The sequence below is a fragment of the Dromiciops gliroides genome, chromosome 3 (assembly GCF_019393635.1).
Source record: "Dromiciops gliroides isolate mDroGli1 chromosome 3, mDroGli1.pri, whole genome shotgun sequence".
NCBI lineage: Eukaryota > Metazoa > Chordata > Mammalia > Microbiotheria > Microbiotheriidae > Dromiciops > Dromiciops gliroides.
The window spans coordinates 401984743-402056831 of record NC_057863.1 but is presented as its reverse complement, the minus strand read 5'-3'; positions in this window follow the sequence as shown (position 1 = coordinate 402056831).

Here is a 72089-nt window from a genome sequence, read left to right as displayed (position 1 = left end):
CAGATGCAATAGTCAGCAATACTATATTTTAGAAACCACGAGTGCTATGCTTGACTCAAGAGGGTCATGCAGCTCACTAGTGATATGCTTGATTAGAAGGGGCCATACAACAGAATTATGACCCTGTTGCCACAAGAAGGCTGATATGAGTATTGGAAAATGCTGACATTTTTCATGTAGGCAGTTTCAATATTTCCTAAGAATGTGCTTTAATTTTAGATACTTTTAATTAGTATTGTACAGAAGCATTCAAGCTCTGGAGGGGTATAAAAACCTGTTGATTTTGTAACTCAGTGTCTTTCGGCAGGCTCACCCCTGCCAGAGGCCAGCTTTATTGTGAGATGAGGCCTTCTCTCAATAAACCTATTTTCTATGGCTTGGAGACTTTGTTGTTTCTGTGCCTCCATCGGACTTAGAAATTTTCCTGACATCTGAGATAATTTAAGAGACTTCAGGAAAGGTCGGTCTCACTCAGGCAGGGTCGGAGCCCAGCACATCTCAGTGCAGTGTAGAGTGGAGGGGGTCAAGGCAAATCAGTGGGAAGCAACGGAGGGCCCTTGATCCTGGTTCAGCAGGCTAGTGGTGCAGTGGGCCAGTGGTGAGATTCACCAGCACCAGCTGAGAGGGCAGGCTGCCAGCTAGGGGTTTACCCAGAGGACAGGCACGACCAGGCCTGGCTATTCCAGCACACTGGCAGTATGTACAGGGAGCAAGACCAGGGTGGTAGTGAGAAATTTGTAAGCCATAGAGGCCTCAAAGTAGAAAGTCAGTGACACAGCTCCTATCTCCCAGCACAAGAAGCTTGAAACAGTGACCCTGGTGTCCAAGGAGTGGACCTCAACTTTTAAAAAAATAATAATAAGCTGCAATATGAGCAAGAAACAAAAAAGAGCTCTCATCATTGAGAGCTTCTGTGTTGACAGGGAAGAGACAAACAAAAACTCAAATTGCTTACATGTGAAGCCTCAAGAGGGAAGAGGAATTGGTCTCAAGACCAAAAAGCCTTTTTGGAAGAACTCAAAAAGGATTTAAAAAATCAATTGAGAGATGTAGAAGAAAAAATGGGGAGAGAAATGAAAGCAACACAAGAAAATTATGAAAAAAGAATCAGCAGCTTGGAAAAGGAAGCAGAAAAATTGACTGAAGAAAACAATTCCTTAAAAATTTCATTTGGCCAAATGGAAAAGGAGGTACATAATATGACTGAGGCAAATAATGCCTTAAAAATACAAATTGGACAGTTGGAAGCTAATGACTCCATGAGAAACCAGGAATCAGCCAAACAGAATCAAAAGAATGAAAAAATAGAAGAAAATGTGAAATACCTTATTGGAAAGACAACTGACCTGGAAAACAGATCCAGGAGAGACAATTTGAGAATCATTGGACTATCTGAAAGCCATGATCATAAAAAGAGTCTAGACATAATATTCCAGGAAATTATCAAGGAGAACTGCCCTGATATTATAGAATCAGAGGACAAAATCATCATTGAAAGAATCCACAATCACCTCCTGAAAGAGACCCCAAAAGGAAAACTCTAAGGAATATTGTAGCCAAATTCCAGAATTATCAGGTGAAGGAGAAAATACTGTAAGTAGCCAGAAAGAAGCAATTTAAATATCATGGAGCCACAGTCAGAATTGCTCAGGACCTGGCAGCTTCAACATTAAAGGATTGCAAAATTTGGAATATGACATTCTGAAAGGCAAAGGAGCTTGGATTGTAGCCAAGAATGTATCACACAGCAAAACTGATCATTCCCCTTCAGGGGAAAAGATGGACATTCAATGAAATAGGGAACTTTCAAGGTTTCTTGATGAAAAGATTGGAAGTGAATAGAAAATTCGATCTCAATATACAAGACTCAAGAGAAGTTTAAAAAGGTAAACAGAAGGGGAAACAAAAGCTTACCCTATTAGGTTAAACTGTTTATATCCCTACACAGGAAGATAATACTCATAACTCTTAAGAACTGTAAATGTATTTGGGCAGAGAGAAGGAGTGTACACAGAGGGTATAAATATAAATTGTCTTTGATGTGATGATACAAAAAAAAATTAAGGGGTTAAAAAGGGAGTCTATGGGGAGGAGAGGAAAGGGGAGGTGGAATGGGATGAATTATATCATATGAAGAGGTGAAAAAAAACCTATTTTAATAGAGGGAAAGAAAGGAGGGGTGAACATTGTTTCAACCCTACTCTCATTAGATTTGATTCAAAGAGGGAATAACATATATGTTCATTGGGATAAAGAAACTTAACTCATTCTTTAGGGAAGCAAAAGGGAAAGGGAAAGGTGGGGACTGATAAAAGGGAGGACAAAAGCAAGGGAGAAAAGGGTAAAGAGAGGGGGGTGATAAAAATGATGGCAGATTGGGGGAGGCAAGGGTAAGAAATAAAACCTTGGTGAGGAGGAATAGGGTGAAAGAAGGGGGGAAAAGTACAAAGGGGGTAAATAGAATGGAGGGGAATAGACAGTCAATAATAATAACTGTGAATGTGAAGGGGATGAACTCTGCTATAAAACAGAAGCGAATTGCAGAGTGGATTAAAAACCAGAATCCTACAATATAGTGTTTACAAGAAACAAATTTGAAGCAGAGAGATACACACAGAGTAAAGGTAAAAGGGTGGAGCAGAATATATTATGCTTCAGCTAAAGTAAAAAAAAGCAGTGGTAGCAATCCTTATCTCAGACAAAGTGCAGGCAAAAATAGACCTCATTAAAAGAGATAAGGAAGGAAATTACATCTTGCTTAAAGTTACTATAGAGTTCTACCAAATTAGTTTTTTTTTAATTATTTAAAATTTTACAAATGTTTTATTAACAGGCAATGTGGGTCAAGTGACTTGCCCAGGGTCACACAGCCAGTAAGTGTCAAGTGTCTGAGGCACCACTGCCTCATCTAGCTTCCCCCTACCAAATTCATTTTATGACACAAATATAGTGGTGATACCAAAACCAGGCAAAGCAAAAACAGAGAAAGAAAATTATAGACCGATTTCACTAATGAATATTGATGTTAAAATCTTAAATAAGATATTAGCAAGGAGATTACAGCAAGTGATCACCAGGATAATACACTATGACCAGGTGGGATTTATACCAGGAATGCAGGGCTGGTTCAACATTAGGAAAACTATTAACATAATCAACCACATCAATAAAAAAAACAACCAAAATCATATGATTATCTCAATAGATGCAGAGAAAGCTTTTGACAAAATACAGCACCCATTCCTAATAAAAACACTAGAGAGTTTAGGAATATGTGGAGCTTTCCTTAAAATAATAAACAGTATCTACCTAAAGCCATCAGCAAGTATTATATGCAATGGAGATAAATTAGAGGCCTTCCCAATAAGATCATGGGTGAAACAGGGATGTCCATTATCACCCCTATTATTTATTGTACTAGAAATGTTAGCTTTAGCAATCAGAGAAGAAAAAGGAATTAAAGGAATTACAATAGGCAAGGAGGAAACAAAACTATCAGTCTTTGCAGATGATATGATGGTATACTTAAAGAATCCTAGAGAATCAACTCAAAAATTACCTGAAACAATTAACAACTTTAGCAAAGTAGCAGGATATAAAATAAATCCACATAAATCATCAGCATTTCTATACAAGACCAACAAAGTCCAGCAGCAAGAGATAGAAAGAGAAATTCCATTTAAAGTAATGGTAGATAATATAAAATAAGTGGGAGTCTACTTGCCAAGACAAACCCAGGAACTCTATGAACACAACTACCAAACACTCTTCACACAAATCAAATCAGATCTAAATAATTGGAAAGATATCAATTGCTCATGAATAGGCAGAGCTAATATAGTAAAAATGATAATACTGCCTAAATTAATTTACTTATTCAGTGCCATACCAATCAGACTACCTAAAAATTATTTTATAGAGCTAAAAAAAATAATGACAAAATTCATCTGGAAAAAAAAAAATCAAGAATATCCAGGGAAATAATGAAAAAAAAATTCACAGGAAGGTGGGTTAGCAGTACCAAACCTGGAGCTTTACTATAAAGCGGCAGTCATCAAAACTATCTGGTACTGGCTAAAAAATAGAGTGATCAATGGCTAGGCTCAGGAAATGCAGTAGTAAATGACACTAGTAATGTAGTGTTTGATAAACCCAAAGACTCCAGCTTCTGCGATAGAAACTCAGTATTTGACAAAAACTGCTGGGAAAACTGGAAGATAGTATGGAAGAAATTAGGCATAGACCAACATCTTACACCTTATACTAAAATAAGGTCAAAATGGATACATGACTTAGACATAAGAGGTGATACCATAGGTAAATTAGGAGAGAAAGGAATAGTCTACCTACCAGATCTTTGGAAAGGAAAACAGTTGACCAAACAAGAGATAGAGTATGTTATAAAATGCAAAATGGATGATTTTGATTACATTAAATTAAAAAATTTTTTTACAAACAGAAGCAATGCATCCAAAATTAGAAGGGAGGCAGAAAGCTGGGAAACAATTTTTGTGGCCAGTACTTCTGATAAAGGCCTCATCTCTAAAATATATAGGGAACTAAATAAAATTGATAAGAATCCAAGTCATCACCCAATTGAGAAATGGTCAAAGGATATGAACAGGCAGTTTTCTGATGAAGAAAGTAAAGCTATCTGTTCTCATATGAAAAAATGCTCTAAATCTCTAATGATTAGAGAGATGCAAATTAAAACAACTCTGAAGTACCACTTGACACCTATCAGATTAGCTAAAATTACAAAAAGGGAAAATAATAAATGTTGGAGAAGCTGTGGAAAAATTGGAATACTAATGCATTGTTGGTGGAGCTGTGAACTGATCCAACCATTCTGGAGAGCAATTTGGAATTATGCCCAAAGGGCAATAAAGCTGTGCATACCCTTTGACCCAGCAATACCACTTTTGAGTCTTTTTCCCAAAGAAATCATGGAAAGGGGAAAGGGACCCACATGTACAAAAATATTTATAGCTGCTCTTTATGTGGTGGCAAGGAATTGGAATTTGAGGGGATGCCCATCAATTGGGGAATGGCTGGACAAGTTGTGGTATATGAATACAATGGAATACTATTGTGCTGTAAGAAACAATGAGCAGGAGGAGTTCAGAGAAACCTGGAGGGTCTTGTGTGGGCTGATGATGAGTGAGATGAGCAGAACCAGAAGAACACTGTACACAGTATCATCAACATTGTGTGTTGATCTACTGTGATGGACTATATTCTTCTCACCAATGCAATGGTACAGAAGAGTTCCAGGGGACTCATGATGGAAGAGGATCTCCAAATCCAGGGAAAAAAAGAACTGTGGAGTATAGATGCTGAATGAACTATACTACTTCTTTTGTTTTTGGTGCTGATGTTTATCTATTTTGAGGTTTGTTGTCATTGCTCTGATTTTTCTCTTATAACACGACTAAAGCAGAAATATGCTTGATGTTATTATGTGTGTATATATATACATATACATATATTATATATAAATATAAATATATAAATAAAACCTATATCAGATTGCCTGCTGTCTAGGGGAGGGGGGAGGGAGGGAGAAAAAATCTGAAATTGGAGAGCCTGTATAAACAAAAGTTGAGAACTATCTTTACATGTAATGGGAAAAAAATACTTTATTAATTAAAAAAAAAAGAATGGTGTGAAGCATACAAAACAGATGATGTCACAGCATAGGGAGCTCTTTGTTGAGTTCAAATTTAAAGATATGTATGAAAGCACATAGCAAATTGCCTGGCACATTAAAAAAAACCAAACAACAACAACAACAACAAAAGAACTGAATAGAAAATTCAATCTTAACATGCAAGACTCAAGAGAAGTTTAAAAAGGTAAACAGGGGGAAAAAGTTGTTTAATAAGGTTAAACTGTTTACATTCCTACATGGGAAAATAATACCTATAACTCTTGAGAAATATATATATATATATATATATATATATATATATATATATATATATATGCAGACAGAAGGATTATACACAGAGAGTATAAATATCAATGTCTATGATGTGATAATATCAATTGTCTATGATGTGATAATATAAAGAGAATTAAGGGGTTAAAAAGTAGTTTATGGGGAGAAGAGAAAAGGGGAGGTGGAATGGGGTGAATTACATCACATAAAGAGGTACAAAACCCTATTACAATAGAGGGAAATAAAGGAGGGGTGAACATCGTTTCAACCTTACTCTCACTAGATTTGGTTCAAAGTGGGAATAACATATATATTCATTTGGATAAAGAAAATTGGCATTTTCTTTAGGGAAGTAAAAGGGAAAGGGGAAAAGGGGGGACTGATAGAGGGGAGGGCAGAAGCAGGGGAGAAAAGGGTAAAGAAAAGGGAGGGGGACTGATAAAAGGAAGGGCACATGGTGGGGCAGAGGTAAGAAGCAAAACTTTTGCGAGGAGTGCTCATCATTTCTTAGAGCACAACCGTATTCCATTACATTCACAAAACATAACTTGTTCATCAATTCCTCAGTTGTTGGCAATCCCTCAATTTCCAATTCCTTGCCACCATAAAAGGAGCGGCTATAAATATTTTTGTACACATGGGTCCTTTTCCCTTTTTTATGATCTCTGAGAAAAAGACCTAGTAGTTGTATTGATGGGTCAAAGGGTATGCACAGTTTTATAGGTCTTTGGGCATAATTTCAAATTTCTTTCCAGAATGGTTGGATCAGTTCACAGTTCCACCAACAATGCTTTATTGTTCCAATTTTTCCACTACTTCTCCAACATGTATTATTTTCCTTTTTTGTCATAATAGCCTATCTGATAGGTATCAGGTGGTACCTCAAAGTTGTTTTAATTTGCATTTATCTAATCAATAGTGATTTAGAGCATGTTTTCATATGGCAATAGATAGCTTTGATTTCTTCATCAGAAAACTGCCTGTTCATATCTTTTGACCATTTCTCAATTTGAAATGACTTGGATTCTTATCAATTTTATTTAGTTCCCTATATATTTTAGAAATGAGGCCTTTATCCGAAGTACTGGCTATAAAAATTGTTTCCCAGTTTTCTGTCTCCCTTCTAATTTTGGATATATTGCTTCTGTTTGTACAAAAACTTTTTAATTTAATGTAATCAAAATCATTTTGCATTTCATAATATTCTCTATCTCTTGTTTGGTCATAAACTGTTCTTCTTTCCAAAGATCTGAGAGGTAAACTCTTCCTTCCTCTCCTAATTTACCTATGGTATCACCTTTTATGTCTAAATCAGGTACCCATTTTGACCTTATTTAAGTATAAGGTGCAAGATTTTGGTCTATGCCTGGTTTCTGCCATACTCTCTTCCAATTTTCCCAGCAGTTTTTGTCAAATACTGAGTTCCTATCTCAGAAGCTGTAGTCTTTGGGTTTATCAAACAGTACATTCCTAAAGTCATTTACTACTGTCTCCTGTGCCTAATGTTTTGACTGATCCTCCACTCTATTTCTTAGCCAGTAACAAAATTTTTGATGACTGCTGCTTTATAGTAAAACCTCAGATTTGGTATAGCTATCTCCCCTTCCTATGCATTTTTTTCATTAGTTCCCTTGATATTCTTGATGTTTTGTTTTTCCAGATGAATTTTTTTTATTATTTTTTCTAGCTCTATAAAACAATTTTCAAGTAGTCTGGTATGGCACTGAATAAGCAAATTAATTTAGGTAGAATTGTCATTTTATTATATTAGCTTGGCCTATCCATGAGCAATTGATATCTTTCAAATTATTTAGATCTGATTTGATTTGTGCGAAGTGTTTTGTAATTGTGTTCATAGAGTTCTTGGACTTGTCTGGGCAAGTAGACTCCCAAGTATTTTATATTGTCTATCATTACTTTAAATGGAATTTCTCTTTCTATCTCTTGTTTCTAGACTTTGTTGGTCATATATAGGCATGCTGATGATTTATGTGGATTTATTTTATATCCTGCAACTTCCTGATAAGGTTTTGAGGCAGGCAACTGCATCACTTCAGGAAGCATTAATATAAAAGAAGTTAGAAAGTCTTTGAGGTATTGACTTATTAGGCTGATAGAATGGAGAAATACTGATGAGACCTATCTTGATTTCAGCAATATATTTGACATCTCAATAGATTCTCGTGGGAAAGGAACAGGCTGCCTGGCTATATAGATAGGCAGAATCTTAGATGGCTGAACTACTGTATCCAAAAGGTTTAGATTAATGGGTTTAGATGAATACTTAGAGGAATTTCTAGTGATGTGTCATGGAGCTCTTTTATCTTTGGCCTTGTAGTGGTCAAAATCTTCACAGATTATTTAAAGTTAAAGAAAGCATGGCTATAAAATGATACAAAGATAGGATAAGTCGGCAATACATTGTATGACAGAATCAACTGTTTTCTACCCAAGTAAGTGGTTTAGACTGGTTACAGTCCTGGAGATCCTAGCCTATAATAGGAAGGCAGGATCCTTTTTTTGACATTCATTTGATGAATGGTGTTAAATGACATTAAAATACCATTAAAACTTCATTCCAGTATACTAGGTATATATTTACTTTTATGGAATTTTATGGCTTATTCCTGTTTTCTCCAGAGGGAGGAGTAAAGGGAGGAGATATTAAATGTACAGAGACATGAAACATCTAATTTATCCTTACATATAAAAAGGATACTATACATTAAAGACTCACAGTATGCAACAGAATGACTTAAAACAGAATTAAGTAACAACTTCTAATTATTCTTACAATGTTCTAGGATGCTGATTCATAAATCTCATTAGAATATAAAGAAGTTTGTAAGATTGGTAATTAGATATTTCATGTTTCTAAGGGGCATCTTGGCAGTGCAGGTAATGAAGCATTGGCTCTGGAATCAGGAAGATCATAGTTCAAGCCTAACCTCAAACACTTACTAGTTGTGTGATCCTGGGCAAGTCATTTAACCCCAACTGCCTTAGGACATTCAGGGCCATCTCCATTATATCTTTCCACTCTACTCTGCTGGCTCTGGAGGAGAAAGTGAGGTTTGTGACCTTGTACAGACCTCCCTTACTTAAATCTAATTCATTGCAAGTCATGACATCACCATGATATCATTGTCCTCAACTAATTTCTAGTACTTGTCTGTTGGTAAAACAGCAAGACTTGGGTCAATTCTCTTGTCAGTGCATAGTGCTTCCAAGATCATTTTGATACTTGACAAGAACTACTCTTTTTTTTTTTTTTCTTGCAGGCCAATGGGGGTTAAGTGACACAGCTAGTAAGTGTCAAGTGTCTGAGGCCGGATTTGAACTCAGGTACTCCTGAATCCAGGGCCGGTGCTTTATCCACTGTACCACCTAGCTGCCCCAAGAACTACTCTTATGCTTCCATTGAGCTTTGACTTTTGTGCCTGTCAAACTCACAAGGTTACATCCAACTCAAAACATATGCATCTTAGGATATTTACTTCTTTGCCAAAGATGAGGAAAGAATGAACACAAAAAGAAGTAAAAGGAAAAAGGCAGCCAGGGCTCTAGGAATAAGGTTGTTGACTTGAGTCTCCCTGTGCTAACTGACACATGTGTAAGGTCATTATGATTTTGGGCTGGAGGGCACACACTATTCCCCACCCCTAGAACTAAAATTCTTAATGTTGCATGAAGTCATTTGGAATGTTAATTATGGAAAGTAACAAAACAGTCATCAAACAATGGAACCTGGTACCTTGTGAGGCCTTTATCCTCATCTCATTTGATATTTATAATATTCTTAGCACAGTGCTTTTACATTTTGGATAATTAATAAATGCCTGTTCCTTTCCCCTTTGCCTCAACCATAGAGATGTTTGGGCAGAGGTTGGATGATCACCTTGAGGGTCAGAGTAGAAGAGCTTATTACATAGTTAGGCTAGACAATCTCTAACCACCTCCAAATAGAAGGTTATGTCATTCTTTGACACAGGCAGCCAAATTGGGAAAAAGGAGTGTAACTTGGTCAGAGTTTTAAGTTTGTTTTTTTTTTTTTGTTACTACCATTTATTTGGTCCCTTTTTAGATTTATCAAAGACCCAAAGCTGCTTCTTTTAAATAGTATTGGTATAGAATAGGAGGTAGGCATGGAGATGTTGGAAAGAAAAGGCAAGTTAATTATTCAAACCAAGGTTAATGGAAAGAATGAACAACCCATTCAGACCAACACTGAACATGTCTAACTTTTTCTTAGCCAATAAACTGTTCGAGTTGAAAGTCTATGTATGTAGTATAAGCCTTTCCCTCCTGCTTCTCTTTATTTGAAACTTGTCTGCAAGGGATGTAGAAACAGCAATGAAAAATGAGCTGCCGAGCTTGATGATTCATTTCTATGTAGCCTAGGGATATTCTTATCCCCAGAAGCCCATACATGAAACATCATCTGCAACTGGTCCTTGAGCACATAATTTCTATGAAGTTATGCAGTCAGTGGAATTGAACCACAAGAGGATTTGGCAGAGTTTTTGCAGAAATGTAACAGAACTAGGAATGGAGAGGTTATCCCTCCCCCTTTTTAAAGTACTATGGTACAACAAGATAGTTATTAAGGATTTTGTGAAAAATCTTATAAGCCTGATAACATTTGTTGACCAAGATCCCCCAATAAATCTAACAGGAGGTTAGTGAAGGAGCTTATAGTTTATGTGACTAGAATAAGGGAAGAAACATAAACCCAGGGACAAAAGAAAAGTCCCTAAAGAAATGATTCAAAGAAAGAGAGGACTTGAGTTGAGCCTTTCTGGATATATTGTGGTGGCTATTTTTTAGGGAAGCTGAGCCAGAGAGATCTCAAAACTCATCACTGGAAAAAAACTGTGATCATGACTGTATATTGCTGGTTTCCTGAACTTTCATCAATGTGCATGTGTGTGTGTATATATATATATATATATATATATATATATATATACACACACACACACACACACACACACACACACACACACACACACACATTGATGAATATATTTTAGTGAGGCAATGGGGGTTAAGTGACTTGCCCAGGGTCACACAGCTAGTAAGTGTTAAATGTCTGAGGCCAGATTTGAACTCAGGTACTCCTGATTCCAGGGCCTGTGCTTTATCCACTGCGCCACCTAGCTGCCCTCTCATCAATGTATATTTAAGGAAAAGAAATAGTTAATTCTTAAACTATTGAAAAAGCAAGCCGGAGTGAGGGACATATTAGAATAATTGTGAAAGAAAGAATAGGGTATAGATTATCAGTCTGACCTCTTCAATGATGCAGACTTTGGAATGATGGGAGAAGAAGAAATGTATGCAGGGGCAACTGCAACTTTACCTATGAAGGTGGAGTCATTCTCCTCCCATTCCTAATAGAAATATTATTGATAAAAATATAAATATTATTTCATGTATAAATATCTAATTATTAATAGATACAGATTAGTTATATCCAGGATATATTGAAAGACCTGAATTACTTTTGTATATTTTTGTGTTTGTAAATATGCAGGGCACATATCTGTATGTATATCTCTCTGTGTGGGTGTATTCTATATACTTCAGCAAAATAACTGCTCTCTTTCAGGGTAGAAATGCAGGAAACATAAACATTCTCATATGTCCTTGGTTATTATTATTATTATTATTTTTTGCTTTTCTTCAATTCAGTAATACATAAAGGATACACACCTACAAGATTGCACCCTTAATTAGGATAATGGGTGATTATCTCTATTTCCACCTCAACCTGTGGAATGCTTTTTAGTTCACACAAAGGCTTCTTTATGCCCATGTAATCCCATAGGACAAAAAACAGACATTCATGAACAAAAACAACATATGTGATGATTCAATCTTTGTGCTTTTATACTTTAGGGGGCCTCCTTTGGGGAATACTGTATTCAGTTCTCCAGTTTTCATTCTCTGAAATATTTAACAGGTGAAAAGACAAGGTATTATTTTTGCCTCACATCTAGGATTGTGCTTTGTAGTCTTAAGAGTCTTTTATTATTAGATTTGGTTCAGGGATTGAAAAAGGGAAAGGGGAGCTGGCCTGCTTATGGTTAGCCATGCAGTGCTGAAATAATACATTTGGAGATCTCTATCTCTATCTCTATATAAATCAGAATCTCATGCTCACACATGCACAATACATACATTGACATATCATTTATACATATATACATGTCCACATACAGATATAGACAACAGTCTCTCTGTAAATATAAATGTACATAATAAAAGAGGAGAGAGAGAGAGAAAGAGAGAGAGAGAGAGAGAGAGAGAGAGAGAGAGAGAGAGAGAGAGAGAGAGAGAGAAAGGTGAAGGGAAAGGGAGTAGAAAAGGACCTTCTCTTGCCTTTAGGATAAAATACAAATTATTCTGTCTGGAATTTAATTCCCTGCAGAATCTGGCTCTCTTTCTAGACTAATGTTATAGTGTTTCCCTTAATATATTCTACATTCTAACCAAACTGGCTTTCTTTCTGCCCCTTGTAAATTATATTCCATTTCCCACCTATACACTTTTGTATAATTGCTCCTTCACCTCAACCATTCCAAAAAGAGTGTAAGATCCTTCAAGGAAGAAGTCTCTTTCTTGACTTTCTTTCTCGGAGCCTAGCAAAATGTCTTTCACATCTTTTAAAGGTGTGTGTGTGTGTGTGTGTGTGTGTGTGTGTGTGTGTGTGTGTGTGTGTGTATATAGGCATGTTCCTGTATATATGAAACTAACTCAGTGATTTCATTGGTATAGAGAACTCCCTGTTGGGGAACTTCTATTATTAATGCAGGTTGCCACTAAGTCCTGCTCTGCAACATGTAGTCTTGGAGACTTGCTTACATGTAGCTTGTCTCATGAATGTTTGTTGAGTGAATGCTTGAAGTTGAAGATAAAATTTAATCTTAAATATTTCTCCCTGATAATCTAGATACTTGGAACAGTACACTGAACACAATTTGGTTCTTTTTCATGATATTTAAGAAAATTGAATTATAAGAGCTGATATTTAGTTATTACCTCACATAGGTGATTACTATGAGCCTGATAACAATTGCATGAGGAAATTAGCATACTTCTGATGGATATGCATGGCTCCTCTGAGGCAGGAAGAAATGAGGTTCAGAGAGGCCAAATGACTATCCCAAGGTCACAAAAATAGAAAGAGGGGAAGGTGTTTCCTTTTTTTGGTGGGGTGATGAGGGTCAAGTGACTTGCCCAGGGCCACACAGCTTCTAATAAGTGTCAAGTGTCTGAGGTCAGATTTGAACTTAGCACCTCCTGAATCCAGGGCCTGTGCTTTATCCACTGCACCACTTAGCTGCCCCCAAAGGAAAGTCTTAAACCCAGGCCTTCTGCCTTCAAAGTCATTATTATTCCTACTGTACCATGATGTTCTGTATTTACATTCAATATTACTTTCTTTTATATATATACATATATAATTTGTTTTCCTTTTATTGTTTTTGAAAATATATGTAAAAACAAATTTTATCATTTTTAAAAAACTTTGTGTTTCAACTTCTGTTCCTCCCTCCCTTCCCACCCCTCACCCACTAGAACTCAAGCAATTCAAAATAAGTTATACATGAGTAGTCATGGAAAACATTACCATATTAAATAGGTTATGAGAGAAAACAGTTAAAAAACAAAACTTCAGATTAAGGAATTGTCAAAGAAAAAACATTTTTTTAAAATGTGTTTCCGGGGCAGCTAGATGGTGCAGTGGATAGAGCATTGGCCCTGGAGTCAGGAGTACCTGAGTTCAAATCCAGCCTCAGACACTTAACACTTCCTAGCTGTGTGACTCTGGGCAAGTCACTTAAACCCAATTGCCTCACTAAAAAAAAAATGTGTTTCCATCTGTTTTCAGACACCATCAGTTCTTTCTCTGTAGATGGGTTGCAATTTTCATAAGTCCTTCAGGCCTTGCTGAAAATACCCACGTTTCAGAGTGGATGATCTTACACTATTGCTGTTATTTTGTATATAGTACATTTCACTCTACTTCAGTTCATGTAGGTCTTTCCAGGTTTTTCTGATAGTATCCTGTTCATCATAACCTGTATATAGTATTTTAAACTTGACAAAGAATTTTCTTTATAATAGCCCAGCAAAGTAGGTACCATACATTTTGCCATTATAATCAATCATCATAACTATTATCCTCCATATTATTCCCTTCCCATGATATTTACTCTATTTTCTATCTTCTTTTAACCTATTCCTCCTCAAAAGTATTTTACTTCTGACTGTCCCCTCCCCCACTCTGCACTCCCTTTTTTCACCCTTCCCACTTTATCCTCTTCCCCTCCTACTTTCCTTTAAGGTTAAATAGATTACTCTTCCCAATTGGGTGTGAATGTTATTCCCTCCTTGAGTCCAGTCTGATGAGATTAAGTTCTTTGAGCTAATTGTTTGTTCTAAATTTTTCTTCCTCCCCCCTTCCTTAACCCTCCCAATGAAATCAAGCAATTCAATATGTCATATGTGCAGTTATGTAGAACATCATCACCTTCTTTGAAAGTGTTTTTGAGTATTACTTTCAATGACTTAAATGTATAGCCCAGAATATAAAATATACTGAAAATTCATCTATAATTCCCATCATATTAGACCTTAAAATTCTTGAGGGCATGAGGTTTGTTTTAGTTCATCTTTGCATTCCCAGAAACTACCAAAGTACATTATATAATAAATGCTGAATTGAAGAATATTTGTGAAATCTTTCCCTTAGAAAGGTTGTGGATCACTATATATATATATATATATATGTATGGAATATCATTTATTCTTTCAGACATATTCATTGTGTCATTTAGTTTTGCTAAGTATTTTCTTTCTTTCTTTTTTACAAGGGCAGAACCTCTTGGGGGAGTGTAGACGGAAGTATCTGTAATAAAATCATGTAAATGCATCAATACAATTTAAAAAAAAATAATAATATTGGTGAAAAGGACATGGCCTAGGCTCACCATGGTTACATTAAACATTTTTGATTGGTAGTTATGCCTGGAGGGACATGGTCTGACCTATGTTCTTTTCAAATCTATTTAGTAACAAGCTCTTTTATAAATGGAAACAACTGTATTACTCATTAGCCATTCTAAAGCCCTTCCTCCACTACCAGCTTTTCTAAATGACAGCTGTACAAAATACACAATTAACAGGAGTTTATTTTTGGCATGAGTTCACTTGCTTTCACTCTTATTTAATTGTTTATCCCTATACTTCAGCAAATGCATCTTGTGATCTACTGTGTATCTTTCTGTGAAATGGAGATAGTAACTCCTTCCTGCCTCACAGAGGAGCTATGCACATTCATTACAGGCAGAATTTGGTTTAGTAAAAAGAGGACCAAGCTTGGAGTCATGAAAGACTTGGGGGTGAGTCTTAGCTTTGGTATGTCAGGTGCCTCTGCCTTATAGATCATTTTACTTCCCTGAGTCTCATTTTCCTCATTTGTGAGATGTAGATGATGATAATACATATATTACCTACCTCAGAAGGCCATTGTGAAAGAAGTGTTTTAGAAACCTTGCAAATGCTAAATAAATATTGAGTTAGCATGCCACAGTGGAAAGAATGATGAGTCTGAAGTCAGAGAGGCTGGATTCAAATCATACTTCTGTCTCTTGCTACTTGGTTCCCTTTGACAAGTCACCTCGCTTTGGAGTCTCAGTTTTCACATCTGTAAAATGAGAAGGGAGATGAGGTACTTTCTAATATACCTTCAAACTCTAAATTTTTGATCCTATCAAGTATTTTTCATTATGTGTTTAATGTTTCTCTAGCACACTTCAGGATTGTTATCTGCATGTTGAGGTCTTCTGATTAGGCTGATCTCATCTGCTAGTGTTTACATGATCACCAGAAATATCCACTATCCCTTCTCCCCATCCATTACCTGATCATTGATTTTAGCATACTTGTTCCTGAAGCAAAATCTTTTATACCAGAAAATATGAGTCTTAGCATGCAGATCCTCCTGGGGGATATTCAGGTATAAATTCACACTAAGACGTAAATGGTAGACAGAAGGAAAGGTTGATTGGAAAAGGCAGGATGTATTTACTATATAAAAGGGGGTGGTGTGTGTCACAGCACAAAAAAAGGAAGTTATAAAAAATAAATGCTACCAACCTCAAACTTTTGCTGAGAGTCATCCTGCCTTCCTAAATTTAAAAAATGAAATATATCTGTTTAACCATTAGAAGGAATTTCTGTTGAGACAAGAGGAACCCAGGAAGCTAAATATAATCCACACTTGGATGATTATCCATAATATTCATTCAACACTTAATAGACATATAGCAAGTGCCTGAGGAATGCAGAACATTGCCCTAGCTTCAGGGAGATACAAACTTTAGATAAAGTATAATCTCTAGCCTCATGGAGCTTACAGTCTAAGAAAGAAAATATAAAAAAAGCAGATCTATGAGGCAAAGGTACAGTTAATGGTCAGCCCAATGAGGCAGATCTGCATATTGATTGGGATGGTGTATACTATCAATTGTGGGTCTCTTACTATCTCCTGCTCTAAGACTCCAAAGGCCATCTCAACACCATAGAGTCTCATCAAGTTACTCATTCTTTTGTTTTTTGGGCGGGGCAATGAGGGTTAAGTGACTTGCCCAGGGTCACACAGCTAGTAAGTGTCAAGTGTCTGAGGCTGGATTTGAACTCAGGTCCTCCTGAATCCAGGGCCAGTGCTTTATCCACTGCACCACCTAGCTGCCCTCTCCAATTATTCATTCTTCCTAGATATAAATGGGAACCTGAAAAGAGGTGATAATGAATTAAACTCTATTGTCTTAGAATGAGTACTTTCTTTGAGACACTATAATGTTTGTCGAAACAGGGCTGCCTGAGCACTAGGGGAATGATATCTATCAAAACTGAGAGAATTTTTTTTTTCATTCTAGAAAAAATTCAATCCTGATGGTTCTTTTGGTCTAGAGGACAATCAGAATGCTGCTTAGTCAAAAAGAAAAGAATTAGGTACTTACAACATGAAGAGAATAGAGAGCCATTGTAATGGTGAGAAAAGGGAAAAGGGTTTTAGAAAGAGGATGGTGCAGACCAGAGGATAAGGGAATGTAATATTGAACCTTGAGACCACTATGACAGTGTCCCCTTTAGGGAAACTGTAAAGCTCATAGAACATACTCATGAAAAAATACTGACAAAAACATTTTAAGGTTAGTACAGCTGTTTGAGCCAAATAATATTTTGTCTACCACCACTTCATTTTTCTCCCTCCTAAAAATGAACCAAAATAAATGTTTTGCTTTGACCTTTGATGTGCAACTCTGCCCATTCCAGGGAGGCAACTCAAAATCAGAGTATAAGAACCCCACTCTCAGAAGGGTACTTGGAACATACTCTCCTCTCCATCAGGAGTACTTCTTTCTTCTGCAGAAACTCCTTCCTGCAGAACAGACCCAATTCTCTGTGTTCCCAAATACAGTACTCCACTTATGTGAGTTATATTCTATGTTAATGTGTGTACCAGCACATGTTGGGTATCCTTTCCCTCTCTCTCCTCTCCCCCTCCTTCCCATTGCTTACAAGAAAGCTCTGAACTGATTCCCATTATTTTACATGTTATTATCAGCACCTGAATTCATTAAAGCATTTTCCTCAAGATCTCTGACTGACCCATAAGTCCTTTCCTTCAACATGTACTGGGTACCTGGAAAAGGACTTAACCTAATGATAGCTGCACTTGTGTTAGGGGAGTATTGCACTGTGAACACAGTTGTAGAAAGCAACAGTTAATAGAGGAACTATACTTCCTCCCACGAGGGACTCCCTTATGCCAGATGACCCACAACACAGAAGGATTAGGAGTAAGAAAGAAAAATTCCAGCCTCTTTCTCAGAAAGAAAAGGGTACTTTTTATGGAGCTAGAACAAAGGCTTCTCAAGTTTAGAGACAACTGAACTGAGAGAACTTAAGAGTGAATGTAACTGAGTGAATAATAAGAGAATGATGATGATAATAAGTCTCTCAAATTTGTATAGTCTTTTATAGTTAAAGAAATAAGCATCATCATAATAATCATAATAATAATAAATTGCCCTCTATAATACTTGAGTATCTACCCTGTGAAGTACATGGTATAATATTATTATTCCCATTTTAAAGATGATGAAACTGAGTCTCAGGGATATTTAGTGACTTTCTGGTAAGTTGGGAATCATAAAGTACTGTCATCAAATGAATAGTGTACATAACAAATCCAATCTAAATATATGTTATATTGTTGAGTTGCTTAATTGTAGTAAATAGTTCCATTTTGTCATAGGTGACAAGTCAGCTCTCTAGGGCATTAGAATGCAGAAATGACTCATAGATGATAGCTGAGTAGGCTAAGAAGGAGTGGGAGGGTGGGAAGAGATGGAGGAAGAGAAGTTGGAACACAAAGTTTTTAAAAAATTGATGTTAAAATTTGTTTTTACATATATTTTGGAAAATAAAATTATATTCAAGGGAAAAAAAAGGAGTGGGAGGGCAGAAGAGCATAGCAGGTAAGGTTAGGCAGGCTCTGGGTGCAGCTTGGACCAGGGGTTTATCAGCTAATATTCCTATCCTTATAGAAGGTCATCAATCTGGAACTATATTTTCTAATACTAGCGATCTTTCTTTCTTTCTTTCTTTCTTTCTTTCTTTCTTTCTTTCTTTCTTTCTTTCTTTCTTTCTTTCTTTCTTTCTTTCTTTCTTTCTTTCTTTCTTTCTTTCTTTCTTTCTTTCTTTCTTTCTTTCTTCCTTCCTTCCTTCCTTCCTTCCTTCCTTCCTTCCTTCCTTTCTTTGTTGGGCAATGAGGGTTAACTGACTTGCCCAGGGTCACACACAGCTAATAAGTGTCAAGTGTCTGAGGTCGGATTTGAACTCAGGTCCTCCTGAATCCAGGGCCACCTGGACCTGCACCACCAAGCTGCCCCTACTAGAGACTTTTCTGATACTGACTGGTTGGTGAGCATTATCCAATGACTGAGCAGAGTTATTGCAGACTAGGCACTCTGCATAATTCTGCAGCTGCTGTGGTTGTGCAGGACCTTGCATTCTGGGGAATCTTCTTCCAGTGTCTGTATTCCTTCCTCAAATGGCTCTTTGTGAGACTCTGTGTCTGCCTGTGAGTCAGTTTCCAGAACTGGCAAGAGGGAAATATATTGTCCTACAATTCCTGGGAGAGGTGGGGATCCTAGAAGTAAGAGAAGAGATATATGCTGGTCTATCTATCTGTGTCTATCACTGGGCAGCAAGAAAGAATGGGGAACTGGTCTGATTTAGTCAGCTTTCTAGGGGTCACTGATAATTGTTTCCAGATGATTTTAAATGGGGTCTCATCAGAAAATGTGACCCTGAATTGCTCAATTGGTTTTAATATTCATGGGAAGGTATCCACAAAATAAGACAGCAATTCTATACTTATAAATATTCTATCACCCTATATCCCAGCAGTGGTATCAGACTCAAAAAGAAAGGGATCTAGACAGCTAGGTGGTGCAGTGAATAAAGCACCGGCCCTGGATTCAGGAGGACCTGGGTTCAAATCTGGCCTCAGACACTTGACATGTACTGGCTGTGTGACCCTGGGCAAGTCACTTAACCCTCATTGCCCTGAAAAAAAAGTCACCTTAAAAGAAAGGAATCCCTTTGGGCTGCATTTCAGAAAGACATGAATTAACATGATATTTTTTATTATTTTTTAATTTTATTTTTGTTAATATTTTCAAATTATATTTTAATCTAGTTCAGGCCTTACTCAGAAGTGTTGTGGCCACATTGGCCATCTGTCTGGCTGTTTAGCACACCCTTTCAATATCTATTCATTTATGCAATAAACATTTATTATATGCAAGGTATTTTATTAAGTGCTATAATAGTAAGACAAGGTACTTACCCTCAAGGAGACTGTGCTTCACTAGGGGTGATAAGAAATATATGCACACAAAATGTCATATTCATTTAAAGAAATGACAACCCAAGAAGTAAGGCCCAGTCATGTAGAGGGGTACATTTTGAAACAGGAGGAAAAAACAAAATAGAGAAGAGAAGTGGAAATTGGGGAAAATGCAGGGAAGAGGAGGGCTTCTCTAAAATTCAATCTAGATAAAGCACAAGTTAAGCCTTAGGGGAACCACATCTCAGGAGTCAATGGTATATTCTGAGGAGAAATTAATGACATGTTCCTGAATAAAAAACTCAGAATTTTCCATGAAGCTGTCACCAGCTCTTTAATCTTTATCACCACATGGGCACTGCATGGATTGCTGGTTTCTCTTCCAACCTCTACACTTGGAGGAAAAATAAAATCAATTTAAGTGAGACAAACACCATTTATTATTGTTATTACCCACTGGGCAGCCTGATAAATGATTATGAATTTATGAGTAGATGATTACAAATTCTGAATAGCTGCTGACTAAGGGTAGCTGAATATGATCAATTTTATTGGACTGTGTGTAGGTCGATCATCAAGTAATTGATTGTATGCTGGACAGTCAGTCATTTAGCAGTGTTTTAATGACTATAGCAATCACTCTGCTTCATGTGACCCAATCAGATCAAAAACTTGGGAACTGATCCATTTCTCAGCACTTGGTTTTAATGACTGCTAAAGCAATCAATAGGACTGGCACATAGTAGATTTGTCGATCATAAGTAGACCTAACCTAAAATTTATGACTTTCAGGGTTTTGACTGTTCTTTTCCTTAATGTATTTTAGGCTATGATTTTAGAAAAGCAGTTAAATTGTGTTGGGTCATACCTCCACTTCTTAAGGCTGGTATTCTTATTATCTCTCTGCACCACCCCCTACTCCAATCTCAGATCATATTAACTCTTACCGCTATACTTCTGTCATAACATTCATCCTTCCTGGGATATTCTTTGTTTTTCCAGGGCAATGGGGGTTAAGTGACCTGCCCATGGTCACACAGCTAGTGTCAAATGTCTGAGGCCAGATTTGAACTCAGGTCCTCCTGAATCCAGGGCCAGTGCTTTATCCATTGTACCACCTAGCTGCCCCCTTCCTGGGATATTATATTCCACATTCTAGCTATATGAGTGATGTCATTCCACAGCAACCTCTCCCTTCTCTAATGTAATTTGTACTTAATTTCCTTAATTTCCTAGCTTATTATCATATATTTTATGCAGGAAGGAGCTTTGCGGGGGTTAATAATTTCGTAGGAACATGAGGTTTGGAGATTGGAGTAGATAATTTCTAAGGTCACTTCTAGCTCTAACCCTTGGATTCTATGATTCTAAGTATGCAGATTTTATAAAAAGGAGTGAAGAAAAATTAATGCTAGAAATTAAGGTAGAATTATAGGTTTAGAGCTGGAAGAGATCATAAAGGATATCTAGACTAACTGCCTTGTTTTTCAAATAAGGAAACTGGGGTCCTTGGAAGTTAAATGATTTGACCTAGATCAGAGAGGTAGCAAGTCACAGAGTTACAGAATTTGGAGCGAATATGGATGGCTTTGAATACCATGTTGAATTTTTTATTTATATTTTGTAGACAGTGGAAAGTTACTAAAGCATCAGGCAAAGGTCTTGTGATCAGTGTGATTTCTAAGGAAGGTTAATCTGGTAGTGACTTCAATATAGATTGGAGGACAGAGATACCATTTTGTAGACTACTGAAGGACTTCATAAGCTTGAACTAATAGGTATAATCCTCTATGGTAAATGGGAGGTTACTATACACTTTATAAAGAGAAGTATTAATTTGGTCATCGAATAAACATATTTTGGACTTCCTATTAGTATCCAACAAAGCAGTATTGAGGTTTGGGCATGGAATAATCATGCCAAATTAGTGCAAAATATAGTTCTGATGGTTAAGAGGGTGTAATAGAGCAGGAGAGAAAAGTGAACCACAATTCATTCAATAAATGTTAAGTAAATGTATTTGTCAAAGAAATATTTATAAGGGGCAGCTAGGTGGTACAGTGGATAAAGCATCGGTCCTGGATTCAGGAGGACCTGAGTCCAAATCTGGCCTCAGATACTTGGTAACTACTAGCTGTGTGACTTTGGGCAAGTCACTTAACCTTCATTGCCCCACCAAAAAAACAAACAAATAAATAAATATTTATAATTATCTACTGTGTGCAGAACACTCTTGTTAGTGAAATACAAAGTTTAATTAATGCATTGACCCTTTCCACAAGAAACTTATAGCATAATAGGAATCATTTAGAAATGAGAAGCAACTGGAAAATAAAATGTTATTCACAACACTTGTTTTCTTATGTAATACAGGCCCACAGAGCTCTAGTGAACTGAAAAGCACATTGGAAGTGTTGTTTGTTAGAGGTTGGTTAGAGGAACCAAATCCTGGTTTTACCATTTACTACCTAAATGATCTCAGGTAAGTCATTTGCCTTTACACTTTCTAGTAGTGATATGCCTGTTTCCTCATAGATAAAATGAGGAAGTTTGATTGAATAATTTCTAGGTATCCTTTCAGCTTGAAACCTCTGACTTTAAAAGGATTTTCATTTCTTGAAACATGAGGAAGAAATTATCTATCAGATTGTTCCTGAAGAAGGACTTGAGATGTAATCTGAATAAAAAACTTTACCTTACATCTGCCATGTCTCTTTTTAAAATTAATTTTTAAAGATAAAGATATTCAACATAGAACTCTTAGCATATTTAAGAGCCCTTAAGTACAATTAAAGCAATACTTTTAAAAATATGGCTGTGTTAAATATGACTGATGTCTGAAGCCTCTATGAGAATGGAAGGAAATATAAAATAATGAAGGGAAAAGAGGGCACAGAAAGAAACGGTCTTTAAGATGAGGGATTGATATTGTGCAGTGTGGGGACCAGCAAGCCTTCATCTCCACTGAAGACAGAGGAACAGGATACTGGTTTTGACCACATCAGGATTTTGGTGGGTAATAAGGAAATTTTCTACATCAGTCAATGACACCACCATCATCCTTGTCTTTCACTCAAAAGTCAGGGTTACCTTCATTTCCATTTCTTCCTTCTTCCCCCACAACACCCCATCTTCAAAATATGCCCATTATTCTTCCACTATATTTTCCATATCTATTCCTTATTTCTATCCTTTCCATCCTTATTACTGTACCTAGTGGGGTAGCTAGGTGACATAGTTGATAGAGCATTGGCTGTGGAGTAAGGAGGATCTGAGTTCAAATCTCACCTCAGATTGTGACAAACAGCTGTGTGGCCTGGGCAAGTCACTTAACCCAAATTGCCTTGGAACATTTGGGTGTATCTCCAGTTATCCTGATACTGTACCCAGATGGCTCTGGAGGAGAGTGAGGTTGGTGACCTTGCACATCATTCCCCCACTCAAATCCAGTTCAGTGCAAGTCATGACATCTCTCATGGTTCTCTTTGAGAAAGAAGGACAAACAACAACAACAACAAACAGCAATTCTACCTTTTTAAGATTCTTCTGAATAATTTTTCCCTTATTCTTTTCTTCAGTCTCTCCTTCCTCCAAGTCACCTTAACACTACTGTAATCTTCCTAAAACATTACTTTTATCATTTTACATATGTATATTTTTAGTGTCATAGTGGATGTAGCTCTAGACTTGCAGTGAGGAAGACCTGAGTTTGAATTCTGCTCCATAAACTCATTTACTTTATGATTCAAAACAAATTGCCCTATCTATTTCAGTTTTCTCATATGTAAATAAGGGATAAGAACAGGCCCTGCATCACAGATATTTTGGCAATATCAACTGAGATACAGTAAACAAAAGACAACCCAAGAAATAGTCCAGTCCAGTCTAGAGATAATACATGTAAAGTGATTGGCAAATTTTAAAACATTATATGCATGTTAGCTACCATCATCATCTCATTCTCCTTTCTGAGAACTTAATGCGACTCTATTATCTGTTAAATAAAAATCTAGGGGCAGCTGGGTAGCACAGTGGATAGAGCACTGGCACTGGATTCAGGAGGTCCTGAGTTCAAATCCGGCCTTAGACACTTGACACTTACTAGCTGTGTGACCCTGGGCAAGTGACTTAACCCCAATTGCCTCACCAAAAAAATTAAATCTAACTTTCCATCCAGTTTTCACAGTACCCCCCACCCCACCACTATGAACTAGTATTTAATTTACTAATTTCATTTCTTATTCTTAATGATCAGCTTGCTGTCTTCTACATAAAACTCATTTTTTTATAAGATCATAGATTTTTAGCAGGTACTTTTGAAGATATCTAGTTCAATTATATATTTAGAGCTATAAACTAACTTATTGACTATCTAGTTCAACCAGTTAATTTTACAGATGAGAAAACACATAGAGAGACAAGCACAGAAAAATTAAGTGACTTGACCAAGGTCACACAAACAGTTAAGTGGCAGAGGTAGAATTTTATCCCAGGTCCTTTGACTCCAAAGCCAATGATCTTTCCACTATTGTCCCTGTTCCCTTTCTCAGTGTGGCAAATAATATGTAAATATTTGCATTCAATGGAAGGCTTAGCTAGCTGTAAGAAGGCAGAAATTACACAATTATTTAAGAAAATGTTTTTAGGGGTTGACAAGATAAAGAGTGTATCATAAAGCATGATTTTTGTTGTTGAAGAAACAGCAATCTTTTCCTGGGTTGGCCAGGAAGCTGTAACTTCTCAACATTTAAAAGTCACATAATTAAATATTTCAGATACGTCATCATTCTCTACATTTAATTCTCTGTTTCATTGGTTTTCCATAATGGGTAAAAAATGTTTAGGAGCAACCCTTCTATAGCTAAGAATTATCTTGTTTCCTGGGTTGCTTTTGTTTTTTTTTTTTTCCCAAAAATGATGTGGTCAGCATTATAATACAGCACTGTTAGCTACTGACATTACAGAAATATTTCTATTATCCAGCCTAGTAAACACATATTTCATTTCCCTCTTGACCTTTACCACAGGGAATTACACATATACACATTCATACACACATCCACTAATCTCGAATAAGGCTAAGGTTGCAGAATAAACTACCTTTTGCTGGTATCTTTAGATATTCCTTGACTAACCTAACAAAATTTAATTGTTCTCTTCAGATCTGGGCCTTGACAAGCATAAAGTTTTTCTTGGATACATCTTAGACATAGTCTACTGAATTCTTTATACTCTCCATGGTTTCATGTTTGAAGTTCTCAAATAAACTTTAGAGATTATCAGTCTCTGGTAGATTATATGTCAGAGATATAATTTACCTGCCTCAGAAATCTTTGCCTTATCGTCATAGACTTATCTAATAGCACAAGACTGAAATCTCCAAATTAGGGTAGTACCAAGGTTAGTCATAATTGCATCTAATGAACTTAGGGAGAGGTAACTCACTGACTCATTCACCCCCCCCCCACACACACACACTCCTTTCCTGACCTGTGTGCCTAGGGTATATGTGCCAACAGACCTTTATCCTTGAAACCTCTTCGGGATCCTAACAATACAGCTATAACCTTCCCAAATCCTTGCAACTAGCTTGTATTCAAATCACTCTCAAAAAAGCAACTGAAATTGCTATAAGGATCTACAATCATAACCAGACTGATACTACTGGTCACAAGTTCATTCATCCTTATATCCCATAACTAACATCACTAGCATCTATAATGGTAATTTAGTGGATAGATGGTTCTTTTCCCTTTCTTATCTATAAACATCTTAGTGCAATCTGCTGTTATAGTGTTGATTTAGCTAACTTCTTTCAGCTTTACCAGTGTTCTTGGCTTGGGTGCCAGCATGTAATGACTCTCCTTACAATCAGGACTCTCATGCCTTCCTCTTCTCTTTCTTCTAACTGAACACTTCCTTAGCTGATCTATTTTTACTAAGATGTAAAGGACATGACTACCTACTGTGTTATTCCTAAGAACAGGAATTCTTTTTTTTTTTTTTTTTAGTGAGGCAATGGGAGTTAAGTGACTTGCCCAGAGTCACACAGCTAGTAAGTGCTAAGTGTCTGAGGCCAGATTTGAACTCAGGTACTCCTGAATGCAGGGCCTGTGATCTATCCACTGTACCACCTAGCTGCCCCTAAGAACAGGAATTCTTAACGTAGGGGTTGGGGAACTTATTAAAATATTTTAATAACTCAATTTTAATATAATTGATTTCTTTTGTAATCCTAGGTATTTTATCTAATGCTGATAAAAATGCTATTCTAAGAACAGATCTGTCTACTTCACTGGATTGTCAAAGTGGTCCATGACATATGAAAAGATTAAGGACTCCTCATCTATAAGATCTTATGCAAGAATTTTATATTACTAGGGCTCCAGCAATAGTCAATAGGGTGACAAAAATGTAAGTCACTTTGAAAAGGAAGGGCTTTTAGCTAAGGCATGAGGCTCTCTAAAAGGTGAACTGCTTCCTAGCACCATACTGTAGTCCTGAACTTGCCCTTTGTGATGTTTATTGTCACTCTATGTAAGCTTAATTAAGTTGGCACATTCTCAGATACTCTCCACAGTGCAATCATGTATCAGTTACTTGATTCCTACTGTTAAGGTGGTATTCTTGCTAACTATGGAACATGTATTCACATATTTATTCTTTGGGAAGACAGCATCTTCTAGTAGAAAAGTATGGGACTGGAATTCAGAAGACCGAGGCTCAAATTTCATCTCTGTCATTTTCTGCCTATGGCCTTGAAAAAGCTACTTTACCTTTTTGCTTAGTTGTCTCATCTTTTTAAGTGAATAGAGTGCCTTATTTGGAAGCACAAAGACCTGACTTCCAATTCTGCCTCAGATATTTACTAGGTCTCTGACCCTGGGTAAACAACCTCTCTCAGTCTTAGTTCCTTCATCTATAAAATGGGGTTAATAATAACATCAACTTCACAGGGTTGTGGGCATCAAATGAGATAAGTTATGAATATTGCTTTTGTGACTGTATTAACTATTATTATTGATGATACCTGAATCTTTCATTGCCCCAGATGCCTTTTCCTTCTCCCTTTCATGTTTTTGGATAACCCATAGATTATTATAAATTCAGTAGATAACGAATTCATTCAACTTCACTCTTTTTTTTAGATTTATATGAGATTCAAATTTACATTTACCCTTCTGGTACAAATATATAAAGTAAACTGAAATATATAACTCTACTATAACTTACACTGCCCCAATTTTCATTGTTTTTGCTCTATCACTAGACATTGGTATTCTAACACCTGAGCATGTTTAGTTTACTCCTTAAAATGGACATTTCTGCTAGTCCTGATCTGTTTCAAAGCTTGGACAGGAAACTTGCATCCACTGGTAGTTCCCATTTAGTTTACTGATGATAGTACTTTAACTATCTCTAGCTATTAATAGGCTATTTCCCTTGGAACAGCCATGAGAAACACAAATTTGACCTGATCTTGGCGCTTTGCTTATCTTTCTCTAACAAAGTCACGTTGGGAGAAATTTCTTTATGTCTAATTCCTCTTTAAACTGATGACTCTTTTCAAACATAGTCGAGACAAAATAAATCAGAACTGCTGCATAGATCCTTTTATGTGTGTGTGTGTGTGTGTGTGTGTGTGTGTGTGTGTGTGTGTGTGTGTGTGTGTGTATTCTCTGATAACCTCTTTCTTTCCCTTTACTTCTCTGGGTAGGGCTATTTTGATTTAGTCAGTATTGCCTACCCAATAGTGGGTTCTTCTTTTATAAGCTCTCCATATAGGAAAATAAAACTGTCAGTCTGTTTAGCCTTTAAATGTTGCCTTGTATAAACCTATTTTTTATCAGTATATAGATTAAAAAATAAAACATTTTTAACAGATAATTAATAAAATACTTTTAAAATAAATGCCACTATGTTGTTTCCCCCTTAGCTTCCCAGGAGAATCTACATTTTAGTTGAGAACATGAGAGGCAGTGTGGACTCATCTAGTAGAAAGAACATTGAATCTCCAGTCAGAGGATCTTGGCTGTAATTCTAATCTTGAAACTTAATACCTTTGTGATATTGGGGAAGTCAGTCTTTCTAGGCCTAGTTCATAAAATAAATTCAATTAAAAATAACAAGGGTTCCTTAAACACTTGCTGTGCACCTGGCATTGGGTTAAGCCCTATGGATATTAAAAAAAAAAAAAAGACACCCTTTGACCTTTGACCTTATGTTGCATTCCACTGGAGCTTTAACTGGGGGATGCTATTCAATCAACTTTAAGGCCTGAAGCAGCTATTAAATCCTATGATCCACCCTATATTTAGGTTTCAGTTAAAAGTATGAGGCTTTAGTGGTAGAACAACAGTTATAAGCCATAAATGGAAGAAGTATTTTCTTTCTGGTGACCCAGAAATCAAAGCATGTAGATAGCCTTCCTACATGTAAGATCAGGCCTTATTCTTTCAAAACTAAAGGAATATTTCTGATGTTAGTCCTGGTCCTGTAACTGTGTAACTAGAATGGTTGTTTACTGCTCATGACTGAAGAGTATGAGAATTTAAGAGAGTAGAAAATCAGGCCGAACCTATCTTCCTTTTGTCACAGTCACAATTTTCTTTCTTTACAAGTGGCCTCTTATCATGTTGCCTCAATTTTTCTCCACACAAGCATTTTTGCCTTCCCTTTATGCATTTGTTGCTGCTGTTTTATTTTTCTTTTTCAAGACTTTAAAAAAATTGCTGTCTTTCCATTTCCAGACACATTTGACAAAGCAATGTATTATGAGTGCTTCTCGAAACATCCTTCCCCCTCCCAATAGAGTTTGGCGACCTTTGGGGAGGCAGAATGGAGGAGAGAGGCAGGGAGGAAAAGAGAAGGGAAGCCTCTGACTACATAACATGTCATCTAGCCCCCAGATTCTTAAATTGTGGCTCTCGATCCTGTATAGGGCCACATAACTGAATATGGGGGTCATGAAAAATTTGGCAACTGTGAAAAGTTATGTACACCTATTTTATATACGTATGTACCTGGGGTCACATAAAAATTTCTTGGCAAAAAGGGGTCACAGGTGTAAATATTTTAAGAAGCCCTGATCGAGCCTATGGTGAAAAAAAGAAAAAAAGACCAGGACAATGTGATCAGGCTTGCTCAATCGTGGTGCTTTTGAACATCCACAATTACAAGCTGTTGGGATAGAGAAAAGCTCCCCACCTCCTGCAACTTCCACAAGAATAGAACAGTAAGGTTTTAGACTTGGAATCAGAAGACTTACCATCAAATCTTACCCTTTTACTGGTTATTACTCTGTTACCTTGGGCATTTAACCTCTTAGTTTCTCCATATACACAATGAGGGGATTGTACAATCTAGTCTGATCTGATATCTAAGGTCCTTTCCAGGTTTCTGCTCATTTCTGAATCTAAAACTATATTCCTATGAATCATACAAAATAAGCTTCTACAGAACTAGATGAAGATTGATTCATAAGGAAAATAGAAAAGACAGAATGGGTCAGTCTCATCTTACCTCCAGCATGGGACCAATCTCTGATGTAGGGAATAAGAGAAGCTATTGGAGGAATGACTTTTGGGTTTCTCAGCGCTAATCTCCAAATTTAAGAAAATACCCCAACATGGATAAATAGAAACTGTCAGTCATGAATTTTTCTGCACTTTTAAGGGGAAATCATTTATACTATTAGCACAAACCCCACTTTAGGCTAATGATGTCCATATGTGAAATCTACATTGGGTAAAAAGAGGACTTGTCTTTAATTTACTTCTGTCAAACTTCAACGCATCATTCTAGTGATCAGGGATTTGTCATTGTTTGTTGTTATGGTGCAGATCAAGGGTATGAAACACACATAGAATTGGGGACACATTTTTTTTTTTTTTAGTGAGGCAATTGGGGTTAAGTGACTTGCCCAGGGTCACACAGCTAGTAAGTGTTAAGTGTCTGAGGCCGGATTTGAACTCAGGTACTCCTGACTCCAGGACAGGTGCTCTATTCACTGCGCCACCTAGCTGCCCCGGGGACACTAATTTTTACATAAGCTTCTCTACCATGACATATTGGCTTGATCTAAAGATGTAATGTTATCTATGTTTTCTTTTCATTTATTCTTTTTTTTTCAGGGCAATGGGGGTTAAGTGACTTGCCCAGGGTCCCACAGCCAGTAAGTGTCAAGGGTCTGAGGCCAGATTTGAACTCAGGTACTCTTGAATCCAGGGCTGGTGCTTTATCCACTGCACCACCTAGCTGCCCCTCATTTATTCTTTTAAATATTTTCCAATTACATTTTTAAGAAGCCAGAGGGCTATAAATTTGACATTTCTGGTGTAGATCTCTTTTGGATATTCTTCCACAGGAAGGATTCCTAATCTTTTCACAGAACTTGTTCCTAATAGAAGTGGCGTAACAGTATGATTGGCAATATTACTGGGTGGTGGGTCAGGAGCTGAAGGTTCTACACATGTGACATTAATTTAGTCACTTCAACTCTATGAGCCTCAGTTTCTCTTGGTGGAAAATTGAGAATTGACACAGTTTTGTGATGAGAAAAATAAAAAGAAAAGTGCTTTGAAAAGTTAAATGGGCTCTTCAAATGTAAATTATTGCTCTTATTCTTAGCACAGCCTCATGGCCCAGCCCTCTAGCCCCCTGTAGCAACAGACTTGTTTTCCAGTGTGTTTAGTTGTGTGTTTAAAAGTCCCAGTGTGAAGTCCTAGACAATTTTTTGTGTGTGTGTATGAGGCAATTGGGGTTAAGTGACTTGCCCAGGGTCACACAGCTAGTAAGTGTTAAGTGTCTGAGGCCAGATTTCAACTCAGGTCCTCCTGAATGCAGGGCCAGTGCTCTCTCCACTGTACCACCTAGCTAACCCACTCCTAGACAATCTTAAAAATCTTTACTCCCTACACAGCCTCCTGCCTCACAAAGCTACAGGTGGGGTTTCTAAAGAACCGGAATGAACTAGAATTAGCTGGATTAGTTGTTGGTTCAGTTTCATTTAAGCTCAGCTGAATGAAGCTTTTAATAAAGGCAATTGTTACAGTCTTAACTTTCCCCATGGGCTCTTAAAGAGTATTATTATTCCAAGCTGAACCATTTGGCAGGAAGGATGGAATTGAAGGTATTTTAGTATAAGAGGGAAAAATAGCAACTACTGAAAATCTCTGAAAGAAAATCAAAACAAAACCAAACAAAATGCCCTGAATCTGCCATACGGCAATAGAAAGATTTCTGATATCCTAGAGCGTTTTAGGGAACTAGAAGGTGACTGATTGATTCCCAGGAGGAAAAAGTACCTCTCAGCCAAAAGGTATTTACCTAATTGTGACCAGAGGGTGGTGCTAAAAGTAGTTCTGAAACCATAAAACATAACAAAGTGCCCTTGAAAGCTGTATGTAAACCAAATTCTATTTTAATAGAACAAAGAGAGAGTCTTGTGAATCCTTTGGAAAGATGATGAAAAATACTATGGTAGTGAAAACAACACCTTTCTGATTGTTAAAATTAAGCATCACTTGTATTGGAATCTCTCAAGGTAGAACCTATTACTTCAATGTAATACAGGTCAAAATATCCTTAGAGTTCCCCCATTTCAATTTCAACCCAAAGCATGATTCCTATCTACATTTTCATCAGCAAACAGTAATCTGGCCTTGGCATATAGACTTCAAATTCTGGATGCTGTAATACTGGTGGACTTTTATTTTATTTATTTATTTTTTTGGTGAAGAGCAAAAATCTATATACCGGTACCCATTATTTCTAGATATGACTTCTAGGGCTGAGCAAAACAAATCTAAATGGCCTTCCATATGAAGAAGACCTATGTCTCATCATAAATAACTGTTGGGGCGGCTAGGTGGTGCAGTGGATAAAGCGCTGGCCCTGGATTCAGGAGTACCTGAGTTCAAATCTGGCCTCAGACACTTGACACTTACTAGCTGTGTGACCCTGGGCAAGTCGCTTAACCCCCATTGCCCTGCAAAAAAACAAAAACAAAACAAAACAAATAAATAACTGCTTCTGGGCCCCGGGGGCTGGGGCACTCACTTATGATGTGGTTCTTCAGTAAGAGTTATTGCTCTGCTCTGGGTTCTCTAATGTGGTCTTACCATATTAAGTCCTGGAAAGCCTAGGCTCCAATGAGAGGAGTTAGGTTCCCTTTTCTTCCCCTTTTTGGCTTTTTTATATCCCCCATCCTAGTGTAATGGCAGGAAAACATTGCTTACAGTAGAAAATCTGAAATTTAAGAATACTTCATAGGACCAAGAAAATTTTTGCATCCTTCTTAATTAAGGTCTACCATTTGGTGTACATCTGGGTTTCCTTAAAGAGAGAAGCAAAAATGGTACTCAATGTAAAATATGAATTAGGACTGGGACAGGTATTTATTTATTATATATAACAGAAATAAAATAGAATTCAGTCCCTTAGAACTACATTTATCTTCTCAAAGAGGCTAATAATTAAAATTCATCAAAACAAAAAATATATTCATGAAGTTGTTGAACAAGAATTTCACATTTTACTTTGGCTCTGTACTGTTCATGTTTTCAGGCTGGTCAGCAAGGACTTAGACTTACCCTCTTGTTTATGGTCATCTTCTCCAAGAGTTTTACTGTAGTAGGTGGGGTCTCTCTTTTCATTTGTTTTTAGATAGTTCTGACTAAAGGCCCTAGGACTGCTGAAGCTATTGAACTCACACGTTGACCTCAAAATAAGACCCATGTCAGTGTGACATGTAAAATTAAATGTGGTTGCCTTATTTCTGTCCCAAGTTTGGGGAAAATTAGCTGGGGTTCTAATATCTTTGTTACTTATAAATTAGAAGCTTTTGCATCAGTTTTGGGTCATTTAGCATTTATTAAAGCATACCTGTGTCAGAAAGTTAAGAAAAGGCCTATCTAGCCTAGAGCCTGGCCTGCTTCTTCCTCCAAGTCCTCCACCACAAGCCTGTTTAAGAGCCAAACTGAGAGTGGAAGCTTTCTCTGCATCCAGAGGAAAGGTGGTACTTACACACTGCTTAAAGCTAATTGGCTAGCATCACCCAAATCCATTGGTTCCCTGTACTTGAGGGTGGTCCTGTGTCGAGGTCAAAGTTCATACTCTCTGAGAATACACCCTCTTGAGGCCCAGCCAGGTGTGGTTTTAATTGATTTAACTTTAAGTGAGTTAATCAGTGAAATCAATTAATCCAAGCAATCCCAATCCAACCAATCCCCTGGGGGTGAAGGCCTTTGAGCCTTCCAAAACCCAATATATTCTCACATCAGTGCCAATGCTTATTCACCTAAGATTAATTTTAACAATGCAGAAGTTAGCTAAAAATGCAGGCCTAGTCTTGCATAGGCAGGACATAGACTTTAACTGTCATGTGCTCAAGGCTCATTGGTAGTCAAGGTGGAGGATAGAGAGGGGAACAAGTGAGTTATGCTTTTTCCCACTACTCACAAGAAATATAATTAAAGAGAACCATGATATAGCGGAGTTGAAAGAAAAAATGCCCAAGGTTGAATTCATTCCCTTTTTAAAGATCCACTATATCATTCATTGGCTTTTCCTGCTCAGGGGCCAATATGGAGGTTATTTTGTCATCTCAAAGAGCATAAATGGCTAGAACCCATAGTCCTAATCATTTCCTCACAGCACTGAGTCATACACATGTGATTTGCCAGATGCAGATAGGAGTCTTCTGTGCAACTCTCATTACAAATAGAACATTTGATACTGAAACACACCTACCACGGACCTCCAATTTTCTCTTCTCCAAGTCTAACTATCTTTACACAATAGTTGTCAAATTCTCTACTTGACAGCAAATGCTCCCTCAAAATTTTCCTGTACCTCAACCAAGATTAAAATGTAATTGGGAGAGAGGCAGCTAGATGACACAGTGGTTAAAGCACCAGCCCTGGATTCAGGAGTACCTGAGTTCAAATCCGACCTCAGACACTTGACACTTACTAGCTGTGTGACCCTGGGCAAGTCACTTAACCCCCATTGCCTGTCCCCCCCCCCAAAAAAAAAGTAAAAAAAATGTAATTGGGAGGACAGCTAGGTGGTGAAGAGGATAGTGTTCTGGCCCTGGATTCAGGAGGACCTGAGTTCAAATGCAGCCTCATACACTTGTAAAGAATTAATTGTTATTTGAGGTTTTTATGCCTCTGTGCGCACTGGCCTTGGGCTCCGCAAATTGCATGGTGCTCCACCATGCTACTACCATTCTCTCAGGTTCTCTACCATTCTCTCTACAAGGTTGTAGCCTTTGCCATGGTGCTGGCACCTCACATCATCACCACTTGCCGATGCCTATGTGGGCCTGGCAAAATTATAATGATTGGAAGCCTAGTGAGGGCAGTCATGTGACTGTCAGAGTAGCCATCCCATTGACTAGGGCTGTGTGGGGGTGTTTTCTGGGATTGGGGTAGGAGAATTGGGCTTGCTAGTGGGAAGCTGGAAGATGACAGGCATTCTGCTGCATATTCTCAGCTGATTCCTGGGTGGTGGTATTTTTTCAGGTATTATAATTTCCCTTTTCCCATTTTATTTCCTTTCCCTTGATTCTACTGATCCTGTTTGTGTTTTTTTTTAAGTTTGTTCTTCTTAAATCCTGTTCTGTTTTTGTTTTGTTTGTTTTTGCGGGGCAATGGGGGTTAAATGACTTGCCCAGGGTCACACAGGTAGTAAGTGTCAAGTGTCTGAGGCTGGATTTGAACTCAGGTACTCCTGAATCCAGGGCCGGTGCTTTATCCACTGCACCACCTAGCTGCTCCCAATCCTGTTCTGTTTTGAGGGAGGCTGCTGGTCTCCTTCCTTGCCCCAATATTGCAGCCAGCCACTTAGCTAACACTCCCCAATTAAAAATTGGTCCCCACACACTTGACACTTACTAGCTGTGTGACCCCAATTGCCTCACCAAAAAAAAATGTAATTAGAAAGTCATTAACAAAATGAAAATAGAATACAACATAAATAATGTTATTTGTGGTTTTCTAATGCAATATGTGGATGTAGGAAGCCATTTTTATTTGAGTTTGATAGCACTGCTTTAAATAATACTTATCTAGCATGGCTTCTGATTCCCTTACCATCCTGGCTGTCCTCTGGATTTGATCTAGTTTCTCAATTTTCCTTCTAAATTGTATTACTTATATTGGAACACACTGCTGTGGTTTGACTAGACAGAATACAGTGTGTCCATCATTTCAATTTTCTCTGGATGATATATAACTATTAGTATAACCAAAAATTTATTAGGTATTTTATCTGTCACATTATACATCAGAGTGCACTTTCATTCTACTAATACATTTGAATCTTTTGGCCAAAGTTCCTTACATGTATTCTATTCCAATTAAACTAAGGTCTCTGCATTTCTTCCTACCCACTGACATCAAAGAATAATCTTTTATAGAGATGTAATTAAGGTGGGACAAATAGGGTTTTACCCTAAATTCAGAGGTTAGTGAAAATGTTTGCAGTTCTTGATAACAAAGAAAATAAAAGCTTAGCACATAGATATCAAGAATAATTGGGAATGTGAGTTAAACTCTTTCCTTGCCTTATACCTTAGCTTTGTGCTGGTATCCCAGTTTCTTTGTCTTTTCTTCCTCCCTCTCACCTCCAACTGAGTACTCACTTATGCCATAGCCTGAGGCATGGTTTGTTGTATTTGCTTAAGGACACAGCTCTGCTCTTTCACAGAAAATATTACATCTTACCACCACAGTTTCAATTAGAAGAAAGCCATCCTTATATCACTAACACCCTTGCCAACTCTAACATTCTGTGGTTCTGTATCTTAAGGCAAACTCATTATCTTCCCTGTCAAACTGGCTCTTCTGTTAAATGCTACTACCATTCTCTCAGGCACATGCACTTAAAAACTCAAAGTAGTTATTGACTCTTCTTTCCTGTTCAGATTCCACTTCTAGTCATTCACCAAATTCTGCTGATTCTATTTTATCAGTTCTTTTCCATTTGCTTTCCATTCCCATTGCTATCATTTTAATTCAGATCATCACCTTTTCATCAAACTATTGGCTGTTTGACTCACTTCTTACCTTTAGTCTCTCCATATTCTGATATATACTATATCAAAGCATCCTTCCAAATTCATGTCTCTTTAACATATCACTTTTCTAATCAAAGACCTTCAAGGATTCCTCTTTATCTATAGGAATTGTCTCCAAACCTTCTTCATTACACACTTTTAATAAAGACAATGAACACACACCACCAATGTATGCCTATTTACATATAGTAAAGCATAGAAATAGAAATTAGAAAAGGGGGAAGCTAGGTGGAGCAGTGGATAGAGCACTGGCCCTGGAGTCAGGAGCACCTGAGTTCAAATCCGGCCTCAGACACTTAATACTTACTAGCTGTGTGACCCTGGGCAAATCATTTAACTCCAATTGCCTATCTAAAAAAAAATTAGAAAAGGATGAGCTAAAGATGCAATAATATTTTATCCTGGAGTCAATGAGAAGCCATTGGAGTTTACTGAGTAGGTGAGTGGCATGAACAGACTTGCAATTTAGGAAAATCATTTTGGCAGTTGGAGAATGGAGACTAGATTAGAAATGGGAGAGTTGAATAAGGGGGGTCAATTAGGAGCTGACTGTAATAAGTAGTCAAGGTCAGAAGTGATGAGGGCCATAACTTTTGTGGTGATCATGTGAATAGAAAGAAGGAGAAGCTTGTGATATATGTGGTATAGTGGTAGAAATGGTAAGATTTAACAATGGATTGGATATGTTGGATTAAAGAAAGTGAAGAGTAGAAATGACTTTGAGATGATAAACTTGGATGACTAGCAATATGATGGTAGCCTTAACAGGAATAGGTAGTTTGGAAGAATGGTGGATTTGGGAATAAAATTAACTTACTGAAATCTCTGATGAAGATTTCTTTGCCTATTCATCCTATGGGGGGTGGGCAGGACTTTCACTCACTAGTCATTACCCCTTAGCCTATCATCTAATAGGCTTCTGCTATTGTCTCAATTTAATATGAGGGAAGGGCAGAAGATAGGTGTACTTGGGTGAGAGGGATGTTTTCCCCTTATAATACTTATGTAGCTGCTTCTGGAAAACTGCTCTGATGGGCTGATGCTGGGTTGGATGAGGGACATTGAGAAGTTTTGCAGGATAAGGGGGAAGAAGAGGATTAAGATAGTGTAGGGGAAAAGGTAAGCTGTGGTTGTGTTGGAAACGAGGCCCACAACTTACTCTTGTGGACAAAATGAGATATTACCCATCTTCTTACTCTCTAAATGGTTAGTCACACAGTTTTAGGGTTAGTTCATAGGCTCCTTTGGATTAGACTATGGCCTAACAAGGAGCCATGGCCCTTTTGGAGACTATTAATTTCCAAAGCATAGTGTATCTTAAGGAGCAATGGACTGGCACTCAGAAAGTTCTAATCATGGTTTTAAATAACTATTATATATTGGGAAAGTGAATTAACAGTTTCGGGTCACAGGTTCCTTCTTTGGAAAATGAGGGCATTATAACAGATGACAGAGAGATAATAACCACAGAAGGATGCCATTATATTTAATATTTCTAAAGTGGAAATCTAAGTCTAAAGTGATGCTGTAGCATGTTGCAGTGGGAAGAGTACTAGATTTAGAGTCAGAGGACCTGAATTCAAATTCAGGCCATGCCACTTACTACCTGTGTTTGCAAATCACCTAATTCCTCTGGATCATGTTTTCTTCCCCTATAAAATGAAAACACTGGAGTTGATGAATTCTAAATTCCCTATTGGCCCTCAATCTGTGAGCCTATATCTTGGATCAGTCAAGCTGATCATTCTCTGGTTCTGTAATTTGTGTTGAAGACATCACCATGACACTTATCACAGCAGGTTCATTAGTATGATTTATTAAGTAGATCAAAAGGATACACAGCAGGAATATTTGTTATATCAGTCATCCCACATCCTGAGGTTTCTAACTGTGAGATACACAGCATTAAACCTCAGTAATGTGGAATTACTTAGCACTGTCTAGGATGGAAGTAAAAGTCAAGTGGTCCATATTCACATTTCAAATTTTTATACAGTTTAACTGATAACTGATATGAAAGAATTTAGTATCTTATGTTACAGAAACTTCAAATGTCCAAAGATACATTATCTTCCTCTCTACCTGGCACCAGATACTCTACAAAACATGGTATTTACTATATCCAGAATCTAGAACCCAACTAATATATGTTATAACCGAGAGGGATGACAGCACATCACCAGGGTCTTGGTTGTGCATCCCGAGCCTTCAGAATCAGTTTCTAGATAATAGGCTATATGAGTACCTCAGATGCAAAATGAGAGTGCTATGAAGTAAAGGCTAATGGAGTTGAGGATGGCATGGATCTCACATTTGAAAATCATCAACATAGATGTTGACGATTCTGGGGGGAAAAGAGAAAAGTATAAACCATATATTGATGTCATTAAGCAAGATGGGTATGAGCTAAAGAACACAATAGGCCATGCCAATAAGAATATGAAGATGGTAGTTTAAATCAATGCAATGGATTTCAAGTCCATTCATACAAATGGTTCTTTAAATGGATGGAATGGAATTCAATAGAAAATAAGTCTAGTGATGAATGGATTTCATCAATACTCTGGAGATGGCAATGGGTAGCAAAAAATAGGCCCAGTTTTCTTTCTCAGTTACATGGATATTATCAAGTTCCTATTAAGGTAAGGAGTTAGAGGGAAGAGGGAAGAAAAGGGACAAATCTGTCTTCCACATTCAGTGTAGTCATGGAAGGCTAGAGATGTTGAAATCAAGGTCAGATGTGAAGAGAAGAGGGGAGAAGATACTGCCAGAAGTGCAAATAATGTTTATAGTAATACTAATGCCCTCTATTTGTGTAACATTTCATACTATTCAAAATACTTGATGCATATTATATATTTTGACTCTTAGATAGTAAAAGGATCCCCATTTTCATCTTTGTATGCTTCAGAGTACCAGGACAGATGCCATAACAGGTTCTGAATTAATATTTGTTAACTGTTGTTAGAATACTTGCTTACAGATCAGGGAACTGAGGTTGAGAAAGATTAAAAGACATATTTAGTGTCACATTCACATATGAATTCTTTCATTCTGTAAACATCTATTGCTATTTTAGCTATATTCTGATAAGTCATTTGGTGATGAGTGTTTTCAGTTACAGCAACTTAGAAACTCATATACATAATCATTGGAATTGCATTGGTGGTGGTAGTAGGAGATAGTGTGCCTATACCAATAAAATAACAGATCCTTAAAGTTTTAGTTTTGTTTTTTTGAAGTGAGGCAATTGAGGTTAAGTGACTTGCCCAGGGTCACACAGCTAGTAAGTGTTAAGTGTCTGAGACCGGATTTGAACTCAGGTACTCCTGACTCCAGGGCCAGTGCTCTATCCACTGTGCCACCTAGCTGCTCCCAGGATCCTTAAAGTTTTGAAGGTACTAAAGTTATTTTTGAATGTGGCAAGTGCTAGATTTAAATCTCCAAGAGGGCAAGGATGCTGTTTTATCTGAACATTTGATTACCCTGAGTCCTATGGCAGTGCTCTATACAAATTAAGTGTTTAATCACTGTTTATTGAACTTATTGAATGTATTTACCATCTGAAGAAGCAAACTCTTGGATGTACCCAATAATAATGGAAGGGTTTATGGAGGACTCAGAAAATCTTCCATTTATTTCCAATAACATAAAAAATGAAATAAAAGTTATTAAAAGAGCAAAAGGTCATAGAGACATTGAAAGACTGGGGGTCCTGGAGATTAGGTGAATTGAAATATGTGTGGGCCTACATTTCCCCAAATCATTGAGTTTCCAAGGCCTTCAGCCTTGAAGGGACTTACATTCTAAACTCTTGGCTCACTGAGAGGAAGAGAAAAAACGAGTGAAAGACCAATTGCTTCAGGACTACATTTGTCCTTCTATGTGGTAGGAAAGAAGAGTAAGGTTGAGTTACCCTGGTCCCTGTGAGTATATTAAAGATGAGACAAGAATACTGAGAACAGACAAAAGGTACTGATTAGACCAGGAGTGGGCTGAAGACAATTGAAGAGGGTAAAAATCTCAGCAATGCAGACAAAAGTGGATCAGAGATGATGTAGCAAAAATTGGTGAGAACAGGCAGATTACAATACGCAATTTCTTTCTCCTGTTTTCGCAATGTGGTGTTGCAAAAATCCTCACCCAGATTTGAAATCTTTATTGTTTTTCCTTCTGTTCCTCTTGGAGTAGCTAGGGAAAGGGGTAGGTAGGAAAGATGGGAAAAATAGTACTAACATTTCAGCCTATCATTTGATATTTCTTTTTTATGCCTATTTATGATTTCTCTGAAGTTCAAAAGACCTGAATTCAAGTCTATACTCAGACAATTATTTACCTTGAGATTCCTGGGGGAAAGACAGACAGAGAAATAGATAGTGGGGGGTGTAGTGTGGGATAATTTTTAAGTTTATTTCAAAATATGCTTGCTAATGTGCCACTGAACCTGGAAGGAAAATAAGCAAGGATATGAACCAAGGATGGTATGGTGGTCTAATATTGAATATAGCTTTTAGTCTGGCATATAATAATGACAACACCAACAACTATATACACATACTGCATCAACACTCAAATAGCTAGAGTATTTATGTAGAGCTTTAAGGTTTGCAAAGTACTTTTTATATATTATCTCATTTGATCTTCACAACTACCTGGGATGTAGGAGCTATTATCATCCCAACCTGACAGATGAAGAAGCTGAGAAGCAAAATGACTTGCCTAGAGCTACACATCTAGCAAATAGTTGAGGTCATATTGGAGCTGAGGTCTTCCTTACAAGTCTAGCACTCTATGGATTGTTTTACTTAGTGGTCTAACACCCCTGTCTCATGTAAAATGGAGGTTTACCTCACAGGCTTATTGTGAGACAATTTATATGAATTTTTTTTAAACCATGAAATAATCATACTTGTAAACTATTTTCCTTGTCATCACCATTATTGTCTACCACCACCATCATCTGGCTCTCAGTGATACAAGAACACATGTGTGAGGAAAAGCTCATGGGTAGTATTTTGTAGATCATACAAGTAGGCAAACAGCTAACAACTACCTTGCTTCCCAACTGAGTTCAAACTGATATAAAATTGAGTAGAAAAATCTAAATGGATTCATTATATAGCAGTGATCAATATGTTATTTAGAATACTTAATTTTGTTATAAATGTCATTTTTCTACCTCCTCTCACAGTCCTTTGTTTCTTAGATATGTGAAGAACCATGATAAGGTAAAAAAAAAACAGGTCAGAAAAAAATCACCAAGAATATGAAATTCAAAATGATGGCAGACACAGGAAAAGAAGCACTGGTATATGATTCCTTATCTTGGTAATTATTGCTAGTGAAGGAATGGCATTTCTTCCTTAGCTCATCCCCAAATGTCTTTTCTGATAAATTATAGCTATAATAAATCAAGAAAATGGGCTAGATAGCTAGATATGGGAGGAGATTCTGTGTTGTTTTTTTTTTTGCAGGGCAATGGGGGTTAAGTGACTTGCCCAGGGTCACACAGCTAGTGTCAAGTGTCTGAAGCTGGATTTGAACTCAGGTCCTCCTGAATCCAGGGCCGGTGCTCTATCCACTGTGCCACCTAGCTGTCCCAAGGAGGAGATTCTTTCTACTCCCTTTTCATGTAAAAAAATGATGCCTTGTATTTAGTTGCTTTTCCACTCCGGATTGTAGTTTTGTCCTTTAATTGGTACCCACTTTCCTGCAATACTGTTTCTAGAATGGAGAGGCAAGAATAAGCATCTATGGAGTTTTTTCTGAAGTCTGGTTCCCAGTTAAATGCATGTCTGTAATTTCCTTTCACTTCCATAAGAAAACTATTGTACATAAATATGGATCACCCTGTCCTATTAAATCTATGCTTTGTTTTAAAGCAATTTTACCTACCCCACTGCCATCTCTACTTTCACATCTCTGCTGACCCTCCTACAAATTTTTGAGATATTCTGGACAATCAGGTGATTTCCCTAGAACTCAAAGATTTAGCTTACATTATTCCATAATATGTTGGGAACAAAGCCAAGTCGATAAACCTGTACTACTGAATTCTTGTCTAAGACCACTTTTTTTCACTATACCACAGTTTTTCCTTTCATCTGGAGTCCAGAAAAATCTAGAGGTCAGGTACTATAATTATAGCCCAGGTTATGTGCAAATTAATTGGTGCAAGGTAAGATGATCAACTTTATTGTCTTAAATACTAAATCTACAACTTTTTTACAATGTTGAAAACTTCATATATTCTTTTGTTGTAATCATTTGTTTTATACAATTTGGAAGGGATTTTGACATACTCTTTAAATCTTCATCACAAAACCACACTTATCACATTGGATATTAGGCATACCTTTGATGAATAATCCCTTGTTTCAAGTTAATCTTGATTATAGTTCATAGGCTTTCAAAGGGTTTAAATCAGCTAAGTTCTAAGGCCATGTTGCAGTAGCTATGAAAAGGTGTAACATGTTAGACTCCAACTTGTACAGATTGGTGAAAAACAAAATCTTCTTTCCCCTATAAAAACTATAATGGGCCCATAGCAGGGTAAATGTTTGACAGTTGCCTTGCAGTGGGGAATGTGTATGTGTGGGGGGGGCGTGTTTGCCTGGCATACTTTTAAGTCTAATCTGCAATATCTACAAATTCATAACTTCATACAAACTTCTGCAAATTGGAAAAGCTACCTTTTATCCATCTATTTCTGAAGTCTAGACAAACATCAAAACAGTAAATCAAGTCCTGATTTGAAGCTTTTGCCAATTTCCAGTGTAAATGCTCTAACTGAAAATTTAACAGTAGGGTCTCCTTCATTCAAGCTAACTTCTGCAAACCCCTGGCAAGTTGGTGAGAGAAAACTCTGGTTTTCATTTACTAGCAATGCTGGATTCTTTAAAAATTTCCATTTCATTAAAAGGGTGGACAATATTGAGTTGCCCTATCTGTTACTAGGTTATTGTTTTTGTTATTGTTGCTGTTATTGTTGTTGTTATTCTTTTATTTTCCAGTGATGGTGAAAGGGAAGGAAAGTGAGAGAGAGAAAACAGATTTCTGTTTATTGAAAAAAATTGATTTTAATAAAAGGACTGAATTGCTCAGAGTAAATAGACAGAAATTTTTGGAGCTATTTGTCTGGAGTTGCATTATCCAACTGCAAATGTACTCCTGACTGCAGAGTATTTAGAAGGTGGGGATGTTCACCATTTTCTATCAGAAGACCATTCAATTGATGGGGCAACATGTCTTTATTGAGTGCCTACTATGTGCTTAGGCCAGTGTGAGCCACTGGCTCAGAGGAGTTGTGAAATCTTGAGGAAGAGCCTTCAATCCCCATATACTAGATAATCAAATCTATGTAATACCAAAGGAGTTTAATGCCAGACATTATAGTTCCCTAGACTGGCTTGAGATCCACTCTGGAGACATATCTCCATAAAGCCTTAATTCTTTATACATAATGAATGGCAGTCTCACTTGTCCAGTTCCCACCCCTCCACAGGCTCAGTAGGGAAATTTGCTGCACAGCATGAGAGGATTTAGCCACATGGCCTGTCATTGATGTTAATAGAAATGGCATAGCTAAATCTTCAGGCACCACTTTGAAACCTGGTCCCCTGGTGTTAGAATAATATCTCATTGCTCTATTTTTTCAACGAAATGTCAAAGAATATATGACTCATAGGTAAAGATTGTTGCTCTTCAAAACTGAAATAAATGATTGTACTTTGCATTCACAGAAAACAGTATATCTGACTTAATAAATCTGTTAACTATTTATGTCTTCAGTGGGAGGTAGGAATTAGAGAAGGAGAAAGAGAAGAGGAGAAAGAAAAGAGCAGTGCATTAAATGACCCCCCTTACAATCAAACAAAATCAATTATTGTGTAATTATAATGACCAAACATCCCCACATAAGAATTAAGAGATATGCATCCTTCCCTTCTTTGAAGAAGTTGAAGGGAATCCATGGGTGTGGAATACTATACATATTATCATACATAGTTGATGTATTAGTTGGTTTTGGTGAATTGCTTTCCCCCCTCTTTCTTTTAGTTTTAAGTTTTTGTATTAGGAATGGTTCCCTGGAGAGAAGAAGGAAATATATTTGAAAATGAATCTAATATAGTAATAAACATCATCAATAAAACAAAAATAATACACTGCTGAGAGCAATAAATGCATCTTCTCTAACCACAATCTGTGTGCAAACAGATGCAGATAATATCTTGTGGTAAAATATGAAAGTTTTTAACAGTCGGTTAGGATAAGTGAAAGACGCCAGTTTTTCAAGGACCACCCTTTTGGGGAGGAGATGAACAGTCTGCCTGCTGCGCATGTCAGACTGCCTGCCAGGTACAGTGCGCCTGCTGCGCATGTCAGACTGCCTGCCGGGTTTTTTTTTTTGACTTCCGGGGGGAGAAGGGAGCTAGAAATGTGCTCTCCCTTTAATAGATAGGAATCTAGGCCTTTTTCTCTCTCTTTACCAAATTCTTATTCTCCTTAATAAATGCTTAAAAGTCTAACTCTTGCTAAAGCTTATAATTTATTGGCGACCACTCATTAGATATTTTAGACAGTTTAGCTAGAATTTTAGCCTTAACAGATGGCGACCACGAAGGGATTCGAACCCTTTGGAATAACGCCACCTGCTGGATACTTACTGTAGAGGAGTTCTGCCCATGAAGGGAACGTCTTTGAGGGCAAGACCAGGAGTCAGGAAGTGACGCGGACTAGTGGGAGGAGGAAGGAAGAGACTGGCGCTCAGTCTCGCGCTCTTTCCGGTGGACGCTGGGGGAGAAGGGAGCTAGAAATGTGCTCTCCCTTTAAGCGTCGGTTCATGAGGACAAAAAAAAATCGCCCCTCTGGACAAAACTTTCCTCTCTTCCTTTTCTATATTGTTGTTCACATATTATTAGTTAGCAATAGTTATCATATTGTTTTTACTGTTCCGTCAAGGAAACATTTTGTTTCTTGAGGAACAACAGGGGGGACTGTAACGATTGGAATAACGCCACCTGCTGGATACTTACTGTAGAGGAGTTCTGCCCATGAAGGGAACGTCTTTGAGGGCAAGACCAGGAGTCAGGAAGTGACGCGGACTAGTGGGAGGAGGAAGGAAGAGACTGGCGCTCAGTCTCGCGCTCTTTCCGGTGGACGCTGGGGGAGAAGGGAGCTAGAAATGTGCTCTCCCTTTAATAGATAGGAATCTAGGCCTTTTTCTCTCTCTTTACCAAATTCTTATTCTCCTTAATAAATGCTTAAAAGTCTAACTCTTGCTAAAGCTTATAATTTATTGGCGACCACTCATTAGATATTTTAGACAGTTTAGCTAGAATTTTAGCCTTAACAGATGGCTGACCACGAAGAGGAAAGCTAACCCTTAGTCTTCTTCTGATCTTCTGGTTGGGTAAGAAATTTCCCCTCCCTCTCCCTTTAACTGCTAAGTACTGGTGTACTGGCTGTGTTTTTCCTTTGAATTTTTTCGAATGGACCTTTTAAACTCCCTAATTATCCTATTTTTGATTTTAGTCTGTTTAACCAGACAAATGGGGGATAAGATCATGTTAATGCTTTGTTTTTGTGGATTTTCTATTTTTCTTTTTATTTTTGTTAAAAGAGCCAGCAACTTACTCACACAAGGAAATATCACTCCCTCTCCCAACCATGCTTTTTCAGAGAAACCTGAAGAGATTCCTGCAGCTTTTCCCAATTCTAACACTAATTGTTGCTCTAATTTTGCATGCCTGGAGGCAATGACCCACCCTCTAGAAGTTTTTAATCCCCTAGCACCTGGAGGCAAAGTGGGGGAAGAGGAATCCAGGCCTGAGTTCAAAATCAAGTCTGATTCAAATTGTGCTGGTCCCTCCCCTCCTCTCCAGACCCCACCCTCTAACTGTGCAATGCCCTCACGAAGTGGAGGCTCTCTTACTACGTCACAGGACACAAGCCTTTTCAGATCAAAGGCTGGCTAAGTATGAAATAACCCTGTTAGGTAATGAGAATATCACTTTAAAACGCTGCACAGTTCTTAATCCAGCAACACTACTCCCTAATTTACCATTCTCGGGGGAACCGTTGCATGACTGTGCTTCTTTAGTTGATATGGCTGAAAAACCCCGTGATGATCTTTTTGATACACCTTTAGAAAATCCTGATCTTGTCCTCTATACAGATGGTTCCTCATTTATGAGAGAGGGAACCCGTTTTACTGGAGCTGCTGTAGTTTCTGATTATGACACCCTCTGGGCAGCTTCTCTGCCTTCCCATTTTAGTGCACAGGCTGCTGAACTTGTGGCTCTTACACAGGCCTGTAATATAGCTAAAGATAAGAGTGCCACCATTTTTACTGACTCGAAATATGGCTTTGGCATATGCCACTTTATTGGTATGATTTGGCGTCAACGAGGCTTTCTAACATCCTCGGGCAAGGCTATTGCCAATGGGGACCTTATCAAGGACCTCTTAGATGCCCTAAAACTGCCTTCTTCCCTAGCCGTTGTACATTGCCCTGCCCACACAGGGAATAGTGACCCTGTTTCAAAGGGAAATGCACGAGCCGATTCTGCAGCCAAGCTTGCTGCATTAGAAGCTCCTGAACATGTATTTAACCTTTCACCTTCTGAGGATATTCCTTCCAACCTAACCTATGACGATTCTGAAGTAGAAAAGTGGAAAAAGAAATTTAAGGCGAAACAGATCAATGGCATCTGGGTGTCTCCGGAAGGTAAGCCATTTCTTCCCCGGAAATTCTACCACCAGGTATGCCTCTCTGTTCACAGAAAAGGCCATTTTGGTACACAAGGCATTGTAGACTCTATTAAGAGAACCTGGATAGCACCAGGTGTGACTAATACAGCATCTCGAATCTGCTCGGGCTGCTCCACATGTCAGTCTTATAATCAGTATGCTTTTAAGGCCAAAGCTTATGGAGGGCGTCCTCTAGCATATACACCTTTTGAGCACTTACAAATTGATTATATTACTATGCCAAAAGCAGGACATTATAAATTTTGCCTTGTTATAGTTGATCAGCTCACTCGGTGGGTGGAGGCCTTTCCCAGCCCCCGAGCCACAGCTGCCTTTGTTGCCAAAATTCTTCTTAAAGAGATAGTACCTCGTTTTGGCCCACCAGCCCGCATCGATTCTGACAAAGGCACACATTTCACTGATTCGATTTTATCCCAAATCTACTCTTTCTTGGGAGTGACTCCAAAATTCCACACGCCCTACCATCCACAAAGTTCAGGCCAAGTCGAACGTATGAATAAAGAGCTTAAGAGTATGATTGGCAAATTATGTACTGAAACCCATTTGAAATGGCCTGATGTTCTACCATTGGCATTATTCTATCTACGAAGTAGACCAAGAGGAGAACTTCATATATCTCCTTATGAAATGCTTTTTGGTCACCCTCCTATCCAAGCTAAAACTTTTTCCCCAGTTTATACATCACTGGTGGGAGGTGATACTTCTGTTGCTTCCTATATACAGGAATTACAGACCAGGCTACGTGAACTCCATGAGGCAGGAGCTGTGGTCCAGGCAGGACCATTAGACTTTTCATTGCATAACTTCAACCCAGGAGATAAAATATATGTAAAGAATTTTCAGAGAACCAGTGGAACTCAACCTGCCTGGGAAGGACCTTTTCAGGTATTATTGACAACTCCTACCGCCATTAAAATTGGTGAAAAAGACTCATGGATTCATTGCTCTCATATAAAGCCTGCACCATTCATAGGTGAAGAGATTTCAGATAGACCTGAGGTAGAGCTAAAGAGGTAAAAACCCTAACGATAGCAACTGTTAAAGAGCAAAGAAAGTTCAGAGGAAACAGGAAGTTCCCATTTAAGAATCCCACTGATCAGTTAAATGCTTTGGGACTCAGTCTTCGTAAAGTATCAGGAGACGGAAATTGCCTTTTTAGGGCTTTAGCAGACCAGCTAGAAGGTCACTGTAGAAATCATCTCAGACACAGACAAGAAGCTGCTTCTTATATGATTAACCATAGACAAGAGTTTGAGTCTTTTATAGTAAATGACTCCCCTTTTGAAGAATATGTTGATGAATTAAAGAAATTTGGAAAGTGGGGAGGAAATGATACAATTGTAGCATTTGCTAAGCAGCATCAGCTGAATGTTGTGGTTCATCAATTAAATCAGCCTTTATTGAAAATCAGTGGCACAGACAAAACTGATGCTACAGAACTCCACATTTTCTACCATAAAGAACATTATGACAGCATTAGAAAGATCAATGACAATTCAGAAACCCCTGCCACTTTGGCATGCAGAGAATTGGGGAACCAGTTAAAACAATGTGGCATACCCCAAACTCTAGCAGCTTAAATACCTTATAATTTAACAAGCATTTCCTTCTACAGGCAAAAGCACTGAAGTACATGGCCTAGTTTTCTGGCCTACCTCAACTATTTTTTTTTTTTTTATTAATTTTTGGGTTTTTTTGTTTTTGTTTTGACTTTTGAAAGGCACTGAAAAGACCTGGAATTGACTGCACCTTTAAGTTCTTTAAGAGCACAAAAGGGTGCTTAGCGAATCTTTTGCTTTTTATTTTTTATTTTTGGTTTTGCTTTGGTTTTTTTTTTACTTTTGTTTCTTTTGCTTTTCTTTAAAACTAAATTTTGTAAACTAAGTGATTATTCAAAGACATTTTAAGTATATGCTGTGGGTGAGGCTATCGGGCCTCAGAAGCTACCAGAATTCTTCTTTTTTTTTATTTACTCTTTCTTTTTGAGAGAACCATGAGTTCTAATGAGTTTTGTTTTATTTATTTATTTTTCTCCTTTCTCTTGTATGTTGTTCTGTTTAACTAAAAAGTACCAGAAATTGCTTGATACCTCACTGAAAACATTGAATATTGAATCTTGCTAATTGAAGTCTTATTTCTTTTTGATGAATTAATCACCACTTTAAGTATCTGCTACTGTTATACCAGAGAATTCATGTATAAGATGATGTGGTCTACTTGCTAAAAGAAGATTATGTAATAATGTCTAAAAGAAGATTATGTAACAATGTCTAATATAATCAGCTATTTACATTCGTTTATTATTTATATGTCATTATACTCTGGGTATGGTTTGGAATTATTGTATATATCACTAATATATTCTCAGTTATGCAGCATAGCACACATTTTTACCATCATATTGTCTTTGGTGAAATTAATGAGATTTCAGAAATATGGAAACTTATCATTTCAGAGACTAACTTGCTGTGAACTCTGACGCAGGCCCTGGAGAGAATATATGTGCAACAAAAGGAGAGACAGGTATACGTAAGTCCATGGTTTGCTTATGATGGTGACTATGTAGAGCACAATTACTAGGCACAGTCCAGTATTCATCCTCTCTCCCTCCTAATTTAACCTAATTTAACTGAACTTATTTATCTTTTTATCTCACTCAGTTGAATTCACCTGTGGCCTAGCACAATCACTGGCTGTCTCAGAACCATGAGATATGGTATGATAACCTTTCCATAACATTTTCAGGTGTCATGAACACATACTAAATTTGGCTTTGATCCAGACACATGGTGGTAAAAAGTGTTACACATTGCATAACTACCTCAACCCTCTATTACAAGTCTAACCATATAAAGGAGGGAATGTAATGGAATTTATTAATTTGATCATTGACAATGCTATGCTAAGGTTTTAAAAATACAGCAATTCAAACAGTTAAAGAAGATAATCCAGCTTTCCAGACCAGAGTCCAGAATCCAGTTTTCCAGACCAGAATCCAGTTTCCTCCTGATGACATCTTACCACTTCAAGAAGACAAGAGAACTCAGAGACTTTATATGAACTGTTTTGCTTTATTAGCTTTTACTATCTCCTTTCTGTTATATACTATCTGTAACATGTACTCTCTGCAGAGGCTCTCCCTTTGCAAGACTAATGTCAAAGCGTCGGTTCATGAGGAAAAAAAAAATCGCCCCTCTGGACAAAACTTTCCTCTCTTCCTTTTCTGTATTGTTGTTCGCATATTATTAGTCAGCAAAAGTTATTATATTCTTTTTACTGTTCCATCAAGGAAACATTCCGTTTCTTGAGGAAGCAAAGGGGGGAAATGTGGTAAAATATGAAAGTTTTTAACAGTCGGTTAGGATAAGTGAAAGACGCCAGTTTTTCAAGGACCACCCTTTTGGGGAGGAGATGAACAGTCTGCCTGCTGCGCATGTCAGACTGCCTGCCAGGTACAGTGCGCCTGCTGCGCATGTCAGACTGCCTGCCGGGTTTTTTTTTTTGACTTCCGGGGGGAGAAGGGAGCTAGAAATGTGCTCTCCCTTTAATAGATAGGAATCTAGGCCTTTTTCTCTCTCTTTACCAAATTCTTATTCTCCTTAATAAATGCTTAAAAGTCTAACTCTTGCTAAAGCTTATAATTTATTGGCGACCACTCATTAGATATTTTAGACAGTTTAGCTAGAATTTTAGCCTTAACAATCTTTTATGTTGAAAGCTATGTTTTGTCATGATGTTTTCATGCCATAATGCATTATTGAGAGAATCTTGAAGAGACTTTACATGGAATGTGCCAAGCTGGACTCTCCTTTCCTAAAAAAATCACATAAGTAGAAAGTTCAGCTCATTGTTGAAGAGACTGGAGCAATTATAAAGCAAAGGGACATGATTATAGTATTAGTCTAATACACAGGAAAATGAAGATTTCCTTCCCCTGAAAAAGCTAATTACTTCATTTATATAGCCACAACAATGATTTTCTTCAACTTGACACTGACTTAACTCTACTTTCTTGGTGGCCTGATTTATTCAAGCTCCTGCTTTTCTGTCATCATAGAGGAAATGGGAGATTCTATAATACCTAGCCCCTAGATAACTTTATTCCTTCTCCCCAATCATGCTCAATTGACTTTGTCTTCTGTGGTAAGGTAATGGAATTTGTCAGACTGATTGGGATGGGCCACACCTGTCTTGTCCTGAGTGATGTCAGCTGCTGATGTCAGCAGGAGAAACCTCTCTCCACAGGCAGCTTGAAGGACCTCCTCTTTTGGGCGAGGGAGAGTAAATGCTTGCTGAGGGGAGCTCAGTCTCTTTCCAGAGTCACCTTCTTTCTGGTGTTGTGAGTTGCAGGAGCAGGCAAAAAAAGGTTTTTCCCTGGCAGTTTGTCCTGTGGGCCCTGACTACAAAGCTGTTTCCCATTAAAGCTACGCACCTCAGGTGGTGAGTTAACATACAAGCCCTGCTCTTTTGAATTGGCTGAACTGGAAGCGAGTTTGGGGATTATATAGACTTAGGTTAGAGTTAGGGGGATTATCCATTTCTCTTTTTTCCCTATTCCCTTGTCTTTGATTTTTATTAATTTCACCTTTGCTGTTTATTTTATTTCCATTAATAAAAACTGATTTGTTTGTGGAAAATAGGCTCCTTTCTTATTGGTCTGGGAGAAATATCTAAAAAGGCAGTTTGGAGGGGAGGGAGCTTTGGGCCTAGCGGTCCCTCATTATTTCCAAGACCCCAATATTACAGCAAGCCACTCAATTAACTCTCCATATATCAAATTTGGCCCCAACACTTCCATTAATCAATTCAAAAGCTTGCAGGCTTAAGGCAACAAGTAAATGATAAGAAAATTATTGAAGGCTTTTTGAACTGATGAATGATATCTTAGAATTCGGAAAATTCATTATCGGTCATGTGTAAAATGAATTTGAGTAGGTACAAACTAATGTTGGGAAAACAGCAAGAATGAGGTTATGTTTGTTAGAGGAAAAAGGTCTATGCTACATCATAAGCTTCTTATTTTCTCCATTTCTAAACCTGAAATTACTATAATATAATCCCCATAGTCTCATCCATGCTTTCCGTATATCTGGGGAAGAGTGGCTCATCTCTTTGCCAAGTTAAGCCCTTTAAAATTATTATATTCCTTTTGAAAAATAATATTTTTCTGTTATCTTTTGTTATTATATTGTTTAAATTTCCCCATGTCTACCCTCCAAGAGGGCCATCCTTGTAACAAAGATTTTTGAAAAAGAAATAAAGAAGGAAAAATCAATAAAACTGATTAATTTATTGAAAATAATCTGACAAAATATCCAACACTCTACACCTATGAAATGAGAGGCATTCAAAGGAAAGCAGAGAGGTGATTTTTCATTTCCCTGATTTTATAACGGCATTTTTTTTTTGTTATTTTGCAGCATTCATTTTTTTTATTGTTTTGTGTGCTTTTTCTTTCCATTTACATTGTTGTAGTCATGTGTATTGTTTTCTTGGCTCTGCTTATTTCAGTCTGTATCAGGTTTATTTCTTTTTAAATGCTTTTCTGTTCTTTAAAAAAAATCATTGTGACTTCCAAATAATAATTCCTACCCTTTAGTTCTTGAAGGTAATAAAAAAGTGCCATTAACAAAAACATATCATCTCATTTCCCAGGTCTGAAAACATATGCCTTAATCTGTATCTATGGTTCACTATTTTTCTATTGTGAAGTAGGAGGCTGCCTTGACTATCAATTCTCTATTCATCTTTTGTCATTGAATTGATCATAATTCTGGAATCTTATGATGGTTTAATTTGCATTATTGTGATCATCATTGTGGCACCACAATTTAACCACTTATCTATTTTGGTTATTTCACTCTTTATCCATTTATACTGGTTTTCAAAAATTTCTCTGAATTATTTGCAATTTCTTACAGTACAATAGTATTCCATAGTATTCACTTATGAGGATTTGTTGACTTTTGCTCAATTGATATAAATGAATTTATTTTTCTTCACGCTATTTCTATTATAAAAATTCTTATAACTATTTCTGTGCAAATGAGAGCTTTCTCTTTGTCTTTAAATTCCTTATAGTTTAGGTCTAATAGTGGTCTTCCTTGGTCAAGTCTGTCTGTCTGTCTGTCTGTCTATCTATCTACATAATTCCAAATTGTTTTCTAGAATTATCGGGCCATATCAGAATTTTGAGTACTATGTCTGTTTTCTTAAAGGCTCATTCAGGGCTGTGTTGATAAATATTAAATAACTGGCTCTCTGGGGGAAAATATACTCACTAAACATCTTTAAATTTAATTGGCATCATTAACATTTTCTCCATAAATTTCTTGAATATAGATAATCAACAAAACATTAAGCCCTGACTTGTGGCATTTTCTAATTTTCAAGATATAAAGTACTCACACTGAAACTGTAACAGTTGGCTTTCTAAAGCTTGCACAAGTTGGTTCCAGGACACCATTGACCCTATTTAACATGTATAGCTTTGGTCTTTTGTCATCTTTGTTAGTCTTATGAGTATGAGTTGAGACCTCAATTTTTTTTTGTTTCCACATCTCTTATTAGTAGTGATTTGGAGTTTTATTTAATATAATTATTGATAGCTATTATTTCTTTTTTTTCAGAAGTCCCCTTTTCAGACAGAGTGACCTTAGAGATCATTTAGTTCAACAGCTTCCAAATACAGATAGGAAAACTGAGGCCCAAAGAGACTGATTTTCCCATGGTCACTCAGGTAGCAAGGGACAACACTAAGATCTTAACCTATTTTATATATCCTAAATCCAGTTTTCATTTGATTGCACCACAATTTAATCATTTATCTATTTTGTTATGCATCTTGTTTCATATTTGTCTTAATTCCCTATACAAGTTGAATATCAATGTATTATCAAAGAGATTTTTCCCAGTTGACTATTTCTTTTGTATGTAAAGCTATTACTTTTTAATTATCTTTCTCACTTAGATAAGATTCTCCTCATCCATTGATGTGGCATATATGAAGGCATCTCTTTATTTTACCAATGATGAAGATGATGATAATGATGTAAACCTTTATATTTAGTTTCTATATCCATTTGCAACTTATTACTATAAGTAATATTACTTTAAGATTTTGTCTATAGCCTTATTTCATCCAAGTTTCTTTCTAGTATTCTTAGAATTCTTTTGCAAACTAGGATTTTCTTACTGTAATAGTTGTTTTCCTTAATTTATTGACCATAAGGCTACAATATTTGATTATTTCTCACAACCCACTCTTCTACTTGTGTTTTTGATCCTATTCCATCTTGAATTTAAATTTAATTCTTAAATTAAGAATTTAACCCTTCAAGCATTCCCCCTATTTATCTAATTTTCATCCTCTCTTTTATCTTCTAGCTCCTTCCTTGTTGTCTACAACCATGTTCAGATAGCTCAAATCTTCTTTTTAAGTAATAAACATTTTTATTTATAGTTTTGGATTCCAATGTTTATCCCTCCTTTCCTCCCACCTCTACCCCCTCCTGAGGTGGTAAGCAATTAGATATATGTTATACATGCACAATTATGTAAAACATTACCATATTATTTATTTTATATGTGAAAAAATGAATAAAAGAAAAAAAAATGAAAGAAGGTGAAAAATAGAATGGTTCCGTCACTGTTCCATAAATATCAGTTCTTTCTTTGGAGGTGGATGGTATGTTTCATTGACAGTCTTTTGAGATTGTCTTGGATTATCATATTGTTGGAAATAGTTGTCTTTCACAGTTCTTCATCAAACAATATTGCTGTCTTTGTGCACAATGTTCTCTTGGTTCTGATCTCTTCACTATACATCAGTTCACACAAGTCTTTCCAGGCATTTTTGAAATCATCTTGCTTGTCATTTCTTACAGAACAGTAATATTGCATCACCATCATATACTATAGCTTGTTTAGCCCTTCTCCAATCGATGGGTATTCCTTTGATTTCCAATTATTAGCCACCACAAAAAGAGCTGCTCTAAATATTTTTGTGCAAGTAGGTCTTTTTCCTCCTTTTGTGCATGTCTTTGGGATATAAATCTAGAAGTGGTATTGCTGGATCAATGGGTATGCACAGTTCTATAGCCCTTTGGGCACAGTTCCAAATTGCTCTCCAGAATGGTTGGATCTTTTCACAATTCCACCACATCTCCAACATCCAATATTTTCTATTTTTGTTTTATTTGCCACTCTGATAGGTGTGAAGTGATACCTTAGAGTCTAATCAATACTGGTTGAAAACATTTTTTATATGGCTATAGATAGCTTTAATTTCTTCATCTGAAAACTGCCTATTCAAATCCTTTGACCATTTCTGAATTGGGGAATGACTTGTATTCTTATATATTTGATTTAGTTCTCTATATATTTTAACAGGAAGCCTTTTTTAGAAATACTAGCTATAAACCATTCTTTCCCAGATTTCTGCTTTCCTTCTTTTTTGGGGGAGGGGGGATGGACCCTTTAAAAATAATCAAATAGCAAGCATTTACATAGCACATTTTCACATCAATTTTTTGAAACTTCGTGTTCCAACTTTCTTTTCCTCCCTCCATTCCAACCCCCCACCCACAAGAACTCAAGCAATTCAAAATAAGTTATACATGAGTAGTCATGGAAAAAGTCCTATATTAGCTAGTTGTGAGAGAAAACAGTAAAAACAAAAACAAAAACTTCAGTTTAAGGGATTGTCAAGAAGGAAAAGAAAAAAAATTAATGTATTTCCATCTGTTTTCAGATACTATCAGTTCTTTCTCTGCAGATGGGCTGCAATCTTCATAAGTCCTTCAGGGTTATATTGGATCATTGCCTTGCTGAAAATAACCACATGCTTCCCAGCAAATCATCCCCCACTATTGCTGTTATTTTGTATACAGTACATTTTACTCTGCATCAGTTCACATAGGTCTTTCCAGGTTTTTCTGATAGTATCCTGTTCATCATAACCTATATCTACTTTCCTTATAATCTTGGTTGCATTGGTTTGTGCAAAACCTTTGTAATATAATGTAATCAAAATGATACATTTTGCATTTCATATTTTCCTCTTTCTCATCTTTGGTCATACATTCTTCCCCTCCCCATAGATATGACATAAACTATTCCTTCCTCTTCTAATTTGTCCATAGTATCATCCTTTATGTCTAAATAATGTACCCATTTTGACTCTGCTTTGGTATGTGGTGTAAGAAGTTGGTCTATGTATAGTTTCTGCCATATTATTTTCCAGTTTTCCCACCAGTTTTTGTCAAATAGTATTTGTCAAATAGTTTTTATCCCAAAAGCTGTAGCCTTTAGGTTTATCAAACAACAGATTGCTATATTCTTTTACTACTGTGTTTTGTGTGCCTTATTCCACTGATTTACCACTCTATTTCTTAGCCATAACCAAATAGTTTTGTGGTTGCTACTTATATTATAGTTAGATCTGGTATGGCTAGGCCACACTCCTTTGTATTCTTTTCATTGATTATCTTGATATTTTGACCTTTTGTCCTTCCAAGTGAATTTTGCTATTTTTTTCTAGCTATATAAGATGTTTTGGTAATTTTATTGGTATGGTGTATTGATATGGTATAAGTAAATTAAGTTAGGAGAATTGTCATATTAATTATATTAGCTCAGCCTACTCATGAGAAAATATTTCTCCAGTTGCTTAGAACTGATTTTATTTGTGTGAGAAGTGTTTTGTATTTGTGTTCGTATAGTTCCTGAGTTTGACTTGGGAGGTAGACTCCCAAATATTTGACATTGTTTACAGTTAATTTAAAAGGAATTTCTCTATCTGTTGCTGCTGAGCTTGTTGGTTATATTTAGAAATGCTGATGACTTTTGTGGGTTTATTTTATATCCTGCAACTTTGCTAAAATTATTATTTGTTTCAAGTATTTTTAGTTGATTTTTAAGATTCCTTAAGTATAGCATCATATCATCTGCAAAGAGGGATATCATGATTTCTCCTTTGCTTATTCTAATTCCTTCAATTTCCTTTTCTTTTCTTATTGCTAAAGCTAGAATTTCTAGCACAATATTGAATAATAGTGATGATAATGGACCCCTGATCTTATGGGGAATGCTTCTATCTTATCCCCAATTAAATGTAATGCTTGCTGACAGTTTTAGATAGACATTGCTTATCATTTTAAGGAAAATTCTTATGCTCTCTAAAGTTTTTAATAGGAATTACTACTATTTATTTTCTGCATCTATTGAGATAATCATATGATTTGGGTTAATTTTCTTATTAATGTAGTTGATTATATTGATAATAATCCTAATATTGAACCAGACCTGCATTCATTATATAAAGCCCACCTGGTCATAATGTTCTATCCTGGTGATGAATTACTATAATCTCTTTTCTAATATTTTATTTAGAATTTTTGTCTCATAAAAGGAATTTGGTAGGACTCCTTCTTCACCTCCTTTTCCAAATAGTTATAGATTATTAGAATTAATTGTTCTTTAAACGTTTGGTAGAATACTACTTATATATTTTTGGTTTTAGTTTTTTTTTTGGTAAGGCAATTAGAGTTAAGTGACTTGCCCAAGGTCGCACAGCTAGTAAGTGTCAAGTGTCTGAGGCCATATTTGAACTAAGGTACTCCTGAATCCAGGGCCATACCTCTATCCACTGTGCCACCTAGCTGCCCCACTACTTATATATTTTAAAAATCTATTTATTCTTATAATTTCTTACTGTCATTTAAAAAACAGAAATGGATGTTGTCTTTTCCAAAAGCTTTTTAATTAAAATAATCATGTTTTTATATTTTTATTTATATGGTCAATTATACTTAGAGTTTTCCTAACATTGAATCATCCCTCCATTAATGACATAAATCCAATTTTGGCATAATTTATGATCTTTATGATATATTGTAATCTCCTTGCTTTTATTTTATCTTAACATTTCACATATATGTGTGTGTGTGTGTGTGTGTGTGTGTGTGTGTGTGTGTGTGTGTGTGTGTGTGTGTTTGTTTGAGGGGCAGGGCAATGGGGGTTAAGTGACTTGCCCAGGGTCACACAGCTAGTAAGTGTCAAGTGTATGAGGCTGGATTTGAACTCGGGTCCCCCTGAATCCAGGCCCAGTGCTTCATCCACTGTGCCACCTAGTTGCCCCCAACATATTTTTATAATGAAATTGATCTATAGATTTCTCTCTTTGTTTTGGTTTTCCCATGTTTAGGTATGAAGAACATATTTGTCCTATACCTATTCCCTATTTTCTCAAATTCTTTACCTATTTTTGCCAAATAGTTTATTTAGGATTGAAATTAATTCTTCTTTAAATGTTGTATAGAATTTGCTTGCAAAACCATCTGTTTTTTCCCCCTTAGGGAGATCAGTGAATTTGGCTTGCGAATAAAAAAAAATAGACAAATATTATATTAAAGCTTCCTAGTTAAACACCAAATGGAAATCCTGAAAATTAAAGAAGAGATTAACAAAATTTAAAGTTAATAAAAATGAAATCTGTCTAAGTTCTTTCTTTGATTATATCTTTCAGGTCGTAGGGTTCCTTATTTTAACTCTTAGTATGACTCTCTGTTTCAAATTGATTCTGGGTTCTAATCCATCCTGTAATCTGCTTCTGTTTAAGGGGGGATTTTAATATATCAACATTCATAATTTTGATTACTAACTGTACATTTCCCTTTATCATATTTTCTTTTATTTAATCTTCTCTATATCTTTTTCTTCTGTCACTCCTCTAAAGTCTATTGCATTTATAATAACTGCTTTTGTTTATCTGCCTTTTTTCCTTTCTCCTTCTACTTCTTTTGAATCTTGTTTGAATGTGAATTTTATATTCAATTAAAGTTTTCTTTTCATAATTAAGTATCTATTTTTTATATTGTAAGATTATGCTCAGTTTTGCTGGGTAGATTATTTTTGGTTGCAATACTAGTGCCTTTGTCTTTCCAGAAGATTTTATTCTAAACTTCCCATTCCTTTATATTAGTAGTTTCTAAATCTTGTAGGAACCTGAGTATGGCTTCACGGTATTTAAAGTATTTCTTTCTATCTACTTATTTTCTTTTTCACCTGAGAACTCATATTTGGTTATAATATTCTGGTAAGTTTTCATTTTGGGCTTTCTTTTGGGAGGTGCCTTGTAGAGTCATTTAATTTCTACTTTGCCTTTTTGTTTTAAGATATCTAGGCAGTTTTCTATTCATAATTTCTTGAAATATAATGTCTACCTTCTTTTTTTTGGTCAATGTTTTATGTTGGCTAATGAATTTTATTAAATTATCTGTCCTTGATTAATTTCCCAAGTTAGTTGATTTTTCTGAGATATTTCACATTTTTTCTTTCTTTTCTTTTTTCCTTTTTCGTATTTAAACTTGTTTAATTGTTTCTTGATGTCTCATGGGATCATTATTTTCTACTTTACCAATTCTAATTTTGAGGAGTTTTTTCCTGCAGTAAAAAGTTGTCTTGTACCTCTTTTATGATTTGACCAATTATGACATTTAAGGAATTATTTTCTTCAGTATTTGTGGCTCTTTTACCAAGCTCTTAATTCTCTATTCATAAATTTCTTGAATATAGCTCATTACCATTGCCCTACTTATCTTCTGCTTTTTAATTCAAAATAAAACAAAAAAACCTTTTCTTTTGATCTTTTAAAAAACCTCTTTAACTCATTTAGTAATTTTTATTGGGCTTGTGTCAAATCTACATTTTTTCCTGAGGCTTTGTTTGTAGATCTTATAAATCATTGCATTCTTTTGTGTTTGTGTCCTTATCTTGTCACCATAGTAACTTCATGGTCAGGTTTGGTTGTCGTTGGTCTTTGCTCATTTTTCAAGCAAACTTAATGACTTTATGTTTTATGATGTGTTGGGTTCTTCTCATCTCAACAGAAGATATCTGTCCTGGGCTTCTGTTGTTTCTATAAGTTAGTTTTGGGAGCCTGTTAGTTTTCTATGCTTCCCAAATGGGGTAATACAATTAGAGGTTTGTTCACTGCCCTCCTCATGTTTACTATGCAAATTCTTGATCACATTTGGGTTTATTGGCTTGTGTCTAGTTGAGTGTCTTTTGACTGCTGCTTTACTCAGTTAGTTAGCCCTCTGGGAGGTTCAGAAAGACTGAACTGCTGGCTCCTTCTTGGTTTGGTCTCTTTCCCTGATTTATTCCACTGAAGGCCTACATATATGACTAAAGGTTAGAATTGAGTTCCTACTCTCTTTGGACTTAAAGCTACATACCTCTGGAACTATTTTCTTGCTTCTTACCAAAATATAGTTCCTATTACCTTGTAACTGTGACAACCCCTCTCCCCACTGGAATTGTGACCCAGAATAAGTAACAGAGCTGCTAGTGATAGGACAGAAATCCTTTAGCATATCTTTTCCCCAGCCATTCAATCTTCTTACCATTCTTGGTACTAGTCTGCTCCCTGACACTGCTGCCATGACAGCCTACTGCCACATCTGCCTGTTTTGTAGCATTGCTGCTGTTCTTATATTTTTCTTGGCACGTGCCACACAAGTGTTTGCAGACCTTCTTGTATTTCTTCTTAAGCTGCCCTGGGCTGAAAAATTACTCATTTCAACATTTTCTTGTTTTTTTTCAATCAGAATTAAGGTTGGTACATTGTTTTGTCATTGCTCAAAGGTTTTGGGAGAGTTAGGCAAAAATGCTGGTCCTTACTCTACCATCTTATGGCATTCCCAAGTTGGAACTTGGCCATCTTAGAAAATTCCTTGAGATTGCTGAAATGTTTATATTTATGCTCTCTGTGGAAAAGACTGGCATTATTTGCTAAGTAAACATCAAGACACTTAAAAAAATATTCATGTCAGAAAGGAAGGCAGGGCAGGGCAAAGAAACTTTGTCATTTCTTGAAAAAGACCATCTTAAAAATTCAGACCTGAAATTTAAAAGACCAAGTTGTCCTAGAATCACTATTTACTTCCTGAGTAATCTTCAGCAAGTCACCTAACACCTTCAGAGTCCATCAGTTATACTTCTTTATGTCAACCTTTCCATCCCTTCCTGAACAAATGTTATACCACTTTTTATATTGTAGGAGCAACAAGCATTTGTTAAATAAATAAATGAATGATCCTGTAGTTACTCTCAGGTTGTTAGGATCCATCTAAGAAGATACTGAACATTCATTAATACTTATCTAAGAGTACTCATTTGCTTAGATTTAAAGAAAACAGTAAATGTTAATATTTAGCACTGCTAAGTAATGAAGGGCCCTCTTCCTCAGTTCCTTACTTGGAGACAGGATGTAGTTTTTGGTCACCACTGTCCACTTGTTGAAGAGACTCTAACCTCTTAGAAAGCCAAACCAGATAATAAGCAGTTAATAAATGTGTCAATTACAATCAAACAAAATTTTAATATTAAAGAGATGCCTATGATAATCAAAATCCCTTCTGAAATTTCCACACTTAGTGTAGTAGTACCCAATGCCACATCAGGTCTAGGTGTCATATGGAGAAGAATTAGAGATTAATAGAATATAGGATGTAGAAGAGATACCACAGATAATCTATTCATGGAGATATTAGGATTTAGAGATAAAGGTCCTTAGAGATCGACAAATCCCTTCACTTTACAGATGGTCCAAATACATAAAACAACTTTTCCAAGTTCTGAGCCCAAGTCTTACATCTTAATTTGTACATGTTTTCCCACAGTGTCATGCTGGTGCTCCAATCTCTCCCCCTACTCTTTTTTTCAAAGTATATTTTAGCATATGAGAAACTCAAACCAAGAAAGTTCAAAACTTGACTATCATCAGCATTTCTTGACTTTCAATCCAGAGAACTTACACCCCCCCCCAATATTACATTGAGTCAATGGAATGTAGTTGCTTTTGGTTTGAGAGATAAAGTTACAAAAACTCCACCTATGATCTCATTAATACAGGAAGCTCATGTTGAGCAACTTTCTTTACCCACTCAGGTTGATATTTTCTCTGCATCTAATAGTCTTAGACCATTCCAGAGCACTGAGTTTAAAATTTGTCTCGGGTCACAAAGCCAGTATGTCAGAAACAGAGTTTGACCACTAGTCTTCTTGACTCTGAGGCTAGCTATCCACAATACCATGTGACTTCTCGAGAAGCTAAAGAGGTGACAAATAACCCAGATCAGTTTGCAAGTCATTTCTGCGTAGATATGAATAGGCTATTGTGCTTGATTCTGGTTGATTATTTTCTAACCTGATTTTTAAATGATCAAAATTCATTCCCTTCCTTATACTGGTCAATTGCTTCTGACACCAGCCTTACCTTGGCATATCATGAGAGGAAAATGTTGAACATTCAGAGCCTATAACCTACTTGAATTTTAAACTAAATATTCTGAGGATGAAAGCAAAGAAATATTTGGTTTGAGAGGCACATTACCTTCAGTAATGAATCTGAGGGAAATTTTGAGGATTACATTGACTTGTTTCAGAAAGAAAAATAATAAAATATCCAGAAAACAAAAACATAGAATACATATCATATAATTCAGGACACTTCTATGACCATTTGATACTTCATTCCACTTCATCTGTAAATACCAGTGACATGAATATTCTCACTTAGGGGTCTTCATCAGTGTTTCCTGGTCATGTTCCAACATACATTTTTAGAAAATAAAATTAACTTACATACTCCAGTCCCAGATGTATCTAAATATAATGCTAGAGACAAAATATGCAAACAACAGCATTAGAAGTTCACCAGCTTTAAGGTTTCAATCTGAGAATTGGTTGGCTTTAAGTACATTAAGGATATTGGTATCTAAACAATCTTAGATATGTGTTTATTCTTCAAGCATAGACCTGGAGACATTGCAATCATCCCCTGCACACTTGGATGTTCAGTAGAGTACTCCCAAGTCCCCTATTTTCTACCATAGGCAAACTTAAAGTTCACTTCAAGGTATAGGGACAAAAGTAGGGATCTTTGAAAAAGAAAATTGTAGGGAGGACTCAGAATGAAATCTCCAATCCCAGTCTATAAAGACAAAAACACACTTGGTACAAAGCTTAATCACTCTGACATTCCACATGTCTTTTTTATCTTTAAGGCATGGGCATTTTATCCCCACTGAGTTCTGGTCTCAATTCTATTACTAATTTGCTTTACATTTTGGGGCAAGTCATTTGATGCTCTGGTTCTTGGTATTATCTTTCATTAAATGAAAACACCCCTGAGGCTCTTCCAAATTTTATGATACTATAATACTATGGTTTTAGAGATTAAGCATATTTGTTGGTATTGTGACATATAATGCATCACTAATAGACATCTATGGAAGCCTCCACAACAGGCTTTCCCTTAGAGGTTATATATATATATTACCATAGGTAAGACTTTCCCCACCCTAAAGTAATACCTGAACAGTTGAGTGCATTTTCTTCTTTGGATATAACCATTCCAAGGGTTAATGACCTTTTTCTCCCAGAAGCATCCATTTGTAATCCTTGCTATTTACCTTAGATTAATCATTGAATATAATGTGCCTCCCAAACCCTGGTATTTTCATCATATTCCTTGTATTCAAGTATAATTTCTATGCAGATAACTCTAGATCTATATCTCTTGCTCTAGTCCCTCTCCTCCAGTTCTAGTTCTCTATTTCCACTTGGTTATTAAACATTCTGAATCAGATATTCCATTAGGCATTTCAAATGCAACATGTCCAAAATGGAAGTTATTGTTACCTAACAAACACATTCCTCTTCCTAACTTCCTGATCATCAACTAATAATATGGATAAGAAAAGATATCCCTTGAATCCCAGTCCAGTATTCTTTTCATTATGCTATATGGATAGATGGATTCAGTCTTTATATATAGGAGTGTGTGTGTGTGTGTGTGTGTATACATAATTTCTTGGAATATATATATATGTGTGTGTGTGTGTGTGTGTGTGTATATACATTTATACACACACACACACACACACACACACACACACACATGTTTTCTTGGAATTAAATTCCCCAAGACATTGTATGTCATTCACATATAAATTAAAAAAACACATATAAAACCAGATATAAATTCCTTTTGGGTTATTTAATATTGTGGATACTCCTCATCTCTAATCTTCCCCATAGAGTTGACTAAACCTACTGACTTCCTGATCCTTCTCAAGATTATTCAGTTGCCACCAAGGCTTTATACAGATATTGCTGACTCAGCACAGGACTGTAAAGTCAGTGAAATTTGTTTTCAGTGAACCTAATTTTCCATTTTTTATACTTTTATCTGTCTTACTCTCTGTCGCTCTTTGTGTTTTATCTTTTCTTTGTCATTTCCTCTCTATCTTTGTCTCTTTCCTTCTGTTTGTCTTTTTCTATGACTGGATTTGATCTCTTCTCTCAGAATCTGCTTTCCATGATTATACCTCAGAATGTGTTCCCTAATTCAATACCACAGGTCTGTTTCTACATTCTGTCTCTTCTCTGCTCAAAAAAGCACTAGTAAAGGGATTTCAGAATTAGAAACTGAGGGGGCATGTAGGTGGTGCACTGGATAAAGCACTGCTCCTGAATTCAGGAGGACTTGAGTTCAAATCTGGCCTCAAACACTTGACACTTACTAGCTGTGTGACCCTGGGGAAGTCACTTAACCCTCATTGCCCTGCAAAACAAAACAAAACAAAAAAACAGAATTAGAAACTGAGTAGAGAATATCCATTTCCTGAGCAATACGAATTACCAAGGCTCCTAAAATCTGCAGGTTAATCAAGCAGATCTCCTATTTCATCTGTTCATAAGACTTACTTTGATCCAGAGATAGCAGAATTTTAAGTGAAGAGACAAGCATTTCCCCATCTAGACAAATGAATGGTATCTAGGAATAAAACTGACATATAACCCAATAACCCAACCTCTGTACTAAAAGACAATAGAAAATTACCAGAGTTATCCAATAAGTGTCAGCTATTTTTTTTTTCTTCCAAAAGATACAGAGATTTTATTCCACATACAGACAGCTTTGACTATAAAGGATTTTCCCGCATTAGGCTTCTTGGACAAACAAAATGAAATAATATCAGTTTAGAAGTCAAAGGATCCTGGTTTGAATCCCAGATCTTCAACAAGCTGTTATCAAAATTACAATAAAGAGACTTTGGACAAATCAGATAAACATATTATTTCAAGAAATAGTCCTCAAAAAGAAAAAAGAATACAAGGGGGAGGAGAGGAAGGGGGAGATAAAATGGGGTTAATTACATTATATGAAGAGGCACAGAAAGAACCCATTACAATAGAGGGAAAGAAGGGAGGGATGAGCATTGTTTCAACCTTACTCTCATCAGATTTGGTTCAGGGAGGGAATAAAATACACTCCCATTTTTATAAAGGAATTTAGCTTACTCTTTAAGGAAACAAAAGGTGAAGGGGAAAAAAGGTGGTATTGATAGAATGGAGGGCAGAAGCAGGGTTAAAAAGGGGGTGAGAAAAAGAAGGGCAACTGATAATAGAAGGGAGATTGAGGGAGGCATTTGTCAACAGTAAAACACTGGTCAGGAGGAATAGGGTGAAAGGAGGGGAAAAATAGTACAAACAAAGGGGAAAAGGGGATGGAGGGAAATAAATAGTTAATGATCTTAATTGTGAATGTGAATGGGGTGAACTCTCCCACAAAATGGAAGCGATTAGCAGAGTGGATTAAAAATCAGAATCCTACAATATGTTGTTTACAAGAAACACATTTGAAGCAGAGAGATACACACAGAGTAAATATAAAAGGTTGGAGCAAAATATATTATGCTTCAACCGACATCAAAAAAGCAGGGATGTAGCAATTCTTATCTCAGACAAAGCAAAAGCAAAAAGACATCTAATTAAAAGAGATAAAGAAGGAAATTACATCTTCCTAAAAGGTATGATAGATAATGAAGTAATATCAATACTAAACATGTATACACCAAGTGGTATAGCACCCAAATACTTAGAGAAGTTAAATGAATTACAAGAGGAAATAGACAGAAAACCATACTAGTGGGGGATCTGAAGCATCCCCTCTCAGAATTAGATAAATCCAACCACAAAATAAATAAGAAAGAAGTTAAAGAGGTGAATAGAATATTAGAAAAGTTTAGATATGGTAGATATTTGGAGAAAAATGAATGGGGATAGAAAGGAATATACCTTTTTCTCAGCAGTCATGGCACATACTCAAAAACTGACCATGTAGTAGGGAACAAAACCCTCATAGTGAAAGGTAGAAAGTAAGAATTAGTAAATGCCTCCTTCTCAGAACATGATGCAATAAAAATTACATGTAATAAAGAGGCATGGAAAGGTAGACTGAAAATTAATTGGAAACTAAACAATCTCATCCTAAAGAATGAATGGGTCAAACAACAAATCATAGAAACAACCAATAACTTCATCCAAGAGAATGACAATAATGAAACAACATACTAAAATCTATGGGATGCAGCCAAAGCAGTACTTAGGGGAAATTTTATCTCTTTAAATGCTTATATGAATAAAAAAGAGAGAGAGGAGATCAATGAATTGGGTATACAACTAAAAAAGCTAGAAAAATAACAAATTAAAAATCCCCATTTAATAATAAATTAGAAATCCTGAAAACCAAAGGAGAAATTAATAAAATTGAAAGCAAGAAAACTATAGAACTAATCAATAAAACTGAGAGCTGGTTTTATGAAAAAAACAATAAAATGGATAAGCCTTTGGTTAATTTGATTTAAAAAAAAAGAGAAGAAAACCAAATTACCAGTATCAAAAATGAAAGGGGTGATGTTAGCACCAATGAAGTGGAAATTAAAGCAATAATTAAGAGCTATTTTGCCCAACTGTATACCAATAAATTTGACAATCTAAATGAAATGGATGAATATTTACAAAAACACAAATTGTCCAGGTTAACTGAAGAGGAAACAAAATCCTTAAATAGGCCCATTTTAGAAAAAGAAATTGAACAAGTCATCAATGAAGTCCCTAAAAAAAATTTCCAGGGCCAGATGGGTTTACAAGTGAATTCTGCCAAACATTTAAAAAACAATTAATTCCAATACTATACAAACTATTTGGAAAAATAGGTGATGAAGGAGTTCTATCAAATTCCTTTTATGACACAAATATGGTGTTGATATCTAAACCAGGCAGAGCCAAAACAGAGAAAGAAAATTACAGACCAATTTCCCTAATGAATATTGATGCAAAAATCTTAAAATATTAGCAAGGAGATTACATCACATGATCATCAGGATAATACACTATGACCAGATGGGATTTATACCAGGAATACAAGGCTGGTTCAACATTAGAAAAACTATTAATATAATCAATCACATCAATAAAAAAACTAACCAAAATCATATGATTATCTCAATAGATGCAGAGAAAGCATTTGACAAAATACAACACTCATTCCTATTCAAAACACTAGAGAACATAGGAATAGGTGGAACTTTCCTTAAAATAAGAAGCAATATGTACCTAAAAACATCAGCAACCATTATATGTAATGGGGATAAGTAAAAGACATTTCTACTAAGATCAGGGATGAAACAGGGATGTCCGTTATCATTGCTATTATTTAATATTGTACTAAAAATGTTAGCTAAAGCCATACGAGAAGAAAAAGGAATTAAGGGAATTAGAATAGGCAAGGGGGAAACAAAACTTTCACTCTTTTCAGATGATATAATGGAATACATAGAGTATCTTAAAGAATCAACTAAAAAATTACTTGAAACAACAACTTTAGCAAAATTGGAGGATATAACATACACCCATGTAAATCATCAGCATTTCCATACATGACCAACAAAGTCCAGCAGCAAGAGATAGAAAGAGAAATTCCATTTAAAATAACAGTAGACAATATAAAATACCTGGGAGTCTACCTGCCAAGAAAAACCCAGGAACTTTATGAACAAAATTACAAAACACTTTTCACACAAATAAAATCAGATCTATGTAACTGGGAAAAATATCAATTGCTCATGGATAGGCCAATCTTATATGTATATATATATTTGAAAAACTGCTGGGAAAACTGGAAGATAGTATGGCAGAAACTAGGCATAGACCAATGCCTTACACCTTATACAAAACTAAGGTATAAGTGGGTTCAAGATTTAGACCTAAAGGGTGATACCATAGAAAAATTAGGAGAGGAAGGAATAGTTTACCTCTCAGATCTATGGAGAGGAAAACAGTTTATGTCCAAACAAGAGATAGAGAATATTATGAAATACAAGATGGAAGACTTTGATTACATTAAATTAAAAAGCTTTTGTACAAACAGAAGCAATGCAGCCAAAATTAGAAGGGAGGCAGAAAACTGGGAACCAATTTTTACAGCCAGCATTTCTGATAAAGGCCTCATTTAAAAAATATATTGGGAACTAAATTAAATTTATTAGAATCCAAGTTATTCCCCAATTGAAAAATGGTCAAAGGATATGAACAGGCAGTTTTCTGATGAAGAAGTCAAAGCTATCTATTGCCATATAAAAAAAAATGCTCTAAATCACTATTGATCAGAGATTGTAAATTAAAACAACTCTGAGGCACCACCTCACTCCTATCAGATTGGATAATATGACAAAAAAGTAAAATAATAAATGTTAGAGAAACTTTGGAAAAAATTGGAACCCTAATGCATTGTTGGTGGAGCTTTGAACTGATCCAACCATTCTGGAGAACAATTTGAAACTATGGCCAAAGGGCTATGGGACTGTTCAAACCCTTTGACACAGTGGTACCACTGCTAGGTCTGTATCCCAAAGAGACCATAGAAAAGGGAAAAGGACCCACAGGTACAAAAATGTTTATAGCAGCTCTTTTTGTGGTGGCAAAGACTTGGAAATTGAGGGAATGCCCATCAATAGAGGAATGGCTAAACAAGTTGTGGTATATTAATGTAATGGAATAGTATTGTGGTATAAGAAACAATGATCAGGAGGATTTCAGAGAACCCTGGAAGGACTTATGTGAACTGATGCTGACTGAGAGGAGTAGAATCAGGAGAATATTGTACACAGTAGCAGCAACATTGTGTGATGAACAGTGGTGATAGACTTTTCTCAGCAGTGCAGTGATCCAAAAGAGTTTCAAAGAACTCATGATAGAAAATGTTCTCAACATCCAGAAAAAAAGAACTGTGAATTATGAATGCAGGTTGAACCGTACTGTTTCTACTTTTGTACTGTTTTTTTTTCCTTCTTTTTTGAGGTTTTTCCCTTGTGCTCTGATTCTTTCACAAGATGACCAATGTAGAAAAAATGTGTTTAATGTGATTGTACATATCAGACTCATTTCCATCATGGTAAGGAGGGAAGGAAAGGAGGGTGAAAAAAAAAAAATTTGAAACTAAAAATCCTGGTAGAACAAATGTTGAAAACTATCCTTATATGTAACTGGAAAATAATAAAATACTTTTTTTTTAAAAAAAGAAATATTCATCAAGTGAATACTTCATGCTAAGAAATAGAGAAACAAATATATAATGAAAATAATCTCTACACTCAGGGAGTTTACAATTTACTATGAAATGCAAATATATACAGAAAAGAAAATACAAAATAATTTAAGGATGGAGAAACAGTAAAACCTGGGGGGGGTGGAGGCTGGGAACACAGCTGACAAGGGGTCTCTGAGTCTCAGTTTTCTCATCAGTAAAATGAGATGATAAGACTGATGCATACATACAGAATCAAGAGGATAGCCTTGATCCTGGGGAAAACAACTGGGAAGTCTGTTTAAAAGAAAGGGAAAAAATATTCTATGTAGTTTCCAAGAAATATTATATAGCCGACTGGGAAGAAGAGATCCTTAAATTTCCAGTATGAGGATTTACTCCTCAGAAATCCATGGACACACACAAACGTATACAGGATGGCCCAAAAGTCCTGGAGGGGTTTCAATATTTAATAACTCCTTTATCTTTTTGTTTTTAATTGATAATACCATAGCATATCATACGGTATGTTGGAATATATATATATAGTAAATATATACATATATAAAGTAATTATTTTTATATATAACTTATATATGCTTATTTATATGATTTTTATATAATATATAAGAAATAAAGAAAAATAATTTTCAAAAAGTTATTAAAACATTAGAATCCTTCATGACTTTTGGCCCATACTGCATCCATGCACATCTTTCTCTTTTTCTTATCCAATGAATGATCCCTTATTACAAGGAATAAAAATGTAAAAGAAACAAAAATCAAGTCAGCAAAACTAACACATCGACCATGTCTAATGAAATAGGAAGTATTCCAAAGCCTCTCATTTCTTCAAATAAAGAAGTAAAGAAAAAAAATCCATCTCTACTTGAGGGCCAAGTTTGGTCATTATAATTATAAAGCATTAATCTGTGTGTGTGTGTGTGTGCATGTGTGCATTTTTGTGTGTTGGTGGGGAGAGGAAAGGGGCTGTTATTTCCATTTAGAGTTATAAAACCTACAGTTGTAGTCATTGTGTATACTATTTTCCTGGTTCTGTTTACTTCAGTTTTTATCAATTCATATTTCTCTAAATTCCTCATATTTATTTTTTCCTTTATGGCACAGTAATATTCCATTATATTCATGGACCACAATGTGTTTACTCATTCCCCAGCTGATGGACATCTACTTTGTTTCCAATTCTTTGCTATTCTAAAAAGCATTACTATGAATATTTTCACAGAAATGAGAACTTTGTTTTTGTTTTTTGTCTCCTTGGGTTATATGCCTAACAGTGGGATCTCTGGTTCAAAGAATGTAACTTTCATTTGTATAGCAAAAGTTCAAATTGTTTTCCAGATTGGTTAAATCAATTCATAGTTCTACCAGCAATGTTAGTATGCCTATCTTTTTGGAACCTAACTGACATGGAATATTTCCAAAATTTGTCATCTTTGTTGATTAAATGGGTGTGAGTTGAAGTTTCAAAGTGGTTTTCATGTGTATTTTTCTTATTTTTAGTTAGATCAATCTTTTTTATGGTTGTTAGTTCACTATGTGCATATTATTTCCTTCCTCCTAGAAGTTAAATTTCTTGCTATCAAGGACTGTCCTTTTTTAACTTGATTAATTACAGGGTAGCACTGAAGCCACTCTTCTGATTCTGTTTAACAAGAATGATCAAAATTCCATACCCAACAATTAGGACTAATCTAGCCTATGGAGATGAGACAGTGAGTGGGAGTGGGATAGGAAAGATAGAAATATTTTACAGAATCAAGAGGATAGCCTTAATCCTGGGGAAAACAACTGGGAAGTCTATTTAAAAGAAATATTGAATAGCCGACTGGGAAGAAGAGATCCTTAAATTTCCAGTATGAGGATTTACTCCTCAGAAATCCTACACATCAAGACTGGATTTATTGTTTGGTCTAGACTTAAGAAATCAGTGGATGAAATGTCAATACTGCAGGTTACATTTGAAAATGTGTATTGCACCCTAGTTGTTAAACATTTACCATCATGGATGAGTTCTGGTCAGTGTCATTAGAGGAAGTACATGTATAAGGTCAAAATTTGGTTTTAACCTTACTGAATTTATTTATTTATTTATTTATTTATTTATTTATTTATTTATTTATTTACTTATTTACTTATTTACTTATTTATTTATTTATTTATTTATTTATTTATTTATTTATTTATTTATTTATTTATTTATTTATTTATTTATTTATCTATTTATTTATTTATTTATTTATTTATTTATTTATTTATTTATTTATTTTGGTGAGGCAATTGGGGTTAAGTGACTTGCCCAGGGTCACACAGCTAGTAAGTGTCAAGTGTCTGAGGCCGGATTTGAACTCGGGTACTCCTGACTCCAGGGCCGGTGTGCTCTATCCACTACTCCACCCAGCTGCCCCCTGAATTTATTTTTAAACTGATATTTCATGCACAATGAACATTTTCCATGAAAATATCCCATTTCTAAAACATTTCATTTTATATAGAATTTACTAGATAACAATTTAATTAGAATTTATGACATCATTCTACCTTACCAATTGAACAAGATTTTTGTCTTATTTCAGTCATAAATTCCTCTCATCGAGGGATGCTCCAAGATACACCTGTATTACATTAAATTCAGCTCTAAAACAAGAACAAGAACAAGAAAAACAAGAAGAACAAGAACAACCCAACAACAACCCAACAACAACCAACAACAACCAACAACAACCAACCAACAACAAACCACCACCACCACCACCACTTACCATCACAACCTGGTGAGCTCCCAGCTGCCTTTTGTAGTGCGTAGGCCTGGAAGGATGTGTCAGATCGTGTAATACATGTAAAAACAAGGAGAGAAAACTGAGGATGGTAAATATTAAAATGTAAACCTTTCAGAAAT